This window comes from Sturnus vulgaris, chromosome 22, assembly GCF_052056855.1.
Source record: "Sturnus vulgaris isolate bStuVul1 chromosome 22, bStuVul1.hap1, whole genome shotgun sequence".
NCBI lineage: Eukaryota > Metazoa > Chordata > Aves > Passeriformes > Sturnidae > Sturnus > Sturnus vulgaris.
The window spans coordinates 2,206,274-2,276,323 of record NC_142264.1 but is presented as its reverse complement, the minus strand read 5'-3'; the positions used below and the strand labels follow the sequence as shown (position 1 = coordinate 2,276,323).

The window sequence follows — 70,050 nt, the reverse complement described above, 5'->3', positions numbered from 1 at the left end:
TAATTGCGTGGTGAAGGGGTGGTAGGGATGGGTTGGAGTGACAGGCACGTCCCTGGGGTGGTGGCAGCAGTGGCAGGGTGACAATTGTCAGGCAGGAAAGCTGCCACCAGCATGGGGGTAATGAGGGGTGCTCAGGTGAGCCAGGAAGTCGATTTTTGGCTGTCTGTGCTGGGGCTGGGGTGAGGCAGGGTTGGTGTTTTTGTACCCAAATCCCTCATGGGCAGGGTCCTGTGGGACCAAACCTCATCCCTCTGGGGCTGTGGGAGAGGAATTAGATCAGTCCAATTGGGTGACAGGACAAAAAGGGGAGGAAAAAAGGCAGAAATGCCAAGCCACAAACCAAGGCAGATAAATCCAGGAGGGCAATGTAATCTCACTCACCAGGCCTCACCAGAAGTTACAATACATAAATTATTGCACCTAAAAGCATCTCTAATTTCACTTGTGAGTGATTCACCAGGACACACCAGGCTGCCCTCTGCATCTCCCCATTTGATTAGACATTTGTACCAAGACAGAGCTCACGCTTAAAATAACATTACAGGAATGGAGATGGACAAGAGAATTCATTTGAATGGAAATCGATTTGATTAGAAAAGTAAATTACCCACAGTCTATGAGCAGCACATTGTGGCTCAGAATAGTAATAACAATAATAATAATAATAATAAATAAATATACAAAAATAAATCAGTGGCGGCAAAGGATCTTCAATGTTTTCACAGACCTGGCAGTGACTGAGCTGTGATCACCTCCCACATGGAAACAGGGCTGGGACACTGCCAGGCAGAGCTGTCCCATGTCCCCAGGGACCCCTGTGCCCCAAAGTGGCAGTGTGGGCATGGGGCTGCAGGAACTGGGCATGGCTGGGCACAGCCAAAGGGCTCTGAATGGGTTTGTGTGGCTGGAGGTGCCTTCAGGGGGGAGATTTAATTAACCCAGGGGTGATGCTGGCCTGGACAAACCCCTGGAACCAGTCTGGGTGTCACTGCTCCCATTTGGGTGACACTGGGATCCCAGTGGAGCACTGGCCTGGCTGGGGGAGGACAGCAGTGTCCCTCCCTTCGTGTCCACCCTCCACTGCCAAGTGTCACCACCGAGGTGACAAAGAGCCAGGGGGGCTGTGGGTGCCTGGCAGGACCCCTGGGTGCTCCCTCCAGGTCCCTCCCCTGTGCCAGCTGCAGTGCAAGGAGCTGCACACTTTGCTGAGCTGTGGTACCTTCTAAATAATCAATTGGTATTTAATTCCCATGTGATAACTGTCTTATTAAATCTAAATTTAATGTGTATTTGGGAAACCCTAATTTAAAGTGTTACTGCATGCACCATCTGGTGTGCTCTCTAAATACAAATGCAATAACATAATTCAGAATTACATCATAAAAGTAAGTTATAAGAGATTAAAATGCACAACTCTGTTCTTCAGTCAAGGCAGCTTTTATGCTTTTGCTCCTGACTTAGACACAAATCACAGCCAAAACATCCCTACCCTGATTAAGTGATTTTCTGCTGGGATTTTGGATTTAATGGGGAGCAGGAGTGCACAGGAAGGAGTTTGGGAGATCAGGAACACTGGAGATGTGGAAATGCTGCCCAGAGAAGCTGTGGCTGCCCCTGGAAATGTCCAAGGCCAGGCTGGACAGGGCTTGGAGCACCCTGGGACAGTGGGAGGTGTCCCTGCCATGGCAGGGGTGGCACTGGATGAGCTTTGAGGTCCCTTCCCACCCAAACCATTCTGGTTTCCATGAAATCCTCTGTTCCCTGATGCCAGGGAGGTTCAGGGCTGGGCACAGGGAGACTCAGCCATCCACTGAGCTGCCTTTTGTTGAAAAATCAGTCAAATATAGCCCAGAGTTGGGTGCATCAATGATCTTTTACAGTGGCAGTAAATCTAATATCTTTGCGAAACCCCCTATTTTCTCTCTACGTTGAATGAAACATGAGATCCCTTAATAGAGAGGGAAATTAAAATCTAGTTTTATTGCAGTTCCTGTAACTGGTATCTAAGCTATTAATAATCAATCCATTCTTGCTTAAAAGCCAACATTTATCACCCCAGCTGAGCTGACGGGCACTGGGGGGAAAGTACAATTGACTGCAATTACACTTTGAAAAATGTTATCTGTGCCACTGACCACTGGGGATAAATGATGAGATTCCAGTTGTTTCTTCCCTCTTCGGGTTCATTCCCCCAATTTTTATTATTGGGTGGGGTTTTTTGCTGCTCCTCGAGCCTCCAGGATGCCTTGAGGAAGGATCTGAGGGGAGGGATCTTTGCTGTCCCAAATTCAGGGGGATCCTCCTCACTGTGCCCCGAGTTCAGAGAGACCCCAAACCCTTCCAGATCCAGCAGTGGGTGCAAGAACGTCCCCAAATCTCTTTGAACAACCCCACACACACATCAAATTTTATTGGTTTTATTCCAATAAAGGGGGAGGAAGGGGCTGGTGCAGGAATTGATTTCCTGGAGTTCCTGGTATTAATGAAGCCGCTGACCACAGATCTCCCGCAGCAATCCCCACCCCGCCAGAATTCTCCAGACTCCAAACTTTCCAAATGAGTTTTCGCAATTTAAAATTAATAATTGTTCTGTCTAGAACAAGGATAATTAAATGCCTGTTCATCCTCATTATTGTCAGCCGTGTGATTTGTTGTTTTCTCCCTAATAAAATTAACCGGTTTAACTAATGGGTGCCAAAACTTGATAATTAAAGCTGAGCAAATAATTTGTAACAAATAATTTACCCAGTGGGTTTGGCAGGGTCCGTGGTGGGTCTGTGGCTGATGGTGAGGGGCTGGGAGCCACTGGTGATGCCCAAACCCACACAGGACACCCTGGGGAACCTCTTTTTTCTTAGAATGGTCATTTTTCAAATGAAAATTCTTTGGGCTTTTTAAATTTTTTCTAAGGAAAGAGGTTCCCTCCACGGGATTTTGCTCACACCTGAAGCACATCGCAGGTGGTTCACCAGTGCAGGCTCACCTGTGGATAAAATCCCAAAGGAAAGAGCAGCTGCTCTCAGGTAAATCCCAGTGAGGATGTGGAGGTGGCCAAAAAACGGCAATTCCTGGGGAGGAGAGGAATTAAAATAACGAGCCAACAAAAGGAGTTTGATCACACGCAATCTTCTAACAAGAATGGACTTTGAAATGACGGTTATTAGCCAGGTTTCATTCTGGCAGCACTTAAAGAATCTTTCGAAGGTATGGCAATTAATTTGTAAGTTTATATTACACATTATAACGCGAGGGGCCATTAGCGAGGCGGTGACATTAAATTTAATGGACTCGGTGAGTGGGACAGTTTGTCTCTCGCTCCTGGGCACATTCCCTGCGTGTTTGGGGTCTGGCACTGCCGTGGGAGCTGCTGGAGAGGTTGGGGAGGATGTGGCAGCACCAGGGATTGTCACCGTGGTGCCACACGGGGGACGCTGGGGACACAAAAGCTTTGCCCCCAGCCCCGCGGCACAGCCAGCAAGGCTGGGAGGAACACAAGGAGAATACGGAGTGTGTCATACCTATAACTTTAAATTAAAAAAGCAATGTGCTGTTTATTGGCACTGCCGAGTGTCTCCGGAGCGGGAGGCTCATAAAGATCATATTACAGTACAAGCCATTATGCAAAGAGTTTACTATATATACATTTCTAAATGCTTCAGCAAACAGCAGCCTCCTTATGAGCAGAGCAGGATAACTGGTTCGTTTGGGGTAACAAATGATCCTTGATTTGATTTTAAATGCAATGACAGCAAAATTTATTTCTTATTTAATCACTTGCCAGAGCTGTTGAGGACGGGATGGTATTAAACTGCACAATGCAGCATATGACTACTGAATCAGTTGAAATAGGCATAAGAATATATTATGTTTATAGGATAGAAGAAGATTGTACGGCAATGCATATAACTAGAATGGGTATTTTTGTCATTTATACAGTAGCTTATATCATTATTCCTTCTCGCTTCCAATTTTTCAGTAATAAAAATACAGGGGATGTGATTCTCTTTGCATAAACCAACTTGATTCTTTATTAAATATTTTTATTAATCTGAAGTACTACAAAGCATTTGAGCAGATAAATCAGGCTCCGAATAGTCATTTCCTCTCTGCTATGGCTCTATAAAGTGGATTCATTTATGAGCATGCACTACCCGAAAAGAAGGTTTCCATATTCATTAACGTGCTCCCTCATGGTTCTGGTTCTTTATCCCACTGGACCGTGCAGAAGGGTCTCCAAGAGAAGCAGGTTTTGGAAATTTCTCTGTGATCCCTGCCTGGTTCTGTGTCCAATTTAATGAGGAATCATCACTTGGGTATCTGAGGATGCTCAGGCTCTGTCTCTCCTCACAGTCTCCCCCAGTTTGGGGACAGCAGCACCTTTGGGGTGATTTGGGGATGGATCCAGCCCCAGAATTGTCCCATCCACAGGATGTGGGGATCCCGTTGTGCAGCAGAGGGGGATTTGTGAACCAGCCCCTCTTAGGAGGGCACCCACCACCATGGAACCCCACTGGAGGCTTTTTAACCCTTAAAGTGTCCCTGATCTCCTGCTGCCACTCCTCTGCCACCACCCCACATCCCTTCACCCCACAGAACGCAGCATTTTGGGTGCAGCACCTCCCTGGCCAGGCAGCTCCCGGTTTTCCCGGGGATACTCCAGGTTTTTCCCGGAGATGTTCCCGGTTTTTCCCGGAGATGTTCCCGGTTTTCCCGGAGATGCTCCCGGTGGGAGCGGCTGCGGGGGCAGCTCAGAGCCCGCACATTCAGCTCCAGCTGACGAGTCCTTGACTCACTGGGGGGAACTGCGGCGAGCCACAAAGGAATTAAAACCTATTTAAAACCCTGCCAGGTGTGCAAACAAGTTTATCCTCTGGTAGCAGCTCGCGGGGAATCGGGAGGGCTCCGTAAAGGTCGCGGCAGCCACGCGGGTGTTCGGGACTCCTTGGCAGAGGTGACATTTAATGCCTGCATTTGGGACCCCTGGAGCTGCTGCCTTCAGCCAGCCGAACCCAGGGCTGCAATTCCCTGCCCTGTGCTGGGATCAGCCTCATCCTGCCCTTCTCCCCTCCCTCCCGCTGCACCCCGGGGCTTTGGCTGCGATTTCGGATTTTCCTGCAGCAGCTGTCGAACATTTGGTTGCTGTTTGGGAACAGGAATGATGGCACTCCGCAAAAAGCAGGGACCCTCCGGAGATGCTGCTGGCACAGCCCCATAGCCTGGCATCCCAAAATATTCCTGCTGCTCCAGGTGCCGTCTTCAGAGGGATTTAGGCATCCATCTGCTACTTGTGCCTGCCCTGGAGCATTCCTGTATCCCACCAGGGCTGTGGATGCTGGACAGGTCCAGGAATGAGCCCAGCAGCACCACCAGGACATGGATTTGTCTTCCCTTCCTCCCATATCCCACTGACCACGCTGGAATAAGGTGAATAAAAGGATTTGTCCCCACAGGAAAGGCTGATTTCACGACTGGAGTCAATCCAGGGCTGTTTCACCTCTCCGTGAGCACCGAGGTCTTTTCCTTGCTGGGAGCTGCTGGGGCTGCCCATAAATCCGCCCTCAGCAGCAACTGTGTCACAGATGTCCCAGGACATGAATTTTTTCTCCGTTTTTAGTGCTGGTGTAAAGCTAAATTATGGTGGTTGTCAGCATTAGCAAAAACCAGCATCCCCATCCTGCCTGTAAAGCACAGCAGCGGGGCCTGGGGGCTGCCGGAGATGGAGGAGAGCTGGGGCAGCTCCTGTTTTCTGGGAATTACAGGTTTTTGGGGAGCTGGGACTGGCGCTGGTGATTTTGCAAGGCCACCAGCATGATGGCAGGAGTGGCACCTCGGCCACGGGAAACTCTTCCCCATCCCTCCAGCTCCCTGTGGAACGGGGGCTGCACACTCAGACCCCGCTCAGAGGGAAAGGCGAAGCTGTGCTTGAGCTCAATGCAACCCAAAAACCTCCTGGCACTGCCCAGGTTTGCCAAGAACACTTTGGGAAGCACCAGAATTTGGCACCTGAGTGGGCGCAGAGCTCCAGCCCCTCCCAGGACTTTCCCAGGAAAGTTTCACACCTTTTAAAACAGCGCTCAAGAAGGAAACGAGCAGGCAGCAGCTGTAATTGAGATGGATGAAAGGGCGGCTGCCTCCCCCAAAGCGTTCCAGGCACCACACTCGAGAGGAATATGAAGTGCTGCTGCTCTCCAAAGATCGCCACGCTGCCGCTGAATTATTAATGAGCAGGAATGATTTCATATTTAATCTAAAGACTATTAATTACACTGCAGAAGAGCAACACGCCATCCTGAGAGCCCCTCTCGCCAACTGAATAATTTAGTGGTGCCCCATATTTTACCTCAATGTCAGGGAGGGCGGGGAGACCCCTCCTGCCTGAGCAGGCAGTGGTGGCCCAAGGAGTGGTGTTGGGAGCCCACCCCAAACCTGTGAGCCCCCCAGCCCGGGCACAGAGGGATTATTTGGGGTCCCTCGGGGCTCTGCAGTTCCTCTGTCCCAGCCTCTCCCGGAGCCCCAGCTGTGGGAACACTGAAGACAGATGTTTATTTGTCCGGGATTATTTGCTGATCGCTGCTACAGTGATCCAAGATGATCATTAAAAAGTGAAATGGGCTGTTTAATAATGATGCTGGGAGCACGCAGTGTGCCTCGCATTACGAGGGTGTTTAAGCATGAGCCCAATTAAGTCCCTCACATCCCTACAGATTTACCCCAGTCGTGCAAACTATTAGACAAAACTCCAGGCTCCTCGTACTCACAGGCAATCCTGGAGCCTGGCACCCTGCTAGAGACCCATTTCTGTCCTGAAGCTAAATTAAAATCCTATTGTGCCAGCGCTGCTAATATTTCCTGCTCTTGTTTCCAACAATTAAATTGTGACATTCTGCCAAAACATACAAGGAAACGAGAAAATGCTCTTGATCAGCTGGAAAGAGAAGGAAATTCCTCCCAGCTGCCTCCTGCCACCCAGATGCCACGGTGACAGTGGCAGGTTAAGCAGCACCTGATGGATGAGGGAGTGGCTGGTGGAGGTGGGGATTCATCGTTCTCTGTGGGAATTGGGACTTTGGGATTTCAGATACGAAGTTGAAAGGTTTTTCTTCTCAGTTCAGGGGAGAAATTTGGGAACCGGATCCATGCAGTGCCAAAAAGGAGAACGCTGGGTTTGGTGTGGCAAGGGTTTGGGGGTGGAGGGTGACGGGGGTGGCAGTGATGGAGCAGCTTTGGTGGCACCTGAAGCCCAGCTGGGGTCACCCCAGCCCAGCTGCTGCTGAGGAAGGACTTGAGGGACAATTCCCAGCCCTGCTGTGTCCCCAGCACCCCCTGATCCTGCCGCCCTTCTCATACAGGCACCGCACATCCTTTTAAATACCCTCCTGGATTTTAATCCACTTTTCTCCCTTGATCTGCTCCCCCCAGCGCTCCTCGGGGAGGGCACAGTTGGTTCCCTGCCCCACAGCACCTGCAAACCCCCAAAGTGACCCCACGGTGCCCTCAGAGTGATGTCCCCCTGCTTGGGGTGGGCAGGAAAGAGCTGGTGGGGACCCCAGGGGTGGTGGGGACACTACAGTGGGACAAGGAGGGACTGGCATCTGCAGAGCTGTGGTGAGATCAACTTAACTGGTGGAGGAGAAAAAGGAGGGGAAAAAAAAAAAAGCTGTTTAAGAAAGAAATGACTGTTTGGTCATGGCTTACGAGTTGATACTTAGAAATTCCATGAATTTTAAAATAAAGACATCGTGAGATTTGAACTTTCTTTTGAATACTCACAAACTGCAGTGCCTAATGCCTTCCCTGGCCATTAAGGAGCTGTGCTGGGAAGCAGAGAGAGCTAAGTACTACACTGATAGAGCAGTTAAACACCGTAATGGAATTGTGTTTGGAGAGGCTGCAAAGCCAGGTAGAGAGCCCATACATAAACAAGGCCATTACCAGCCAGGGTAAGTGGTGATAGAATTTCATGAATATCCCCACAAAAAGCTTTGTATATTTATAACAACCTGCAGAGTCGTTTTGAACACAGTCAGGGGCCTTTCAGAGTGACTCTGGAGCTAAATTGTACAAATAGATCTGTGTCCCTGCGTGGGGGTAGCAGCTCCAGGCAAAGGGCAGAGGGATCCCTGACCCTGACTGGGCGCCCTCCTGGGTGCTGTGGGTCCTGAAGCAGCGCTGGCAATTTGGTGGTTACCGCCCACAAAATCCTCCAGTTTCCAGCTTTAAACACCCTTTTCAGAAAGGTTTTTAAGATGATTTTCTGTTTGCAGGGCAAGGGAAGCAGAAGGGCTCTGCTTCCCAGCCGGGATGGAACAGGGAGCAGGAGTGGCTGCTCCTCTGCTGGCCCCTGGAGAAGTCGCCAAAGGGCGAGAGACAGAAGTTTCCACGTCTCAGGAAAAGGAGAAATAAATCCGGGAGCCAAAAGATCGGGATGGGGCTGTGCAGGAGCTGCACAGAGAAGACTCAGAGCCCAGTGGGGAGCAGGGGCACAGCTGAGACCCCAAACTGGGGCTGTGGGGCACAGACTGGTCCTGCTGCTCCCCAGAGCTGCTTCGCTGATGATTCTACACCAAACCCACAGCATCCCTGGGACAGCCTGTCCAACACAAGGACAAGGGTGTGCTCCCAGAACCCCAAATGCTCTCCACAAGAAACCCACACTCTCCACCTCTGCAGCTGGAGAACAGCAAAGCAAACTCATGAGCGTACTTATCACTTTAATTTAAATAAATAGGTGCTTCAAACTCAGGAAAAACTTTGCTCTGCAACTCCTGCAAAACCTGAACCCGAGTGATAGGCACAGCTCGGGCACGAGCCGTAATAAAATGCTAATTGCAATTCATAAATTACTTGGGGATGCCGGGGAATGTTGAAGCTCCTGGATGAAGTGTAGCGTTCAATTTATCCTGTGCACGCTGCCGACAGTGCTGCCAGCCTCCTTCTTGTCCCCCTGTGTTGTTTTGTCATCTCTGGACTATCACCAATTCATCACAAAGGCAACTGAACTCGCCGATGTCCACCCACCGGGTGACTTTGTCTTCGCTACTCTATGACTTCTAAATTAAATTGTCAAAACACATTACTGAGAAAAATATCGTGAAGGGGAAGTTCTTCACCCTTTTCTCCCAGCTGAAGAGAGAATGGGTTTGATTTGGAGAAAACATGTCTGCTTCATTATCCCTCCTGTTATCATATTTCTTCCCTCGGCAGCAGCAGGAAAAGAGTCGATGCACAAGTCTTGGGTGACATGATGGAGCATCCCACAGGAGTTGTCTCCATAAATTCTGAGATTGCCCAGGAGAAGCTGGGGGGGGGTGGTGGCTTGTGTGTAATTTTCACTCTCTTTTATTCCTCCCACTCTCAGACAATTTAAAAGAGATTATGGGGTTTGCTGGTGTGGATTCCCCCGTGCTGGATGTTCCCACTCTGCCAGCACTGGTTGGTTTGGAATCAGCTCTTTGGAGTCTTTGCAAGAGAAGAAATGAGCCCAGGAACGGGGCTGGGGAGGGCACAGGGCTCCCACTCCTCTGCTCCTTGAATCCCAAAATGGGTTGGGTAGGGAAGGACCTTAAAACTCATCCCATCCCACCCCTGCCATGGGCAGGGACACCTCCCACTGCCCCAGGGAGCTCCAAACCCCATCCAACCCGGCCCTGGACACTTCCAGGGATTGGGCAACCTGTGCCAGAGGCCTCCCGACCCTCACAGAGGAGAATTCCTTTCTCAAATCCATCCAATCCTGCTCTCTGTCAGTCTGAAGCCATTCCCCCTTGTCCTGGCACTCCACCCCTGTGAAAAGTCTCTCCGTTTTCCTTGTCAGCTCCCTGGTATTTTGTTTCCTGCAGGAATCAACACTAATATTGAGCTGCTCCCACCCTGTTTCCCTGCACTGCAGGGGGTGTTTGAGTGTTGTGGGCTCTGTCCCCTCTCCCCTGGCTCTGCTGTCCCCCCAAAACTGGGGCAGGCCCCAGACCAAGGGAAAGATCCTGCTGCTGGATGCAACCACGGGAAATCATTGCCCAGGGGATGTGAAACAAGAGGAGCTTTTCCTTGAAAGGAAAGAGCTGCTGATTCCCTGCACTCATTCCCACGTTGGTCTCTGGGCATAATGGATCAGCCATAAAAATCAAGTAACACATTGTGCACTCATTCTTTGGGCTTTGGACAATATCAGCCTAATAGACACATATTGTTTATTTATTCTTCTGTAGAGCAAGGCAAGGAGGCAGTGCCCAATGTTTAGATGGGGTATTTTTAAATGCTCCCATTCCCTGGGCCCTTATGATGTATTAGCCATCAGTAGTCAAATTGCCTCGTATTTGCAATTTTATGGGTTCATTTTATCAAGCACACAGGAGCTGCATTCAAAGCACGGAAATAAAGTATTCCACTTTTGTTAGGCAAGCGCTGCTTCAATGCAAGAGATGGCCAGAAAGCAGAAATCTCTTTTTATTTCCCTGCCTCAGCTCCAGATTCATCTCCAGATATTGCCTCTCCTTTGCAGCAGCCACTGCTGAGAGCCCCTTTATGGCTGTGGGAGGTCCTGTGCACACACCACTGGATTTATCCTGCTGGGAGATCACTCCCTGCTCCTCGGCTGATTTCAAATAACTCCCAGCAAAGCTTTATCCTGGTTGTCTCCAGTGGCACCTTCCTGAGCCAGTCCCAGACTTCAGCTCCCTCCGTGGAGCAGGGAAAAGTTGCAGGGAGCAAAACCACGGGGGATCAGCAGGGAAGAGAAGATTTCAGAGTGGAGTTGGTGGCTGGGATTTGTCAGGCAGATTGTGCTCAGCCCATCACAAAGACTTGGGGTCACCCCACTGCCACCCTGGGGACCTTCACTGTCCCCTCCTGCCGGCCCAGGAGCTCCAGGGCTGCGTTTTTGGGAAGGAAATTCGCGTGGTTATTCCCAAGGGGAGCTGCTGCTGGAGGAGGAGAGTCTGCAGAGCAGGAATTTGCTCCCTCTCGTGGGCTCTGGGGCTGGAGGCTGAGCTCGGCACAGCAGAAAGGGATGGGATTGCTCGGCACGCTGGAAAATGGGATGGGAAATGTCCCGTTTGAGCCCTGGGAGCTCCTGGTCCAGCACAGCCCCGGCTTGGGGCTTCATGCCACAGCATTTGGCAGCCCCAAATTAACTCTGCTTTTTAATAGGGTCGAGTTTTGGCTCTCCAAAGCTCTCAGCTCCTCCTCACACAACACTTTATTGCCTTTATTGTCTCCGGGCCTGATTCCATCTGGATTTATTTCTGCTTCAGCTGCTGTTTAACCAACTCCACACCCCGTGTGCAGCATGGGCATGGCAGGGCTCGCTCTCAGGGATGAATATACCACAGATTGCTCTTATTTTCAGAACAAGAACAGCTCCATTTCACAAATCCATAAAACCTCAGCAGTTGCAGCGTCCTTTTTTCATTTCAAGGTGTATTTAACACTTAAAATAAACCCACAGCATGTCAGGCTGCAGGGAAAAGTGGGAAAACAAGTCAGAGCATGTGTGGTGTGCAGAGAGAGCAGGAAAAACTCTTTTCGGTGGGATCTGCTGGGATTTTTGTTGTTGTTGCTGGGCACAGACAGATCCTGGTGTTTCCTGTGGCTGCTTTGCAGAATTTCTTGTTCAGCACAGCTGGGACAGATGTGCTTTGGGGCTCTCGGAGTTCCGAGATGCCTCCACCAGAAACCCACACTCTCCACCTCTGCAGCTGGAAAGCAGGAGAGCCACTTCTGGAGCGAAATTATGATTTTAATTTAAATATATAGGTACTTTAAACTCGCGAAAACTTTGCTCTGCAACGCTTGCTAAACCCGAACCCAAGGGATCGGCGCAGCTCGGGCACGAGCCGTAGCAAATAACACGGTTTGAATAAGACAGCGAAAGTTTTAATAATAAAACACGAAAAGAAATCGCTCCCGCTGGCCGGGAATTGAACGGCACGGGGCAGGACGGGAGCGGGCCGGGAAGCGGCGGCCCGCGGGCCCCCTCTAACGGCCCGCAGGGGGAACTCCCGCTGGCCCCGGCCGCTCCATCCCGCCCCGCTCGGGACAGCAGCACCGCCACGGTGCCTCCCGGTGTCCCCGGAGTGTCCACGACCCCTTAGCCATGCCCGGGCCGCCACAGGGACCCCCCGAGCCCCGGGGGACGGAACTACAACTCCCGGCATGCACCGGGCGGCGCCGCACCGGGATGGGCCGAGTGACCGCGATCCCACAATGCATCGGGGCAACGCCTTGTTAACTGCGGCGCAGAGGAGCCGTTGATAAACGGTCTTAAACGTCATTAAACGTCATTAATCGTTTATTGAAGGTTTATTAAAGATTTATTAAAGATTAAGAACCTCAACTACCCGCCTAGGGGCGTGAAGGGGGGTGGGATTCTACGCCTTCACTTCCGGAGGAGCCCACAGCGGTAGAACTACATCTCCCACCATGCCTCGGCGGCGCCCAGCATTTCCGTTTCCGACCGCGGCGGGAGCGCCGCCGTGTCCCCGGAGGGACGGCGGGGCCCGGGTGGTGACACCGGCGGTGACACCGGGCAGGGCCGTGCCGGGTACAGCCAGCGCCGCGCTCCCCGCGCCGCCCGGGCCGGGCCGCCGCTCCCCCGGGCCGGGCGGGGTCACCTTCATGGGCGGGCGGGAGCGCGCGGCGCTGCCCGGGGCCTGCTGAGGCGGCGGAGGAGGCGGCGGAGGCGGAGCGGCGGGACCGGGACCGGGACCGGGGGCGATGTTCGTGCAGGAGGAGAAGATCTTTGCGGGGAAGGTGCTGAGGCTCCATGTGTGCACCATGGAGGGCGCCGAGTGGCTGGAGGAGGTGCCCGAGGACACCACGGTGGAGAAGCTCAAGGAGCGGTGCCTGAAGCACGTAAGGAGCGGGGAGCGGCGGGTCGGGACCGGGCTGAGCCACCGGCAGCGCCCGAAACTCTGCGGGGCTGGGGCTGGAAATCAGCAGGGACCGAGGGAACCACTGGAATTAACAGTCCAGGGGAAAGGAAAGCTGTCCCGTGAGGAAAACTGTTTTTTTCCAGCGCCTTGTAAATGGCTTTAAAAAGAAGGGGAAAAAAATCAGCTCAGGTAAACAGATGTGTCCTGGTTTGCTGTGTCTGCTTTCCCCCCTCCGAATGATGTGAAACTGTTCCATATGGAAATAAAACTCCCTTTTGGAGAGTTTTTTGTGTTGGCAAAGGAGGATTTGGGCAGAAATCAGTTGTTAATGTTTAGTTCCAGAGTTTGGCGTGTGTTTTGCAGCGGTGTCAGAGATCCCCGGCTCCTGCCCCTGCTGGGTGTGAGTTGGGTTCTGGCCTGGCTTGTTTCTGTGTCTGAGCAAAGAAGGAAGGTAGGAACTGAGGAGGAGAAATTAAAATGTCTTTTATTAAAATCTTAGTGCAGCCTCACCCTGCAAAAACAGCTGCGGTGTTTTTTTGGGGGGAGATCAAAGCTCTTCTAATGCTCTGCCTGTGCTTTAAACAATAAGATCGTGATGGAGGTGGCCAGAGGGTCACTCACTTGTCGCTGTGTGGAAGGACAAGGTGCCAGGCTGTGGGAGCAGAGGCAGAGCTGGTGTTTTCAGAGCCCCTGGGCTGAGTCTAGAAGCTCAGGCACAGCCAGGTTTTGCTGTCGTGATTGACAAGAGCAGCGTGTGACACGGTGACCCATGGCCAGGAGCCTGGGGCCAGCACAGCTGCACTCCTGACCTGCTGCATTTCTTCCTGAGGGACGTGGAACTCTGGAGCTGGGAAAAGCTGAAGCTTCAGCTGCTCCTTCTGGGAGCACAATTCACTAAATCACATTTAATAGTGTGGGGCTTTCCCTTTAAAGTCTTGCAAAGACTTTTTTTACATAAAACCTGTGCAACAGGAGAAGAACCCTGTAATTTTTAACCGCTTGACTCACGTTTGAAGGGTAAAAGTTTTATTTCCTGAGTGAAATAAAAGTGCCCAGGAACCCTTCCAGTACCTGAAGGGAGCTGACAGGAAACAGATAAAGAGAGATGGAGTTTTACAGGACAAGGAAGAATGGGTTCACACTGACAGAGAGCAGGTTTAGAGACAATTTGATAACTCAGGGTGATATTTGATTTCAATCTGTGCTGCTCTGTGCAAAAATCCTTCCTGGGATGGATTTCCATAACCATAATGGATAATAAATAGTTTTATGGAGGGGGAAAATAGACCTGGAAAAATCATGGCTCCTGCTTATGGACTCAAGCTTGATAACACCTTGAGATGATTTCTGCAGCCACCTCTTTCAAGAGACTGATGATTATGTTCTTGAATGTCTCTGAAATCATTCTTTCAGGAAGCAGAGGGAGATGTTTGTAACAGGTTGCAGCTGGGGAAGTGGCCACTTTTCCCTCCATAACCTTCAAATGCTTTATTTCCCCCAAATTTGATGTTTTGGGGTCTTTTGTTAGGCCAAGAAATAAACCTCTCCCACTGCTTTTTCCCCTTAGCTATAACATTTATTTAAACAGATGGTTTAAGCCACCCAAGTTTAATAGGAGGGAGTGTCAGGGTTATTTTCAAGTGTTTCTGTTATTAAAAGCAAACAAACAAACAAAAAAATAAGTTTTGTATTTTAAAACAAACAAAGCCTTGTGGTTGACCAGGATTCCAAGCTTTGCAAGAGGTGTTTGGAATCACCAGGGCTTAGGATTTCAGCAGTTGCTTGGGCACCTGTACAAATGTTTGTCCCCTGCCAGGCAGAGCAGCCTGCTGGGAATTCCAGAATTAAAAAGAAAAGGTGAGAACGAGTAAAGGCATTGCTGATCAGGTGTTTTTTTTCTATTTCCAGGGCATTTAAAATGTGAAGATAAGCCAAGTGTTTCACTCAGCACCTCTTTGGTGTCTGTAGTGCCCATATCTGCCCTATTATTCTCTGCAGTTGTTATTAAAGTGGTTGGAAGTACAGGAAATAAGAATTGGTGTCCACGGAACTTTAATTTTTTTGCTTAAACTTTCACCTGATTCGTTTCATGATTAATTACTGCCCACATCGATTATGTGATTGTCCCCACATACTCTGGGGGAAATGGAAATAAGTCTGTGTGCCCACCCCAAACCCTGCTCCCAGCTGCCCTTTTCCTTCTCTTGCCCTCAGGATGTGTAACAGGAATATTCTGAGCTTGTTTGCAGAGATGTTCCTCCGATGTACCCAGGCATTTTGGGCACCTTATCAGATCCATTACAGGAGGTGCTCCCAGCTCTTAATGTGTTCTCTGGCCTTGGCTCAGCACTTGAGGAGCTGCAGGGTCTCTGAGAAGCTCCTGGTAGACAAAGCAGAGCTCAGATATTCTCAGCTCAATCTCAGTGAGGCATCAGAACCAAGCCCAGATTCAGGTGAGGGACTGGAAGTGTTGGAAACAAAAGTGTTTTGTTTGGAGAAACAGGAGAGAGCTGAGCTTTCCATCAGCTGCAGGAAAGGTGATGATGGATTCCAAAGGCTCCTTTGCAGGAGGCTGGTGTTGAACAGCACTAAATGCTCCACCAAAATTAAAGGTTTCAGTGGGATTTATGGGAATGGCTCTGTTGCACAAAAAGGTGAACTCTATTCTGCAGACATGGTGGAAGTGGCTTGGTAGAAACATTTAGAAGTGTCATTAAAAGCTGTTTGCTGTGAGCAGGGCAGGCAAGGTCGGTATGAAGTGTCCTGTTTTGTGGTGAGAGCAGCAGCAGCAATTGCAGGTTGTTATTTCTAATTTTGCCTTTCTGGAATTGCAAGCTCTTTGCTTTCTTTTTTGCACTCAAACGAATTGGAAGCCTCTAGATGCACTGATGGAATAATCTCTCACTGTGCATCTGGAGCCACTCTGGTGTGAGGAGGAGGCTGCTCGAGCCTTGTGTGAGCACTTTTTTTAAGGATTTGAACTGATTTCCCAGTGAATTAATTGACATGCAATTTAGAATTGCAATAAGGGGATGAGCACAAAAAAAAATAATAATCCATTGTATTCTGATTATTTGTGGCTGGGAGGAAGAGCTGTGAAGGGAACTTTAGTTCAGCACTTTTAGCAGAGGAGCTCTAACCCAGGTTAGGGCTCCAGCAGCCAAATCTCGTGATTCCAGCTTGAAAAAAGGTGCAGAAACTGCCCAGTTTAAGGTCAGATAAACCAAAATCACTGCTGGCAGTGCCTTGTTTACTCTGAGAGTAAATTATAATTATGAGGTGAGGCAGGGAGTCTGTCCTGTTTGGACACTCCAAATGAGAACGTGCAGCATTCCAGCCTTCCCTCCTGTAAAACACTGCTGCTCTTGGTACATTTGCATTTTTACTTTGTGAAACAAATCTCTGAGGGACCTCAGTGATCAGAATTAACGTAGCAGTGGGTCCTGGAGCCTCCTTGCTTTGCTCCAAATCTCCAAAACTTCCAGAATTTAGTGTGAGAGAGATGTCCTGAGAAAGCACAAATGCACTCACACAGGCACAAATCAAACCTCATTTTCTTTAATAAAATATTTTATGTGCACTGACCTCTGGCTTAAGCTCTTGAGAAGCCAGGAAATGATGCACAGTTTGTGTGTGGAGAACCCTGAGTGCCAAGTGGTTCACAAGGAGCCTCATTTGTGTTTTCTGATCAGTATTTCTTGTCTCCTGCAGTGTGTTCCTGGGAGCTTGGAGGATCCCAAAACTGTGACACATCATAAGCTGATCCATGCTACTTCTGAGAAGGTGCTGACAGACACAAAAACAGTGTTGGAGGAGAACATTCAGGACAGAGGTGAGATTGTCTGGCTTTGAATCCTGTCAGTCTGCAAGGAGGAGCTGGGCTTTATCTGGCAAATTCCAAACGTTTTTAAGATTTTCTCTCTGCTTTGACATAGGAAGCTAAATAAATGGAACTAATACAAAATTAACCCCCAGGAGTAGTTGAATTTGAGGGGTATCTTGCAGGAGCTGTTCTCCCAGACTCTCTAACCTGTGGCAGTGTCCTTCTCTCCCAGATGTGTTGCTGCTGGTCAAGAAGAGAGCACCAGCTCTGCTCCCCAAAATGGCAGATGTGGTTGCAGAGGAGAAGGTGAGTCTGAAACCCTTTGGATTAATTGCTTTATTGATGACTTGTGGAATGGTGATGTGCTCTCCTTGGAGAGGTAGATGCTGCCAGTTAAATTCTACAGGAATTGCTTCCTATTTCTTCCAAACTTAGAGGAAGCTGATTTTACATTTTTAACTTTCATTCTGAGAACATTTTGCCTTAAAATAAAACACACAGATACACTCTGTGGAAATTTTCTAGATTTGATCTTTAAACAAATGTCTAATAACTAAAATACAGTTCAGCAAGTGCTTTAGTTTGTTTGAAAACCCAAGGAAACATGTTGGCTTGCTGTCAGGTTGTCTTCTGCCTTTGTGGCTTGTCACCCTCTAACCAGCCTCTGGTGCTGGAATGTTGCCCCTCGCTGTTTTATTTTGTTTTATTGGAGTTGTTCCCGAGGGTCAGGATGGTGTTTATGATGGAACATAAACTCAGAGGCCTCCAAGTTCTCTGGGATACATTTATGCTGGAATTTCCCTGCATGTTTAGGTGTAAGGACTGAAAGTGGGGCAGCCCAACAGGCCCAGCTGAGCTCTGTAACTGCAGGGTGACACTGGAGCTGTTAATCCATGGCAGTGACAGAGCCCTGCTTGGTGTCTTGGGGAGGAATATGAAACTCTGTGCTGTGTTCTGTGCCTGATGGGTTATGAAAGCTTCTCCTGTTGCCTTCCCTGCAGAGGAAGCAGGAGCAGAAAGCTCCTGACAAGGATGCCATCCTCAAAGCCACTGCCAACCTGCCTGCCCGCAGCGTGGACCGCAGCGTCACCCACCACAACATGAGGGATGTAAGTGCTGCCTCTGTTTCTGCTCACACAGTTATATAGCCAAACGGCCCGGTTTATATTGATTTATTCGTTGGTTTTTATGCACTTCTCTTTGCTCTGTAAGAGAAATTCAGATGTTTGTAATGTGTATTAAATAGGTTAAGGTTTAGACACGTGGTATTTAGTGATAATAAAATACCGTCCTAAACTATGATTTAAAATGTTTTGTTTGTGCTTGGAAAAAGCCTCAGAGCATATTCAAGATGAGGCAAATATGAAGTTATGGGGTTTTATTTCTTCAGTCTTAAATAATTCAGGGGTTTCCTGTGGTTTATTTCCTTTCCTTGACCACTACCCGTGGGGTGTGGTAGAAATAAAAGGACCTTTCTGCCCAGGAACTTTTGCTTCCATGTAACACTTCACAGGAAGGTCCCAGACCTCCTGAGAGACTAAACAATGAAAATAAAGCCCTAATAAAGCAACTTTGTTGAACAGAGGGCCAGGCTGCTGCTATGTTACTAACAATAGATACATTAAGATTCACTGATGGCTGGTAACTTCCTGTCTAAATGCTTTGACAGTTTCCTTTCTTGCAGTTCCAGACAGAGCTCCGGAAGATTTTAGTGTCTCTCATAGAAGTTGCACAGAAATTGCTAGCACTGAACCCCGATGCAGTTGAACTATTTAAGAAGGCAAATGGTAAGAACTTATCTTTAGAGTTGCCAGTTCAATCCTGGGAATTTGTTTTTGGAGCATGGATAAAAGTCATGGATATAGAAGGCCCCTTTGGGATGGGTGAGAAGTTCCATTTAGAAATTATTAGTAGGGATGGTAAGGAATAATTGAAAATTCACAAGAATGTAGTAAAATGAGGAGAAATTGGGTTGGTGGGAAATGCTCATCCTTGAGATCTGCTATAGCCAGATCCTACTTAATTTCTAGAGAAATGATAAATAGATCCTCAGTGAATCTCTTACATTTAACTGTGTGGAAATCCTGTGGTCATGTGAGTGTTAGTGGCCTTTTGTTTGGGATCTTGACCACATCTGGACAAAGTCTTTGTCCTGGAAGAATCAATCTGAGCCAGAGCGAGCTGAGTGCAGCAAATTACATGATGAGGTGGCAAACTGGGGGCAGAAACAAAAGAAGGGATGGGAGAGAGAATGGGGCTTGAATTTAACACATGCCATTCCATTGACACGGGGGGTTATGTGAGCCTGGGGTGGATGTGAGCTCAGTTTTGTTTGTGTGTGTGCAGCCATGCTGGATGAGGATGAGGAGGACAGGGTGGACGAGATCGCGCTGCGCCAGCTCACCGAGATGGGTTTCCCAGAGAGCAGAGCTATCAAAGCCCTCAGGCTGAACCAGTGAGTGTTCCAGCACCTGCCTGCCACTAATGCTTGTGATTTAACACACATTTGCATCTTTTTTGTCTCCTTATATGGGTCACCTCAGTGGAGGTTGGAGAAAGCATTAACTGCAAGAAGTGCTGCCTCAGGCACAGTGCAGGTGGCACAGGGCTCTGCAAGGTCTGTGGGTCACTGGGCTGCCAGGCTGGCACTGTTTCCAAGCATCAAGATCATGTTTTCTTCAGCTTTCAAAGTCAGATTTTACAGAAGAAAAAGCAAATTTAGCTCATCCACACTGGCCTTTCAACTGTAGAAATATACTTTGTGCTGATCTTTAAAAATTTCAAGAATATTGTGAAGTCCAGAGAGCAGCTGCAGTAAAATAGGAGGTTATGTAGAAAAGCCAGCTGTACTAGCTCACTCCTTAGAGGGCTTTGCTAGGCCATTCTTGAAAAAATTTGGTGATAAGAGTCCACAACATATTCCAGTCACACTTTTCCAGTGCCTCAGGAAGACTTTCTCCCCTGCTGTCCTGCAGCTTTCATGTTGTATCAGAAAAGCCAAACAGGCAAAGGCTTTCCCTTCCATGAATGTGCAATAATTCCTGTGTGTCAAACGGAATTACACATTCCTTGCACTATTGTTACCTTTGCTTTTTGCTTTCTACCTGTTGGGAAGAGGTGTTTGGGAGCTCTGAGGATCCTTTAGCTGGAGCAGTTACACTGCCCAGCAAGTGATGGTGTCACACCATGGTGTCCTGCTCCCTGTCCCTGAGAAGCAGAGCTGTTGGCACCTGAGATGTGGCTCCAATGCAAATTTAGAACGTGCTTTGTTGGCAGGTCTGTCCCCAGTTGCAAACAGGCACAAAGCAGATGCTGCAGAGGGTGAGGTGCCTCCCTCAGAAATGCCTTTCAAAATCTGGGTTACAGATCCAAGCTAGACTTGGAGCCTCTCTTTTCCCAGATTCAGAGACGATTGTGGTTGCCCAGAGAACTGAGATTTGCTCCAAAACTTTACTGATGTGTTTTCAGGCCCTGTTAAGCTGCAGGTGCATCCAGCATGGGGACAGGTGAGTGCACAGGGAGTTGTGCTCTCCCCTCTCACTGCTCTGTTCCCGTGTCTGTCCCAGCATGTCGGTGACCCAGGCCATGGAGTGGTTGATAGAACACGCTGATGACCCTGCTGTGGATGCTCCTCTGCCAGGTCAGGCTCCTGCAGAAGCCCCAGCTGAAGGTGCTGCCTCCTCTGCTGAGGCAGCTGCAGGTCCCAGCTCGGAGGAGGGCGGGGAAGAGGCCAAGGATGAGCTGACGGAAATCTTCAAGAAGATCCGGAGGAAAAGAGAATTTCGTCCAGACCCACGGGTGGGTGGAACTTGAGGGATTGGATAAAACAAATAAATGTTTTAATTAATAAATGAAAGGGGACCTCTGGTTAGTTGGGTATTGTGCTGGCTTGGCAGTATTTCATTGAAGGTGTTTAGGGAGTGTTTAAATTCAGGGATTTTACCTCTCAAACCCCACTCTCTGGGACAGCAGGATCTACATGGAAGGCATTGTTACCTCTGCACCTGGAAACTCTCTGAGAGGACTGAAGGGAGCTCCAGAGCCCTGGCATTGCTGTTTTCACTGCAGCCTGGGAGGGAAGGGTGGCAGGACAGGAGTAGATCCTTTGGCTGTAGAAAAGGCTGGATGGGGCTCAGAAAAGCCTGGACTAGAGCAAAGTGTCCCTGCTCCTGGCAGGGAGTTGGAACTGGATGATTCTAAGATCCCTTCCAACCCAAACCATTCCATGATTCTATGGAAAGGACAGAAGAACATTGTTTTAGGGGGCAAGGAAAAGTACCACCAGCAGATTGAAGTCTTGCAGCAAGGACTTGCTGCCCTTTTTTTCAGAACACAGCATTACCTGCAGTGGGAATGTGGTGTTCTCCCAATGGGGACACACCTGGAAGGGCTCTGTGACATGTGGCACCTTGGGTTTACAGCTGGCTGGTCTGAGATTTGGGTTAAGAGCTGCAAATGCTTTTGGTGCAATTTCTAACCAGTGAAACATTCTCCTACCATTATCTGGGTGTGTTTGTGTGAGTACATCACACTCACCAGCAGTGTAATAAATCTGGGAAGTGAAATGAGATGGGGTGAATAGAACCACAAATGCACATCAAGGCTGATCTGTCAGTGAAATGTGAACAAGAGCTCTGTGACAGGAGAGGAGTTCCAAAATGAGGGGGTTTTTTTCCTCATTTTTCTTCTCTTTTCTACCCCAGCTACACTTGCTCTTTGCCTTGCATTCAGCTTCCAGTGTTGAGAGTAGGAGCTACCTCCTAATATTATTTTTTTCTTCTATAAAAAAGACACTTTTGATATAGAATATTTGAAAACTTTGCTAATAAAATTACTGAGCGCTCTGCATATGGAAATTATGGGGGAGTTTTACCTCCCATAAAGCTGCACACAGAAGGTGAAGGGATATGATTGCTCTCATTTCTGTTCTAAATGTAACATTAATGAAGCTGTGGGGTTCTGCTCTAGGCTGTCATTGCCCTGATGGAGATGGGATTTGATGAAAAGGAGGTGGTGGATGCACTCAGAGTGAACAACAACCAGCAAAATGCAGCTGTGAGTACAAAGTCCTTGCAGCTCCAAGGGTCTGTCCCACTGATGCTTCTCATCCTTGAGCTGGGTCATGATTTGGTCTGTCATAAAGTTAACTCCTGCTGAAGATTGAGGAGCAAAAATTCTGTGCCTCTTTGAAATTGGATACACAGCTGGAATGACTGCAAAGGGCTGGGACTCCTCAGAGGAGCTCGGGCTCTGTGAGGCTGAGGCTGGGTTTTCAAAAAGCTTTTGAGAAACTCCCTCACTGCAGTCAGCAAAAGAGATTGTGCCGTCATGAGAAAGGAGAAAATATTCCCCAGAATAATTGGTTTAGGACAGGAATAAATGATCGAGGTTAGATTCAAGCCATGCAGGGTGTAAATTATCACTTGGCAGCAATGCTTCCACAGTTTCTGGAATCAGAAAACAAAATTTTTCCCAGATTGATTAGTTCCCTATTACATATTAAGGAAAATTTTGTGGACACAGCTGACAGCCAGGGAATCCTCTCCTCAGTATCCAGTGCTGGCTACTGTTGGAGAGAGGATATTGGGTTGGATGGTACAAATGAATGTGTGAAAAGAAATGTACAGCTCAGGCTTTAACTGGGAGAGGGGGAAGTATTTTTAAAATGCCACATTAGCAAAACTTTTGAGTAGAGAGACACTTTGGTTCTGATGAAATCTGATGTGCCTGCTGATTTCTTTCAGTGTGAGTGGCTGCTGGGGGACAGAAAACCTTCTCCAGAGGACTTAGACAAGGGCATTGACACCAACAGCCCTCTCTTCCAAGCCATCTTAGAAAACCCAGTGGTACAATTAGGGCTCACCAACCCTAAAACTCTACTAGGTAAGTCCTGTGTGGGTTCCTGCTGGATTTGCCAGGAAATCAAAGCAGAGATGATGATGCTGACAGCCCCCTCTGGGGGATAGGGGCAGCTCTGGAGCCTTTTCCTGCTGTTTGTTTGCTTCATCCTGCAGCTCAGCTGAGCCCAGGGCAGGCCTTGGGGCTGTCCCAGAAATGATTCTAATTCCCCAGGATTACACTTGGTGAACTCAGAACTTGAACAGCTGCTGGCTGCAATGCTTTTGTGGATTTAGGAGACTTTTTGTGTGTTCCCTTTGGCCACGAGGAGAAAAATCAGGAATGTCTGTCTAGAACTCTGATTATTTCACAGAAAAAACAAGGCTGTGTCCTGCTGTGCAGCTCCCTGTGTGTGAGGCCTGATCACTGAGACTGAAGGGAACTTGTGGAAAAGTATCCAAACAAGAAGGCTGAGCTAAGTTGGCTTTGCCTATCAAAATGGAGATAAAATGGCAAAACACCCTTCCCCTTACTTGGGTTTGAGCTCTGTGGTAAAGTCTGTGTGCTCAGGGTCAGAAAAGCTGTGGGCACAGTGTGTGCCCAGCTGAGGAGCCTGACAGAGCCCCAAATCCCTGAGGAATTGCTCTTTGTGACAGCACAGAACAATGGCTGGCTCTGTCATGTAGATATAAAAAGTTTTGCATTTAATCTTTGGCTTCAAAACTTATTTGAAGCAATGCTTTTAAATAAAGGCTGTGTGCACAGCTCATTCAAGAGAGCCTTTAAAAATACTACTTTAAATGTAATTAGGAGAGTTTGCAAGCCTTTAAATAATTCAAGAGCAGAACCTTCCCACTCTTGATTTCTGAACAAATGGTCTCTTCATTTCCAACAGGGGTTCCACACTGCAGCTCAGAATATAAATAGAAAATGAAATGCCATTATAGGAGCTTGTGAAGCTTGGATGAACATCAGAGAATATATTCCTAATGATACATCTGCAAATTGCTTATGTCACAGGTTTTAATAATGAGGGTTTGCATTTAATGAGTTCCTTACAGAATATCGATAAATCTTTAGTTTTGAGCTTGTGACTCTGTGTAAAAGAAAATAGTTCAAGTGCTGAAAGGGGAGATCTGGATTTTATTTTTGGGCTTTCCTGGAGGCAAGTTGCATGACCTTGAGCAAGGTATTAATGAGGAGCCTTTCAGAGGTGCTGGGCACTTCCAGCTCCCACTAATGGCACTTGAGCTTTGTGCACTGACACTCCTGGGAAAATGAACCCTGACCTTGGGCCAGGCTGGTACAACACTGACATTTTGGTGACTGTGCAGCTGCTTTTTTTGTCCCATTCTGTGATGACTGGCTCCAAATGTCCAGGAGCTCAGCTCAGTGCCTGTCAAAGGGCTTAAATCAGTGCCTGGCCCAGATTTGCAGCTCAGCTCTTGCAGTGGCTGTCTGGTTCCTTCAGCATGAGCAGAAGAGTCAAAACTAGAAGCAGTAAAAGAAAAGAACAAAAAGGCAAACAAACAGCAAAGCTTAATGTAAAGACAGAATATTAATTAAATATTTGCACCACTTTGCCTGTTCAGAAATTGAGGTAATTTTTCTGCACACTCAATCTTTCCCCTTCTGACATCCCTGACTCTCCAGACATCAGGAAGGAGGAACAAGATGCTGCTTCCCTGGTGGCTTCAGGAGCTTCTATTAAAATTCAAAGTGCTGAGATTTGGAGGCTTAAGAGGCTACACTTGTGCTGGCTCTGTGCAGCCTTTGGCACATCTGCTGCTGCTTCTGCTGGCTTGATTTCCTCTGCAGAGGATCCAAGGGACAGCACAGGGAGCAGGCAAGGGGTGACTGTTCTTTCCATGAACTGTACCAGGGAGGAAAAGGATATTGGTGCAAGAAATCCAGTCTAGGATGGGGAAAAAGCTTTGATCAGAGGAGTGGAGCTGCAGGAGAGTGCTCAGGAATGGATAAATTTCATGGCATCATCCTGGAGACTGAGACCTGGAAACATTTGTTAAGGCTTTACCTTTTCAACCTCCAATGTCATTGAGGTTTTGTGGGCTGGCCTGTAATCCAGGCTGAGTATTTAATCACTGTCTGCAGTGAATTTAGTGCTGAGAAAGGAGGGAAGCACAAAGCCTGTGGCAACATGCAGGGCTGTGGACCCTTGGGAATGCACAGTGTGTATCCCCAGCATTTCTGGGCACTGCCTTTGAGCTGTAGCTATTTCTCACTGTCCTGCTGTTGAAACCTCCCAAACATTGAAGGACTAACTGTTACAATCCCTATTTCTTGGCAGCCTTCGAGGATATGCTTGAAAACCCCTTGAACAGCACTCAGTGGATGAACGATCCCGAAACGGGGCCGGTGATGTTACAGATCTCCCGAATCTTCCAGACACTGAATCGCACGTAGAGGGAGCTGCCAGTGCACTGTGCCACTTCCCCCTGGCCCTCACTGTCCCTCCACCACCACAGGAGGGTGCCTGGATGGTTGGGAAGGGCTGGAAGGAAGGGAGGGAGGGAGGGAGGGAAGAGGGGGAGATCCTGGCTGGAGGGGGTCTCTCACACGAGAGTTTTCGTAGTTAAGGCCAACAGGAGTGAGTTGCCTTGTGGATTTAGTGTTAGTGGAAGAGGTTTGAGGATTTGTTTATGTTTTCAGGTATTAGGTTTAAAATAAAGTATATATATTAAAAAAAAAAAAAATAGGAAAAAGGTTTTGTGAAAACACTTCAGAATCTGATTGTTGGAAAGAAATACTGCTCGTTCAAAAGGCCTGTGACAGTTTTCTGGCCAGTTTTGTTAGGATCTGGCTGGTGTTTACAAAAGGTCACTGACCACTAGCATAGGATATTAATCATCTCCATACAGTATTAATTTATGGCTCTTATCAAATTGCAAAACTGCTTTTTAAAAAAAAAAATAATAAAAATTGATTCTTAAGAAACGTTTTTTAAAAGCCCAAATCTTGGGAGAGCAAGCACATTTCTATCCGAGCTTGTTTATCTGGCATTCTAATTTAAGCAGAATCATTCAGAGATGAATTCTAATAAATAGCATTACTTTTTCCTATTTATTTGCTGCATTAGTGTTGTTACAGTCCCACTGGAGTTGTACTTGCAGGAAATTTTCTGTCAGGTACCATAAAGGTGCAGGATCTCTTTCACCACAGAATTCACCACATCAAGACTTGGATTCCCAAGTGGCTGCAATTCCTAAGCTCACACTCTGCCATATCCCATTGCAAGGAAGGATATGTTCACATAGGTTTGGTTTTTTTTTTTTTTTTTTTCCATTTTTATGTGCACAGTTTTGGCAAGGGGCTTGTGGGGGTTTTATTCTGTTTACAAAAAAAAAAGCAGCTGAATTGCATGGGGAGGGGGTTGCTGGTGTTCTGTAAAGAATCACAGGTTTTTATCTTGTTTAAGGTATTTAAAGCACGCTTGCAATTGCTATCTTTGAGTTAGAAGTGGGTTTTCTTTATAATTATTTTTACCATGGTCATACTAAGAATGTCAGACTGAATCTTTCCTATTTTGCCAGAAGACTGACTTGAGGTTTCAGAGAGGAATTCTGAGCTATTAAGAACAGAACTCACTGTGAATATCCAGCTGGTGTTTATGCCTGGGCTCTGCAGGTGTTACTTTTTTAGCAGTCTGCTAAAAAAAGGAGTTTATTTTCAATTTAATGAAACATGATTGACATCTATCATCATCCCTGCCATGCCTTGTGTTTCACAGCCCTGCAGGAAAAGCAGAAGAGGCAAATCTTGCAGAGAAACCAGGTGGGAACCCTGTCCTTAAAGAGCACAAAGGTGTCCTGTCCAACAGGGAGCTCCTGAGCAGCTCTGCCATCTCCTCTGAGGTGTGGGAGGGATTTCTGTGCAGTTAGAGATTTTTTTAAACAAAAATGCAGCAAGATGCAACCCGAAACCCTACAACAAGTTTTGGCCTGAACTTGGCATCTGCTCTGTGCTGTTATGCAGCTGAGGCACTGAAGTTGCCAATTTCTCATAATTAATATGAAGGGTGGAGAAATCAAAACAGCCTGAGATTTTATCTTGTCTTACTATCCCAGGATCCTTTTATTTTTTATTTTGTAATTTCGTATTAAGGTTTACAGTTGATGACTGCTGAAATATTCACTTTTACATTTAAAAATTCCAAGCTTTATAGAGATGCTTCTTCTGTCCAAATTGGACAGTAAAACCATTTTTGTGGGCTCTTGCTAAGAATAGACTGACAGCATGACATGAAATTATAACCTTGTCCTGTAACTGAAGCCAGGAGCCTGATCCTGCACCCCAGTGAGCTACTCATGAGTAGCTGTGACTGAATATTGTGGTCTTATGAAAGGTTTTGATTATTTAATCCTTTTTTTTTTTTTTTTTTTTTGCTTACACCTGAAGCTTTTTGCCTGTAATAATACCAGAAGACTCTTTCACTTGAAGCTCTTAATGTTAGAGAGAAATGTCCTTCTCTACAGTCAGGATTCTGGTTAATATTCTTTTTAATGAGTGTTTTTAGAGAACAAAGTTGGGGAAAAAACCACCCTGTAGTTTGGTGGGAGGTTTTTTGGCTTCTGACTGGATAAGGAGAGGTTCAGACTTAGCAAACAGATCCTTTGGTGCAGTTGTGGCCCCTGAGGAATGTAAAGGCTTGGGAAATGCTGGGTTTGATTTCAGGAGTCCACGGTTGGACTGTGGAGCTCAGAGGGATCAAAGTGCTCAGAGCTGCCTCACTTGGAACACCAGCACCCCTCAGAGCCACTGAACTGGTTATAAAGTGTGGGGAAAAGCATCAGTAAAACAAATTATCCTTATGTGAGAGAAGGTGAGAGTGCCCAGGGTCAGCAGCAGCAGTTGGGGGACTGTAGGGATAAAGGAATTCTGCATTTTAGGATGCTGGGAGGCTTGAGAAGATGTGGTTATTTCTGGATTTTGTTATTCCAGAGCTCAGCACTTCCACAGCTGAGGTGTTGTTTGGGATGGCTTTAACAGAGCCCTGCTGGGCTTGTGAGAACTGAAGTTTGCAGTGGCCAAAAGCTGAAGGAGACCAGAATTGAGGAGGTGTGGTGTTTGCAGCAAGGCACTGGAGTTGATTTAAACCCACCAAAAACTCCCCTGAGGCTGAAGGAATTGATTAAGACATCAGTGGAGCTGGGCTGTGAATTACACCAGGGGCTGTCCCATCACCCCAGAGCTGGGATTGCTGCTTCATCCCAGAAAATGCAGAGGGGAGTTGAGTCCAGTGTGCTTGATAAGGCACAGATTGGCCCAGTTTTTATAAAATCTGCAAAAACAGAGATGTCACCATTCTGTTGCCAGATCATGCAGCCATGGGGCACAAGGAATGTGTGTGGCTTTGCTTGGGGAGGAACTGTCCTGTCCCTGGCTGCAGCACTGGGGGATCTCTGAGACATCCCTGAAAGGTAGAATTTTTGTTAAATAAAACCAGCAGATTTTGTGAGGAAGAACTGCTCCCAGCAGTGAGGATTTACAGGCTCAGGTCCTGTGCTTGCACCTTGTGTTCAAGTTCAAACTAGCACAGACATGTCAGAGTTAATTTTCTCTTAATGTGGTCAATATTTGGAAGCCTGTGAGTTGGAGCAGGAAAGGGATGGGGTGGTAGGTGACTAACAGTGTAATTTTTACAGTTCCTCCTCTTCACCCCATTGGTAGCCAGACAATCTTGTACCTTTTGATGTTGCAGGCCTCTTACAAATAGCCAGCTATTTATTTAAATATATCTAACTTAAAATTGTGTCATCAAAACACTGATATTTTTCATGGCAATGTCCTATATGGAAGTTTGTTCTCAGGGCAGTATTTATACTCTGTTTTTAGGGGGATGCATTTAAAGGGGTGTATTTGGAAAAAAAAGGCCAGTGGTTATTGTACAGCTTGGACTTTGATTGTCCTGACCTGTGAGCCTGGGCTAGTGTAACTCTCCTGCTGAGCCTCTCTTCCTGGTCCAGCCCAAAGATTCTGCCATCCCTCCTCTCCTGGTGAGCAGGGCCATGAGTCTTCCTTTGGGATTGCTGCATCCCTCCCTGGGAATGGTCACACAGGATCACCCTGCTGGGCTTTGCACCATTTCAAGGACATTTTTGTTCTCCATGCAGCTGGAAAATTGAGCTGCACAGTTCCCAAAGCAGCCATCAGGACATTCCTCCTCTGGGAAGGTGTGAGGTTCTCTCCTGCACGAATTCCAACACCTCCAGCTCGTGGCTGCTTCTTGGCAGCCCCTGTCATAGACCTGACCCAAACTTTGACCCTCCCCCTTTTCTTCCTCCTCTCCTGGAACCAAACTCGCATTTCAGAGATTGATTTTCATATCCAAGCAATTCTTTAGTGGTTATTGAAATCCTTTTTAGTTAGGACTGTTACATTTTATAGGTGTTCACACCAAAATAAGCATTGCACCAAACGAATGTATAACAGTGACACTGTCAGCAAACATTGCCTGTGGGAGAGGCACAGCTTACTGTGATCTCTGCTCCAGTCTGGGCAAATTTTCCCAAAGGCACAGGACAGCCAGTGTTTCATCCAAAGTAACCACCCTGATTTTCTACTTTTAATAATAAATACCATTTTTATTAAAGAACAGAACAGCGGCGCTTCCAGCTGGTGTTTCCATCCCACTGGGAATCCTGGAGCTTTGGGGTTGGAGATCCTGCCTGGATCCCCCTCTCTGGGACAGCTCCTGTTCAGGAGGATTTTGTGCTGGCTGTGGCAGGGCAGTGGGGGACAAGCCCCAGCTCCCTGCACGGGGTGTCACATCCATGTGAATGTTCTCATGGTGGTTCTCACCTCCATCCCCACATCCAGGTGTAGCAAAAGGGTTTTTTTTAAGGACTTCTTGCCCTAGATTTGAAGATCTTCAATGCAGATCCTGTTTGCAGCATGTGAACTTCAGTAAATGTAAATGCATTAAATTCTTACTGAATTTGGGTATAGTTTTATATCGTGCTCTGGGGAGAGGGAGGAAATTGGATCACGTTTTAAACGAAGCCCCACAAACCCAAGTGTCTCTGTTGCAGCAGGTAACAGAGGCCTGTAGAGATTTTTAATTTGCATATTTTTATCATGGCTTAATGAACTGTACACGAATGTGATTTGCTACCCAGCACTTCCCACGAGGCAGCACCAGTCAAATTACATTGCAAGGTACTGACTTCACATTTTTTCATTTCACCTGTGTATACAACAATTAGGTACAGCATAGATAACTTTGATCTGGCTCTGATACCGGTGTGTGGCATGCACAGCTCTTCCTAAGGTGTAACATTACTTTTCTGAAGCTTAAATTAGGGCAGACATCCCTGAGCCTGTGGAATTCAGGATTCATTCTGGCCACGCTCGTGTGGGTCACTGACCTCTCCCTGAGCAGGAAAACCAGCAGGATTTGCTCCCTGCAGAAATCCTCCAGGCCAAAAGCAAGGAATGCTGCTAATTTGTGATCATTTTAAGCAGTTGCTGTTGTGTTCTGAAATATATTCCTGGAAGTCAGGGAGGTGTTGGCAAAGCCAGACCTGTTCAGGCTGGAATTGTTTTGTGTGGAGATGTGGAACCCACGGCCAGGGCTGGAATGAATCCTGAGGCTTGAAACCTGCTCACACATAACCCCAGACACTGATGTTGTGTGTGCTGTACATTTATAATATATCTTCAAAATAAAGTTTTTTGATTTATTACAAGGTGTTTGGAACCATCATTTGCAGGAGCAGCAAAGGTTTGTGGATCCACGTTGTTCAGTGTTCCTTGTACCTGCAGGTTGCTGAAATGATTTCTCAGAAGTGAGGTGTGAGAGCTGGTCATACAGAGTTTGTGCAGGAAATCCTGCTTCAGCAGCTGGATTTGCACCTGGAAGTTATTTCTTTATTTTTCAGGAAAAGTTGCATTTGGGGAGATTCATTGCAAAGGCTTTGTGAAACACGATCTGGTGATCCCCTGGGATGTTGTGATGCCATTGAAGATGGATTTATCTTGACAGTTGTTGACTGACAAATTGAAATCTTTTCTTTCCCAACAAGAGAACCCTCATTAAGGAAAACAGCTCCAGCAAGCAGCAGCTGGTGGGATGCAGCAACTTGCACGTGATGTAACCAAAATTCCCATCTGGCTGTCATGGTGCCAGCACTGCCGTGGGAGATCTGGGAAGCACTTCCAAGCCTTGGCCCCCTCTCTGGGTGCCTTGGAGGTGTAAATGTGGTATCTTGATGGTGTAAATGAGTGAGGTTATTTTTGTAAAGGAGAGAGAATCTGTAGAGTTCATTTGGGGTATTTTGGTGGTTGGATTTTTAAATTAATTAGCATTTTCTTCCATGTTCAGGGCAAGGAACGTGCCAGCAGCGTGTTTATTTGGCAGTTAGAGCAACTGCTGAGGAGTTGAGAGTGATTTTCATTGTGTCCCATGAGAGATGGAGGATTAGAGTGTGAGACATCAAAGTGCTGCTTGCCCAGATCACGTTGCTAAATGTGGTGGTGTTAAATGCAGGTGGTTTTGGTGTCAGGCCCCGATTCAGATTTGCTGTAATGCACAGCTCAGCAGCAGGACAATTCAAAGGTCCAGCTCTCCACTAATTTAAAATTAAAACAAAAAAAAAATTACCTTAAAGCAGCTTGGGATCTATCATTAGATAATGACACTTGTGAACCTAGACTGGTACAGCAGGTCTGGGCAGAGATCCACACCTTAAAAATGAAGAAGTGTTGCTGTGTGAGTGACAGGAGGAGGGGCAGTAATTGGTGTGTGTTTGGCAGCTCCTGCTGCACCCTCGGCACAGGGACGTGTCCTGGGATGCTCCAGCAGGGATGAGCAGCAGCTCCAGCCCAGGAGCCGCCTCCAGCAGAGCCCAAATCCATCAGAGAGGGCGGGCAAGGGAAGCACAGGTTGCACTTGGCTGTGGAAAAGCAGCTTGGTGTTGGCAAGGCTGGCACTGCTGACAGCACAGTGGTGTGGCAGGAGGTGTTCCCAGCCCTCTGTGGGTGCCATCCCAGTGGTTGGGTTGGGTTTTCTCCTTCCCTGTGTTTGCCCTTTCCCATGAATTGGTGGTCATGGTCACATTGCCCCTTAAAAAGGAGCAGGATCTTGTACAATCCCTCATGGAGAGGGTTCCAGAGAAGCTGTGGCTGCCCTGTCCCTGGAAGTGTTCAAGGCCAGGTTGGACAGGGCTTGGAGCACTCTGCTCTGGTGGCAGGGAGTGGAACAAGGTGGTCTGTAAGGTGCCTTCCAATCCAAAGCATTCTGTGATTCTGTGGAACAGATGGAAGCAGCAGATGCTTCCCCTGGGAGCTCCTGTGCCCTGACAGCCCAGTGAGCTCAGGCCAGGCTGCTGTCCCCTTGGTGACAATCCTGTCATGTGCCCTCTGCTTGATCATGCCTTTTTTTTAAATTGATTTTATTAGAAGAGGAACTGGCCAAAGGAAGCAGCAGCTCTGGAAGCTGCTGGGGATGGTTTGATAGAAGGAAATTTGGTTTGGAGTAGAATTAAGGCAGAAATTACTTTATCTTGTAATTCAAGAGCTTTCACTTCAACTGCAGGACTTGTGAGCTGGATGTTGGTCCTGGAAAGAGGGCAGGGCTGCAGTGTACGTGTGTGAACTCGGTCTGAGTGCCAGGGAGTGTGACCTGAGCTGGGACACAGGCTGAGCCCTGCAGATCCAGTGTCACCAGGAATGCAGGCACTGCTGGAGCTGGGGGAGGGACTCCAGTAACTCGAGATGTGCTGGACCAGAGCACGCTGGACTGAAATAAACCTGGAGAGGTGACCAGCTCTGTGAGCCAGGGCTGTGATTCAGATGCCTGGCAGAGGAGCTGCCGCTCAAACAAAAGGCCTGAGCTCAGAGCTGTGATGCCAGAGGGTCGCTGGTGGCTCTGGGTGCTGGGCTCCAGCAGCACATCCAGCTGGGGGATGCAAACCCCACGTTTTGGGGTCCTGCACTGATGCTGCACCCCGGGATGCAGCAGTGCAGCTCCCCCGGTGTCACAGGGAGAGTCCCAGCTCTCCAACAGGTTTTGTTACCCATCCATCAGCAGTTGCATAACGAGCTCTCCCACTCTGGGAAGCAGCAGGTGGAGCAGGAGCTGGTTCCAGGCAGGGCTCTGGGTGCAGGATGTGAGCAGTGGCTCCAGAGGCCTCACTCCAAATCCCTGCTGAGGGCTGCCAGAGCCTCTTGGGGCTGTGCAGGTGTGTGGCTGCTGCTGCACCCCAAGACTGAATTATTCATGGTAGACTTGCTGTGCTTATGCATGATGTGGTTTCTTGGTTTTTATGAGCTGCAGCTCTGGCATAAACCACATTTATGTAGCTGTGAACCTCTATTTGTCCTCTGAGGAAGGGCTGCTCCCCAGGGAATCTGTGCCTGGCAGTCCTGTACCCACAGCAGCTCCCACCCACCCCAAGTTTGGTTGGATTTTTTATTTAGCTCCTCCTTAATGTGGCTGTGCAGGACAATCCCAGGGCTCTGCTGACCCTGCTGCTTCAGCCATGCACAACCTCAGCCCCTTCCCTGTGCAAGGGCAGGAGAGGAGTTTTGAACAGCTCTCTGGATTTCTTGGCACATGAGATTAGATTTTTCCCTCTGTCCCCATGGCCTCAGTTGGGGTGAGGTGCTGTGAGCTGCTGGACCCCCAGAAGTCCCACACAGCTCCTCCATGAAGTGTGCAAGAGAAGGGAATAGTTCAGATCTCCAAAATCAGAGGACACCAGCTGGCTGTTCCCATGCTTTTGGATGGGTGTTGCAGCATCCCTGTTCCATCTGTGTTTCCCCTACACGGGAGCTGGTTGCCAGGCTGCCTGGGATGAATCACGGGGTGCTCTCTGCCTGTACCCCCCTACTCCTGATTTCCTCACAGACAGGCACTTTCCTCCCCTGCTCCCACACAGGAACATTCACCAAAAAAAGAAAAAATGCACAATCCCCCCTGCAATCTGTGCTTTAGCCTGCAGTGAACCTTCCCTATCCCTCCTCTCCTCTTTCCTGTCAGTGATGAGCAGCAGCTCACTCCTCCTGCCAGCCCCTTCTCCCCACTGCAGCAGCCCCATGGCTGGTGCAGCCCAATCCATGAGTGGTTTGAAGTTTTTCCACCCATCCCAGGTGTCTGGAAGTTGGACAGAGCCTTTCCCCTTGGAGCCCTGGTGGTGCAGCTCTGGCAGCCACGGGTTTCCCCGGTGCTGTCACTTCCCGGGCTGTGCAGTCACTCAGATTCCCATGGGGTACCATGGGCTGTATTTTTAGTTTGCTGGGCTAAAAATAAAAGCTCCAAGTGTTGGGTTCCCTGATCCCAGCCTCATGGAAGGAGGGATGCCCAGGAGCCCCTGGGAGTGGTCTGGTGGGGGGGTGTTGCCTGGGGCTGTGATGCCTTGGGGGTTGATCCTGTGGAGAGTTGAGAAAAGTTTTTTTGGAGATGGTGTAGCTGCTGCATCACTGGCTGCTCTTGCCCAGCACAGAGCCTCGTGCAGGACTCTCATCCCACTAAAAATACTTCCTGTGTCTCATCAGGCTGTGAGTGGAGGGGATGGAGCCATCAGTGCTCCTGGCTGTGGCTACCAGATGGCACATGAGGAAGCCCCACATGGCCCAGCTCTGAGAAAACGTGCTGCCAAATCCTTCTGAAAAATGTCTGTATGTGGAGCATTCGTTTGTGCTGGTCCTGAACCCCCTGTGTGTGTGCCCAGCAAACATTCCTGCCTGCTCCTGACTGGTTTCCAAGCAAGGTCCATTTTCAGCTCCCACACAAGCGCTGGGCACCCAGGGCAGTGTTCCAGAGGGAGGATGTGCAGGAGAAATGTGCCTGAACACCAGGGGCCCAGTGCATTCCCCCCAAGGAGACCTTCACCCATTCCTGGTACCAAAGGAAGCCAAAGTAAGTAATTTCTCAACTGATTTCCTTAATCTGGGGTTTTTTGAACAGAACTGAAATCCAAGGGCAATATGGGGAAGGGGGATCTCATCTGTCCCTCTGGCTCTGTCCCAGTCCCTCCATGCCACCAGCACTGGGTAGCTTTCAGAGCCGATGGCCTCCAGCATCTTTCCCCCTCCTCACTCCGAGGTTCTCCTGCAAAAACAAAACAAACCAAACAAAAAAAAACCAAACAAAAAAACCCCAAGATCCCGGCTTGGCACTGCCTTGCGGGGCTGCATCTGAAAGCTTTTCCTGCACAAAACCTTCCAGCTTTACCCAAACCCAAAGCCGGAATATGGGAATATCTGCTCCCGGCATCGCCCCGCAGCCCCCAGCCCCCTCCTCCGCGCGTCTGATGTCAGTCGGGAGGAGCCCGAGTGATTCAGCCTGCAGTTGCCGTGGTGATGGCAGCGATGCCGGGGAGCGCAGCGCTGCCCCGCTGCCCCCAGCCCTTCCCGGGGAGCGCAGGGCACCGAGCCCCCCGGAGCTGAGCCCCGGGACGTGCCATGGGCACCCATGCCTCGGGGAGCTGCCCAGAGCCCCCGGAGACCCCCGAGGCTGCGAGGATGTCGAGGGCGGCCAGCGGTGAGTCGGTGCTGTCGGGGTTTCACGCGGTCAGGGGCTGTTCTTTGAGGGGTTGGGGGGCTCAGAACAGGACAGGCAGCTCCAGTGCCCCAGCCCCACGGATATGGGCGTCCTTTACAGCATCCCCCTCTCCACATGCTCCTGGCTGCCCTGGGGGTCTCATCACCCCCGTTCCCAGGGCCAGAGGAGGGGTACGGGCTGCTCTGAGCCAGTTCTGAACGTGGCAGGATGGTGCTGGGCAGGCACGCCTGGGGAGCAGGCTGGGAGGGCACGGCACGGGGGGACCAGGGAAACACAGCCCCACACCCCATGGCCCAAGTGAGCAGCACCGTGAATGGGGACAGAGCGGTCACCCCTGTCACAGCAGGGTGGGACCATCACGAGTTTAATCCCCGGGTGTCGTGGTCACTCTCCTCTCTCAGATCCGTCCTGCTGTGGGGCTGTGCCCTGCCCACATCTCTGCCAAGCTGGGCAGGTGCCAGTCCATTGGAAGGGATTCTGGGGGGTACCTGGTGATGGGCACCGTGTGCCCCTGGGCTTTGGCATCCCTGCCAGCAGTGTGGGGACCAGGCTGACCCCTGCCCACCCCTCGTCCTGGGATTCTGCTCTGAGCTCCATCAGCCAGAGCTGGCTGCCAGTGGATCAGAGGCTCTGGCATGGTTTGGTTTCCTGCTCAGTGTCTCAATTTTACAGTCGACAAGTTCTTGCTGTAAATAAAACCCGGACGAGCAGGATGGAGATGTTTCAATTCCTCTGACTAATTTGTACGTTCCCATATTTCTCTGGCTGCAGATTTAAGAGTGTTGGAGCATGTGCAAGCTGGCTGGGGCCCAAGCGGGTGAGGAGGGCAGTGCTTGCTTTGGCACCTCTCTGCAGGCAGGGCAGGAGGGGACAGGGCTGCCAGGTCAAGGCTTTGCCTGTGGCACAGAGCTGGCAGCAAGGGGAACTGGGAGCTGCATCCCACCAGAAGAGCAGGAGCTAAAAATACTGAATGGGAATGTGGCAAAATGCAGCGGGAAGCCACTGCCCACCCCCGCCAGACCCTGCTGTGGGGGAGTTAGAGAAGCTTTAATTTGCTTTTGAGGCAGTTTTTAATGGACTGAGCACATCAAAATCACCCAGAGCGAGTTTCTGTGCTGGCCCCTCAGCCCAGGGCTGAAGGTTAATGTTTGTGGAGGAAGAAGCCTTAAAATCCAGCAATGGCTGTCCTCAAAATATCCTCTGTATTGCAAGCCCATAGCTCAAATCTGCCACAAGGAATGGGAAAGGCTGGGTCAGGTACATCCCTCCTGTGGCTGGGATGGATTTTCCAGGGTCTGGCAGACAGGGTTTGTCTTTGTGCATCCCCTGGGGGACCTGGAACAAGGCGGCCCCGGATTTGTTCCTTCTGTACAATGGATGTCGAACATTTTGGTGAAATCACCGTGTTGTAACAGCTTTTTGGAAAGGGTTGGCTGAGTTGGCTGTGAATTTCCAAAGGTTAGCAGGGGATCAGGATGTTGTTTTTGAGGATAACCACGTGCCAGCTCATGGCAAGAGGAGGGCTCTGTGCCATGCTGATGGATGCCAGGCAATTCCTGTGCCAGGGGTTTGTACTGCTCCACAATCCCAACAGCATTTATTGGGATGACGATGCTCAGTGTGTTCCATCTTGCTCTGGGTTCCTGCACCTTGCACAGCCAGGAGCTGTTGCATTTTGGAATCCAATTAGATATTTTTTCTTGTTAGTTTCTCCTGCCTTTCACTTATTCATTGATTTCCTGTAATGTTTAAATGGTGAAAAAGTTGGGGGTAAGTCGTTCTATCTTTGCATAGTTGTACAGTTGTGGTAAATGTAGTTTTACTCAGTGTGTCCTTAGGAAGAAATCATTTGGGAAAAGAAAATCAACAATCCCCATTGAAACTGATTTGTTTGAGCACTACCCAATTGTGGTTGCTAAAAATAGTTTAATGAATATAAAGATATAAGTAAATATAGAAACATCTCATTTGCTCATTAATTAGATCATGACAACACTCAAAACCCTTTCAGTGCTCACCCAGCTCGTCCCTGGGGTCTCTCTGCTTGGGGTTGCCTGAGGAATGACAAGGCATGGTGGGATGAGACTCCTGGGAAAACCTGCTGGGCTGTAAATGCTATTGACCTGTTATCCTCCTAAACATAGTCCAGGGACTTTAAAAATAAATAATCTTGTGGATAAAAATATCTTGCAGGCCAAAGCCCCTCCTATTATTGATGCAGGCACTTAGAGCCCACCAGCAGCACTTCCAGAGCTGTAATTGCTGGAGATAACCAGAGCCTGGGGATGGAGCATCCTGCTCCTCACAGTGGGGAAGGAAGCTCTGGCTCCCAGCAAGGAAGGCAGGCAGGGTGAGCTGTCCCCCCTCCCTCTGCCAGCTCTTCCCCCTGGCAGTAACAGAGTCATTAATTAATGTTTGCACAGCACTTTGAAGATAAATGCTGAACACAAGTATTCTTTTAAATGTGATGGGGCTTGTCCCTGGCTGGGGGGAAGCCCCTCTCTGTGAGAGGCAGAGCTGCCAGTCCCATTTCTTGGGTTTGATACACATCAAACACTCCAAGAAATGGAAAAAGAAATAAATCTGAATAACCTGTTGTGCTCATCAGCATAACAGCTGAGCTGCTTATACATTACCTTTGAAATAACACAAAAGCATGAATGAAATAGAGTCCTACTGCCTGCGCTTCATTTGTTTTCTTTATTTACATGAAAAATGTTGCTCGTTGCCTGTGGTTCACTGATGCACAAGGCCTTGCCACTGCATATTCCTGCCGAGCCACAGAACTGGAGATAAGGAATTGCTGACAGCGGTGCTGTGCCTCAGAAACTGTTTGTGTGCTGTTGGGAACGGCACCGAAGTGACTGTTCCATTACCAAGAATTATATCCTGCTCTCTCCTCCTTGAGGCTGGCTCCCTGATGGACTGTCACAGGAAACTATTTTGTACAAGCAAGGAGAAGACATTTGGAGCTGTCAGAGCAGCAAGAGCATGAGGAGGCTGCCAGCTCCCCCATCCCCCTCGTGTGATGGGACCCAGGCTCCAGTCAGCCAGGAGATTTTTTAAGTGTCTTCTTCACCACATCTCCTTTTCCTTATGGAATTTCTAGTAAGATGCAACTTTTATTTTGATCTCCGTAGTATGTGCATATATTTAGGATACCCAATCCGATGGGCACAGAGGGGACAGACCCCTCTGTCCCCCGGGCAGTGCCAGCACTGGCCCCACGCTGTGACCTCGGGCTGTGCCCAGGCTCTAAGTCAATCCTGGCTGGGGATATTAAGTGCTCAGCACCAGGGCAAACGAGGCCCTGTAGAACTAAGCACAGGGAAGCAGCTACAGCAGGGTTCAAAATGAGTCCAGGGCTGAAAATAGAGCCCTAAGGATGGAGCTGCAAGCAGCCAGGGCTCTGAGTGTGCATGAGCTGCTCACTGCTCTGCTGGGGCTCTCTCCAGCACTCATGGCTGTCTTGGAAATTTTGCAAGGATAAGAGATAGAAATGTTCATTCATTTGAGTGTTTTCTCTCACTGCTCTACAGAGCACAGGCAGAAGCTGTTGGGCAAGACTGAGGGCAAAAAATCTCTTTCCAGAGAGAGCCACCTGCCTTTATTTATTGGCTGCTGAGGACAAGCTGTGGCTGCCCATCCTTGGAAATGTTCCAGGCCAGGTTGGATGGGGCGTGGAGAAACCTGGGATAGTGGAAGGTGTCCCTGCCTTCCAGGGGGTTGGAACAAAATGATCTTTAAAGTCCTTCCCAACCCAAACCATTCTGGGAATGGAAGCTCTTCCTCTACACAACCAGGATCTATTTTCACCCTGTAAGTCCCAGGCCACAGCACGTTTATATTTTTACAGAAGATACATTTTTTTCCATCATTAATTTAGATCTGCTGTCCTTGAGGACTTCAGATATTCTGGGAACTGATACTCTTATTCTACTCATAGTCTCCCAATACTGATAATTGAAACACAGTGGAAGAAATCAAGATCCAAGGCTTTTATCCAGTGTGGCAGAAAACAAGCACAAGGGTCCAGCTTTGCTACCTGCAATGGGTGTGAATATGGTGATTTCTCAAAGGAATTGCCTGCTAGTAATTAACCTCAGAGCTCTGCTGGAAGACAAGTTGTGTCAGCTCACGTGTACACCCACTCTCAGTGCGTGAGGAATCCAGGAGACTAATAGGAAAATTATTTCATGTAGAAAAGCAATGTATTATCATTTTCCAAAAGAAAAGCCTTGGAGCAGGTTTAGAAGTGGAGCACAGAAAGAAACAAGCAGCACACGCAAATTACAGATGAATTTGTTGCTGCTGAACACGGGAGAGTCATTTATTTTCTCACAGAAAAAGCAAACACACTTAGCAATCCACTGGTGACCCTCCCACTTTAAATGCAGGCCTTTTATCTCCAGGACAAGTTTGAGGACGCTGCTGTGGGATGATGCCGAGTTCTTGACAAACCACTTCATCATCACCTACAAAGTTTCCCAAAACATCAATTTCAGCTTCCACTTAAGGACATGCAAATGCCCTCAATAGCAGAGTTTCAGGGAATTACCACAGAGGAAGAAGTGGTAGCACATTCCACACCATGCTGGAAGGGGTGCAGAAAGGAGAAAAAGGGGCAGAGCAAGAGGTAATTCCAAGGATCCTACGAGCAGCAGAGGCCTGGGAAAGGACAGCACTCCCCTTTATGCTTTTTCTGTTTTTTTTATTCCAGGAGTTTCAGGAGTCAGAGGTGATACTGGCTTGGTTTTGTGGGGGTTGTCTGCCACCTTCTTAGAGCATATTTTTGTTCCTGATGAGTTTAACAACTGGATCCATTCCTTACCTGAAGGAAAAATATGTCAGAGGAAGAAGTAGGTCAGTTTTCTCCTGGTTACACCTTCACTCTCAACACAGGCCACCTGCTCCAGGAGTCCAGGGGCTGCTCTGTTCCTGCCGTGGGTCTAATGCCCAATCCACCATGAAAATGGAAACATTCTTCTCAAATATGAAGGGATTTGGATTGGGCCTTAATGCTTAATCTAAAAACAAGAGCAGCTTGTTCTGGTGATAACACCACAAATCGACAGCCTGTAACCACTGTGTTGAAAACCAAACCCTTCGAACAGAGATTATAAAACAACCAGCAAGTTGTTTGCAAAGACACTTTAATTGCACACAGTCCTGCAATATGGAAGAGTGATAGAGGCTGGAATAACCTTTGGACACTAGGTCGTATTTCCTGGTGACACAAACAAAGAATGCCCTCCCCTTGCACTTTGAGAAGACACAGCGAAATGAATGTTGAATCTTAAGACAGACCCAAATGAATCTTTAATGATTCTGAAATATTCATATAATCTACCAGTTACATGCAGCAGGAAAAGAATTCATGGGAATCATAACAAAGTTAGGTAGAGTAAGTTCAGTCTGCTATTGCTGTTGTGCAGCAGTGAATCATGGTTTCAGGAGATGGATATGAAGATAATTCATCTGGCCAGCACAGACATTAGAGGCTTGAAGCTCAATCATGCAGCTTCACTTTTCAGACGAGCCCTAAAACTCACTTGTCAAGTGAGCAAATCTGCAGGGTCCGGTTTTGATCACAAGCCTGGTACAGGGTGGTGGCCAAAACTGCAAAGAGTTTTGGATGCCACAAGATAAGCAAGATCTAAAAGTGTTAGAAAGCATCCAAAGGAGGCCATGAAGATGGCTGGGGGGAGACATGAGTTGGATTTAGTGATCCCTGTGGGTTCCTTCCAGCTCAGGATATTCCATGATTCCATTCTAAGACTCTGTGACCCCTGCTTGCCATGCAGACTAGCAGGACAGAGGCCTCTGTGCAGGGCTGGGAGACAAGAGCGTGTCTAACAGCAAAAAAATCTCACATCTTGAACCTGTCACACAATTCTTGCTGTTGTTTCAGATCATGACATAAGGCAGGGAAAGAATTCATCTTTCTTAAAACATAAGATGTGCGAGGCTTTGGCCTGAAAACTGTTCTTTGATGGTGAGCAGGGAGTAACTCAGCAAATCTTAAAGGATATTATTTGTAATACCATGAAGAAAAGTATTGCTGATACTTTTTGATACAAACCCAGCATTTCATTGAGCTCTGCTGACAGCAGAGAGAAATTTCAATCCTTCCCGCACTTTAGAAAACGACTGCTTTGGTACAGAGGAATCTATCGTGCACCTAAAGGTTTCCACAGCTGGTGATTTTTGTGGATAGACAGTTTCTTTGGCATTTCTGTGCTTCCCTGCATCCAAAGGGAAGGCTGGGTGAAAATGCCAAGGGGTGAGGATGGGGTCGGGATGGGGTGAGGGCTCAGCAGCCCCAATTCCACCTCCTGCCCGGGAGCAGATCCCCAAACCCCTGCAGACCCCACACTTGCCCCGGGCTATGGGTTAGGAGGGCCAGGACCTTCCTGACAGGTCACCGGAGTGAGAAACAGCTCCAGTCGTTCTCGTTCACCCCACTTTTAACCAAAGAGGCTCTTTCTCCATCATGACTCCCACAGGCTGGACCCCGGTGCTCCCCCAGTCATCACCTGCCCCTCAAGATGGGGTAGGAGATGTGGGTGGCAGGGCTGTGAGGGCGGGAGGACCGTGATGGCTGTGGGTCCGTGATGGTAGTGGGTCTGTGAGGGGCTGTGAGTCCATGAGGGGCCGTGCTGTGTGTGTGTCACAGCCGTGTGTCCATGAGGGGCCGTGCTGTGTGTCACAGCCGTGTGTCCGTGAGGGGCCGTGCTGTGTGTCACAGCCGTGTGTCCGTGAGGGGCCGTGCTGTGTGTGTGTCACAGCCGTGTGTCCATGAGGGGCCGTGCTGTGTGTGTGTCACAGCCGTGTGTCCGTGAGGGGCCGTGCTGTGTGTGTGTCACAGCCGTGTGTCCATGAGGGGCCGTGCTGTGTGTGTGTCACAGCCGTGTGTCCATGAGGGGCCGTGCGGGCGGCGGGGCCCTGAGGGGCGGGGTCCGCTCTCCCCGCGCGCGCGGTCGCCTTGGCAACGGTTGCCCGGCGCGCGCGGGAGGCGGGAGGCCGCGCAGCCCTCGCGCGGGCGCGCGCGCGCACGAGCAGGCGCTCCCGCCTCCCCCTTCCCCGCTCCCTCCCGCCTCTCCCTTTTCCTGCCGAGCGCGCGCGCGCGCGCCCCCGAGGCCGGGCGAGGCGGGAGCGGCGGGAGGGGGGGGTGCTGGAGAGAGGGCGCGGGCGCGCGCGCCGCGCGGGGCGGGAGGCGGGCGCATGCGCGCGCGCGCGCGCGGCCCCGAGCGCTGTGGCAGCCGCGGCCCCTCGGCGGCGGCGGCGGCGGCTCCGTCCGTGCCTCCCGCACCGGCACCGGCGCCGGGCCCGCCGAGCCTCCCCATCCCCGCCCCGCCGGGGCTCCGGGCACCGCCGTGCCCCTTTCCCGAGCCGGGGATGAGGCAGCGGTAGCGCGGCAAGGTGAGGCGGCGGGGCCTGCAGGCCGCGGCGGGCGGGGGGGAGCGGCGGCGGCGGCGGCGGGGGCTCGGCGGGGGCCTGCGCGGAGCTGGCGCCGGGTGGGCTGCGCCCCCCGCCTCCCCCGCCCTCACACCGCCGCTTCCTCCTCCTCCTCCTCCTCCTTCTCCTCCTCTCCGCCCGGGTGGGGCGGGGATGCGGGGAGGGGGCGCCGCCGGCCCCCGGCGCTGCTCGGGCCGGCCATGGGCGTGCGGGCGCGGAGCCTCTGCTGCTTCTCGGGGGCGAGGCGGGGCAAGGAGCCGCAGGTGCTGCCCTGGCTCTGCCCCTGCCCCGGCGCGGCCCCGCGGGCGGCGAGGGGGCGGCGGTACCTGCCCGCATTGTTCGGGAGAGCCCCATCCTTCCTTTATCCCATCGGCAGGTGACGGGGCTGCGCCTTTCTCCGCTGCCTCGGCCGGGCCCTGCCCTTGACAAAAAGGGATGCTCGCCCCGGGCTCCGATGCCTTTTGATTTCCGAGTGGGTTTGGAATCGCTACATCAGCCCTCCCGATGGAAATCCCGAAGGATGTCGGGCCTGTTGTGTGCAGCCTGGCCAGCCCCTCTCCCGTGTGCCTTTAGAATCGTCGGCTCGTGTAAAAGTCTCTGCCTTTTGTTTTTGTTTTAGATGGTGGATGTTGATGTTTGTGCGGGTGGAGATAGTGCCAGAAGAAAAATGGATGCTCTGACAGATAGTGCAGTTGAGATTGTCCCTTTGGAGCTCTATGATTCAGCCAGAGCAAAAATAGCTGCTAATCTACAATGGATCTGTGCTAAAGCCTACGGAATAGGTAAGACCACCTCCATCAAGAAGTCATTCTTGGTTTTGTTCTTGCTTTTTCTTGTCTCCCCTGCTGTTTCAGGAGTAATTAAATTTGGCTTTGTTTTAAATATCAATAATATGGCAGCCTGTTCTCTTTTAACACTGTATCTTTGCTGGTACCTTAAACAGGAATAACGGGACTGTATGAGATGCCCTGAATCAGCAAACCTAATGGTGAATGCTCCCAGATGGTGCTTGGCAAGAATTGCCTGCCTCAAAATGTTTAAATCCTTGCTTTAGCTAAGCAGACTTTGTTCCACAGAGCTTTATGTCACATCTTGCAGGCCCCAAGTCCCTCCAGGCTTTAGGTTCTTCCTTGTCCAACAGATGCTGGCACCTTGACACCCTTTGTGTGCTCAGTTTGAGCTTCTTTTTTCTGTCACAGTGTGGTTTTGCATTCAAAATGTTCTACAACATAATCCATTTATGTTCAGCAACATTTTTCTTTTATGGAGAGAAATGTTGAATGAACAGATGTGGTTTGGGTGCTGTGACATTAAAGAGCAGGTCATAGGGGATAGAGGAGTTCTTCCTTCCCTCACATTGTCATAAACTTTTGCTGTCAAACGTGGCAAAATAAATATTCTTGGAGTATATTTGTACAGTGTTTTCCTGGCAGCTGTTGAAATATGTTTTTTTTGTTTTGAACTAGATCTGTCTCGATGTACAAGATCCATCTCGAGTTTAAGTAGCTTCATTATGAAGAAATAGGATGCAATACCAGTGGGTCTGTTTTATCCAGAACAAAAGATATAATAAAAACATGTATAGAGTCTTGTTTTGGAAAATGAGGTGGCCCTGTTAATCTAAGTCTAATTCTCCAAACTCATAATATGCTTAATGGATTAGCACTGGCTTACTTGGTGACAAGGCTGAAGAAAAGTGGTCCATTCCTGCCATTAAATATTAATCCTTGCTGGAATATTTTTTATAAATTATTTTTCTTCTTAAACATTTCCAACCTTGTCAGTGTCCCCCTCATCTTGGTGACCAAAAAAAGAAAAAAAATCATGGGTTTTACAGTGTTTAATGTATTTTGTTACAAGGAACAAGAGACAAAAAAAACCCCATGCATCAGATGACGTCTGAAAATGTGGGAATTTGGGGAGGGTGTCAGTGGAACACTGATAACTTAAAAGAACAGAACAGGCACTTCCTGAGGTAAATATTTCTCAGTTACTGGAATTGTTTTGTAACATTTCCTGAAACTTTTTAACAATCCACGATAAAACAGCAATTGGAGACCTGGGGATGCACTATTTATGTTGTGACTCGGTTTGGAAGGAAAGCTGATCCTAAATGGGAAGGGACTGGCACGGGTCCTACGCTGCAGAGAGAGCTCGGTGGCCTCGTGCTGCTGGGTGGTGTCTGCTCCAGCACTCAGGGTTGTGTCTGAACCTCTTGGACCAGTTAATTACTTAATGGCGAGTCTGTTTATGCTCCTGACAACACAAGTTGTAAAAGTATTTGGCTTTCCTGTGTCTAAAAGCTAAAAAGAAACAGCTTTTCCCATGGCAGAACTGGGATCTCTGGCTGCAGCAATCTCTGCCAGTTATTCTCCTTGCATTTAGGCTTGTTCAGATTATAAATAACAACATTTAAATGACACAAACAATAGGAAAAGGTAATTTTTTTCCCCAGTGAGTGAGAATTGGCGTGTCTTTGTGGCCTGTGGAAATGTAGTTTGATTTTTGAAATGGCTCCTGCAAGTCGCTGTCACATGTTAGCCATTACTGCTGGAATAGCATTGCACAATCCCTAGAAATTTATAAACCTCTTTAATTCATAGAGAGATGGGTTTAAGAAGGTTTTCCTGTGTGATTATAATTTTGAATAATACTTGAATTTAACACATTACTTGTCATCCCTCAGGGTTGTGTTTTAGTTTTAAGATACTGGATGTTGTTCAGTGAGTCTTGGGCAACTACAAACAATTGTGATTTTATTATTTAAAATCTCACTATGGAGATGAAAGGGTTTGAGGACTTCTTATTATTTTAGACTTATTTCTGGTTAATTTGATAAAAAAAAAGCTTATCTGTTTGTAACATTAAAACACTTCTGTTCTGAAGTAAATCTTACCAGGTTTCCATAACTGCCTTCAAGTGAATGAATATTTTTCTGAAATGTTAGATTTGGATTTGATTTATGAATTGACATAATTTTGTGCCTTAATCCTTCAAATTCTGATGCATTTCATTTTCATCTGGGTAAGGCTGAGCTCGTGGTGAAGAGTGGAAAGGGTCAAGAGCAGGAATTTGATGCTGGTGTAGACTGTTACTGAAAGTCATTCATCACTGCAGGTTCTACCTGCAACTGTATTTTCTCTTTGCTGGTAAAGGATATTTGAATTCTCATCTTCTAAGCTGACATTTAAATAGGAAAACTCTTCATCCTTTGTTTTTTTTTTTCCTCAAGGACAAATCACTGGGAGCATGCATGATAAATAATTTTGAACTCCTAGTTTGGGCTTTGTTTTATTTGATGATGCAAGATGATGCAGTCCTCCTTTTTTTTTCTTTTTTTCACCTTCTGGCTATGAAAAGAGAATTTTGGTAGCCAAACAACTGAGCAGCTACACAAACTGCAAGACAGCTCCTCTTCTTGCAGAGGAATTGGGCTGGATGGTTTGTTCCTGGAAACCTGCAGCTCCTGGCTGGCACAGATGGGCTCCAGAGGGAGGTCCCACAACTGCTTGTCTGAATTCCAGAAAGCAGAGGGGAAGGATGGCATGAAGGAAAATGTCATCCATCTCCCCAAATAAATCTGGGAGTAGTGACACGGATCACTCTCACTCTGAGCACATCTGGAAACCTCCTGTACCCTGGAAAGATTCTAAAGTCCCTTTAGCTGAGACAGTGGTTGGAGAAAATGGAGTTTAATTAGACCAGAATTAGTTTTTTTCTGTCCACAAACTTTGATGAGAACCAAAGGACCACTTCAGGGAATTCTAATTCCTAATGTTTAAAGGATTGACCTGGCCCTTCAGCTCCTCAGGCTCTGAGCAGCAGCAGTTGGAAAGAACAGACTCAGGATGGTTTTATTTGGTACCACTTGGGAAAATAGACAATGACAAGGAAAATCCTGATTTCTCAGCAGATTTAATGTGGCACTTTATGTTTTATCATTTCCATCATCATGGCTATAATATTAACATTTAAGTATTGAAGGATATGATATTAAAACTTAGATATTGAAGGATATGGAAGTGTCTCAGTGTTGCAGCTTGCTGTGAGCTGTGGGTTCTTTCCAACCCTTTCCATAGCAAATATTGTAGGTTCTGTAAAACAGTTTGCAAAATTTGGATTTTTCAAAAGAGACCTGATGGGTTTTACTTATTTATCAGGGCTGGGAGCTTTACATAGTTTCCAGACTTAATGCTGAAACCTTTGGCAAGATGCAGGCAGGAAAGCCAAGGACTAATGGAATGCATTGGAGGGAAAATGCAAGTTTGGCTATTTTTTGTCTTTGAATACTTTGAACTTACTTGCTAAATAAGGTTTTACAGTGCTCCCCACAGTTACCAGTTGGTAGAGGCAGTGTGAGGATGTTTCCTGAGCTAAATTCCCCTAAATCCCTGGATTCCTTGCTTGTCTTTGTCAGCTTTCTTCTCAGGTTGGTGGTAAAAATCCTTTTAAGAAAGCTGTTGTGTTTAGCAAATATTAACAGTTAGACATTTGTTTCTTTAATAGCACCTGTTTCATAAACAGAGTATTATTGTGTGAAGTTTACAGTGGTGAAGGATTCCATAATTATTATTTTGTCTCTTCTGCTTTATCCAGGATTGTGGCTTTATCCTTGATCAAAAGATATGGTAATAAGTGCAGTCACTCTCCCAGCAGTTTGCAAAGCTTTTAGCTTGGGGTTTTCCTGCCTGTTGTATGTAAATTTTTATGTGACCTATTACAGATCACTTACAGGCTTTAGAATTCAGAGCTGTAATGAGAACCAACACAAAATGTTTATATTCTGATGATCTTAGTGCTGAGAAAGTGGAGTTTGTGCTCAACTTGGGGGACATTCACCCAGTGCTGAATAATTCTATGAACAGATACTGATATTAACAAAATCCTACTCAGAATAAGCTTGGTGCTGTTTACCAGGACAGCTTGGCTCCCTTTCCATGTGAAACCAGTTCTTCGTGCTTCTGGAGATAAAATAACATCTGGGGTGGATCCACCCCAGCACTTCAAGGGATAAGTCAAATTTGTTCAGATTGCTGTATTTTTCTTTATCAAGTCATAATCAGCTGGTTGTCTTTGAATAGGTTTTTGTGAGTGAGGTGATAAAGAAATGCTCCCTCCCCTGAAGCAAGGAGAGTCTGGCAAGAATTGTCTCTCTGACAGTTGTTGCAAGTTAAGTTATTTTTATAATCCTGTCAAGGATTTGGTACTTGGTGATTTATACTCAGAAGTGACAGTTTTTGAGTTATTAAAACTCATTGATACCATGGAACAGACCAAAAGAATGGCTGAATGAAAAAATTGAATTGGAGGCTTCTTTGTAAGCAAAAAATAAGGACATGAATTAATTTGGTTTCCTTTAGTATGATTTGTTAAAACTGCTGCAGCAGAAATTTTTGTAGCTACAGCTTAGGTGTTAATTTCTCAGAAGTTAATTTTTCACGTTGATTTTTTTTTCCAAAATCCGAGGCATAAATGTATAAAAACTCAAGTTTTAATGAACAGAACTTTTCTAACCTCCAAGTTCAGTTATAGGTCATGGAAAGAAAGTGTTGGAAAAGAGTCTGATAGAAACTGGGCCTTGGAAATCCTGGGACATTTTCTTCAAAAAATGTTTCTTCAAAACATTCAGTTGTAAGGCAAGCACAAAGCCTGTGACACCTTTGGTTTTTTCTGATCCATAAAAACTGGGGAGAAAAGGTGTCCATGGTGTGTGATTGAAATGAGCTTTGGGTTAATTGTGATGGGTGTAATTGTTCTAAAAGGTGACAAGGTATTCCTGAGATTTCTGGCCAAGTGGGAATTTTGTCATTTTTAAGGGGTTGGAGAATGAGCAGCCCTGGGTGCTCCAGGTAAGGATAATTAACAGGTGTGAAAGGTAAGATCACTGTCTTCAGTTGCACTTTCAGATGCAGATTTCAAATATTGAAGACACCTCTCAATTAAAGCATTTTTTAATCTGTGTTACCCCATGTGAGACAACTGCATTGCATCAATTTTATTTGGAATTTTCCCAACTCAGAATTATACACTTATTTAGCATCCTGTTTGCATTGCAACTTTTCTTGCCATTTATTTCTCTTTTTTTTTTTTGTGCCTGCCATTATGTCCAGAATGAAATAGTAAAGTTAGTATTGTCACTCTTGAGCTTTGATGTGGTTTTTATATCTCAATTTTTTTGTGGATCTTTAGTCAGGACATAAATCAGCTACAGGACTGTTCCTATGTGTGACAGACAGACAGAAATGTTCTATGTACTAATGTAAAAAATAAACCTGGGAAAGAGTTTCCAGTGAAATAAGTTGCAATTATGGAGGATTAATGTTGATTAGTAACTTCCTATGATAGTAGGAAGTCACATTATTAATCCTGGTACTGAAAGTGATTCCCACCCAGCCCTACCCTTAATCCTGATCAATCCAAATCCATTCAGTCCTTAAGCAGTTATATGGAGATCAGAATCATGAAATTAGAGGATTTTTCAGTATAAAAGAAAAAGATTTCAGATTTCTTGACTTCCAGATTGAATGACACGATACAAGCCAGGGGATTTTTTTCTTGGTTTTTTTTGGTGTGTTTTGGGTTGTTTGTTTGGAGTGGGTTTTTTTTAACATATTGATTTCTGTGACATGGAATCTCTTCACTAAGAACTAGATCCATTTAGAGCTAGAAAAGGCTTTTAAAAATCATTGGGATGGAGCTGGTTTAATCAGAAATTGATGTGGGAAGTGTGCCTGCCCCTGTCACCACACTCTGCTGTGTTAATAATGTGTGTAAAGACCCCAGTCCCATAGATTGGCTCCATCCTGGGCATGTTAGCATTGCACAGAAACCTTTTCCCTTGCTGTGGTTACAGTCTATAAAATAATCACAGTTTCTCTACCTTGTGGAGAAGGGAAAATCCCGAGGAAAATCTGGACTGTGGGGTGGGAGGTTTCCTGGAGGGATTTCAGGGCTCTTTGTTCACCATTCCAGCCCAATTCCAGGCACTCACCTCAGTTCACCACAGGGCCTGGGAGCTGGGGGAGAGCAATGTTGGAATTAAACCCCTCATCCAAGTGCTTCAGGTTTCAGACTTTTGGAATTTGTTTATTTTTTTGGTGCTGTTTTTAAAAAAAAACCTTTAAAATTTGGAGTGGTGCTAATGCTCTGCCAGAGATGTACAACTTCATGGATATTTTATGAGCTTGTATTATTTCCTTTCACAAATAATTCTAGTACAAAGCAACATGTCTGGTTATTAAAGGTGTAGCTGCTTGTAATGAACCAAAATGTTGAATTGTACATGCTGCTTTGCATTTGGATTTTTGGATCTTTCCTCAGTCTTTAGAAATGGAAACTCAAGTTCTCCATCTGGAAATGGGAATGGCCATTAACTGGAATGAGCTTTCAACAGCCTTTGATTTTAGTTCAGGTTGACTAATGTTAAGAAGATTAAAAATATCTGAATTTATTCTGTGTTTCACTAAAAATGGACAGCCATGTTAACAAATGCTACTTAGGTACCAGTGGCTTTTATTGTGTCTCTTCAGTAGAAAGTTACATTCGGTGTCACAGAAAGGAAAAATAATTATCTTCATTTTAAAAAACTTCAGAAAGCTTTTTAAACTTTCTTCCCATTTTGAAAAAGAGGGCCAGCACTGTCTGACTAACAGGAGCTGTTAGACAGCACTGGTTTGCTGAATAATTTATCTAAGTGAGATGTTCTTGTGGCTCATGCAGTAACTCTCCATTCCTCATCTTTATGAGCATCAAGTGCTCTGCACTATACAAATACTGTGTGGCTTATTTTGCAGCTCAAAGATGTGGGTAAGAGTTTCTTGGAATGGGAAAATTTAATTATTCTGGAAATGAGCTGCATGAAAAGTAAATATGCTGCCAAATTAATAATTCTTTAAGTGTAGATGTATCTATTTAAAATTAACTGTTTAAGTGACTTTGGGGAAAGATAGTCAGAGTGACTGGATAGCATTAGATAGAATTTCATGTTTGAAATTTAGGAAATGTCAGACTTCTATTAAGACAATACACTTGAGGCTAGAAAATATTTTTCTTGGAATTGCAGACTCTCCTTATTCCTGCTCAGTTGTTATAAAGATCAATAGCTTCCAGACTGATTACCCAATATAAGGAGAAGGATTTATTTTGGGACATAGAGCAAGAGATGGATTTGAGATGTCTTGGACATATTTAGAGTGATTGGAATATTCGTTGTTGTTAGTGCCTTTCTCTCCTGCCAGCTCTGAGCTGTGCTGGGGAATAGTAAAAATGTGTTTATGCCTGGTGGTGTGCAAGGGTGAGGCTTCTGTGTTGTTAATTTTAACTTCTTCTAAATTACTACACTCAGGGTCTAGACTAAGTTTGATAAAATCCTAACACGACTTGTTGAAATTGGGCCAAGGCAGAAGTTGTTCAGTTTTAGACTGGGTTTAAAGTTCCTGCTTAATCCAAATGGAGTGGTTTTGCTTCCTAGGTTTGAATTATTTAAAGGCTGAAAGCTGCAGTGGTTTGATTTAATACTCTTGACAAAAAGAAATAGATAATCAGCCACTGGTTGGTTTGTAAAATATTCAAGATTTTAGTCAGATATTTTGATCTTTTCGTTCTGAGTTGCCAAAATTCATCAAAAAATGTGTGGTGATAGATCCTTGCAGTTGTGGAGTTGCTGTGCATGATGCTTTGGGATCAAAGTGCCACCCCCCAATAAAACACGAGCACCACTAACACCCACCCATCACTTCTGGATGTGCCTGCTCTCTGTGCTTTTGCAGACAACGTCCCCGAGGAGCTGAAGGACCCGTTCTACATCGATCAGTACGAGCAGGAGCACATCAAACCCCCCGTGATCAAACTGCTGCTCTCCAGCGAGCTCTACTGCCGCGTGTGCAGCCTCATCCTCAAGGGGGATCAGGTGGCAGCTCTGCAGGGACACCAGTCCGTGATCCAGGCGCTGGCTCGGAAGGGGATTTACGTCATGGAGAGCGATGACACACCTGTGTCTGACTCTGATCTGGGCTCTGCACCAATCAAAATGGTTCGTTTAATTAAATTCACCTCATCGTCCCCCTTTTTATTGAAAGTAGGAAATGGAGTGAAGAGCTCTTCATTTTTCTAGGTCGTTAACCTTAGGAATGTTTTGGTTTAAATACAGGTAGAACATGGTGATGCCTAGAGGGGTTGGAACAGAGGGTACACAGAGTTAAGAGGAATAAAATATTATTTAAACACTGGCAGTACCAGTGTCACAGTCGTGGCCCTGCCCTGATGGTTCCAAGATGGAAACAAAAGAGAGCTTGGTCACAAGATCTCATATTTTTATAGGTTTTAGTCCATTTGCATGTAGGAGTCAATTCTCACAAATCGTGAAATTTCACCCTTCTTGCTTGCCTGCTTGCCCACCTGTTGCAGTGTGTTTCTTGTTTATGGTATGTTTTATTATTGCCCCAGCTGATGGTTTAGTCCAAAATTACACCCTCCCACCCACCTTGTCCATCTGTCCTAAACTACCTGTCAGTCCTGCTTTGTGCCAGCCCCCTGCTTGGAATTCCTCTTTGGAAATCCCCTAAAACTGGAGGTTTCATTAGTCCTTGTGACCCAGTTTTGCCCCTTACTTCTTTCATTGGACAATGCCTTTGTAAACCCTACCCTTTATCCCTGCTCAGAATTTCTCCCAATTTGCTAAGAATTTGAACCTCCTCCATATTTAAGTTGTTGCACCTTCACCATTTTTGTCTTTTGCCCCACGGATTCCCCAGAGCAATAAATCCTTTTTATCCTGTGCAAAAGAGCTTCCCCTCCTCCTTACCTCCTTCAAACACCCAAAAGGCCACGGAGCCATAGCTCTAGCCACATCTAAGGCCCCCTGTTCCCAGAGTGTGACCCACTCTGCCACAGCACCAGAGTGACAAAGTGAGTGCAGCTCAGGCCAAAGCATCACCCACCCTCCTCTTTTCATATTTATGCTCAGGGCCCTGAAGTTTGAAGAAATTGTCCTTGAGTCCTCAGCTGGACTAGGACTGTTTTGTCTTCACCACCCAAGCACAACAGAAAAGCACACCCAAACAGAACAGAAAAACTTAAAGCATCAATAGGATTTTGTAAAAGGGATTTTATTTTCCAATCCTCTCTGTTTTCTTCTTTCAGAGTTCTCACATGGCAATGATTGATGCTCTTATGATGGCCTACACTGTAGAAATGATCAGCATTGAGAAGGTGGTTGCCAGTGTCAAACGTTTCTCTACATTCAGTGCCTCAAAAGAACTGCCCTATGATTTGGAGGATGCCATGGTTTTCTGGATTAACAAGGTAAAAATGGACTTTGATAAAAGCCTGCCTTTGTTTCCTGGTCACTTTTCAGATTTTTAAAACAGATTCTGATGCGTGTCTTCCTTTCTTACTTGTTTATCTCTGTCATCTTTCTACTTTTGCAACTTGTTTTTCTGAGGGAAGAATAAAGCTGGTAAACTTGAAAATAAAGAAGATAATCAGGAACTGACTTAGAAAAACTGTAAAAATTGGATTCTTTATTTTCAAACTGGATGCTATGAGGTGTTTTTTTGGTTAGTGGGGTTTTTTTAGGTGAAGCACTGTTTCATGCTAAATCAGAGGATGGACTTAACTTTGACTAGATGGAACATTGAACAGAAATGCTGAAATTTTTCCAAGGGCAGCAATTAAGTTGCTCAGATTCTTTGAGTGACAAGAGTCACATTTCAAAGAGAATGTGTCCTTGCAAACCCAGGATTGTGATTTCAGCTACTGCCAATAGAGACTTGGTCTAGAAAACTGCTGTACCATGTTTTTCTATGAACTTTTTATGTTTCTAGCATGAATTGACCACTGAATAACAGAAGTAAGAAGGACATTTGTGGAAACATATCCAGGTGTATTTTAATTCATTTTCCATGTTGTGTCCTTTTAGGTGAACCTTAAAATGAGAGAGATAACAGAGAAAGAGATTAAATTAAAACAACAACTAATGGAAAGTCCAGGGCATCAAAAGGTAAAACAAATTTATCTTCAGCTGTGATATTGTGTGGTGATGATAAATGAATTTAAATAGCAGTATTTTCTTTGTCACAGAAGTGTGAGGGCTCCAATCCTCAAAAGTGAGATTTTCTGCATGCAATTTGTTTTGTCTCTGTCATCAGTGCCCTCCCTTGCCTTTCTGGTATCTTCTGACTTTTCTCTAAGTTTCTGTAGGATAGAAACATCTTGTTTCAACTAAAATAACCTGTATCAACTATATGTGGGTAAATATGACTCAGCTTTCACAGCACAAAAATATATGTTATATATTTTGAAAGCTCTTGGGGCATATTCTTTTTGCATGGGTTGTTTGTCTAATGTGTATTTAGGGACTTTTTCAGGTTCTGTCCAGGAAGGATACTCTTGGCATTCAGGTGTTATATGTGTGTGTGTGTTTGTACTTTTTTCCACCTTTTTCCCTTGAAATTATATCACAATGCACTAATATTGCAAAATATAGCACACTTTCATTTCTGGAGAATGTCAAATAGGTCTTTCTCCAACATAGCATCTATCTGATCTCCCAATTTCATAATTGATTTCATAAAACCTTAAGATAAATTATAAATAACATATTCTTTCCTCAAATTGGCATTGCTGGGCAAAGGGCTCAAAGTGGAACCTATGAACAAGGCACAGTTGTTTAATTTTCATGTTAATGGCAAAGGTTTTTTATGTGCCTTTTATGGAAAATAAAAAAAAAGAGCTGCTTAATTTACAAGTTGATTTGTGGTCTAAAGGATCTCTTGAATTATTTGACCCTATTGGCTTTTGGGTCTCATTTTAGTATCTTTAAATCTAAATTTCTGGGCTACAAGCCCTCTGAAATATGAAAGTGTTTCTTGCTGAAGTGCATTTAAATATTACTGCTTTTAACTTGCATTGCTGATGTTCCTTTCCTGTTCCTACCTTCCTTTCCTTGCTTCCTGAGCAGTCTCCTTCCAAATGGTATTGGAAATTAGTACCTGTAAGTGAATTCCTTTTACACCAGTTGTCATCCACAAAACCATGGCTTTTGAAACTTCCTCAGAGTGTTTGCTTCCATTCCAATGCTTCTCAGCTGCTCTTTGAAAAATACCTGTGTGAGCTTTTGGGTCATCAGGCTTTGTTTTCATGATGTGCTTTTTGCATACTGTACAGCACACAGCATACTCACTTTGCAGCATCTCCAAATTGCTTCCACACTGCAGGAGTGAGGGAGGTGGAGTAACAATAAAAAAAAAAAAAAAAACTAGAAAATTACCAGTTGAAATGGTTGCATTTGCTGGGTTTGGTTGTAAGCAGGAACTGATGGCAGCACTGAGGTGAGAGAAAAGCTGGGCAGCTTAAATGGCTGCCTAATCTTGGAATCCATAGTTAAGAGACTCAGATGTTTGTGCTTAAATAATGCTCTTACACTGCTCCTGCACCTGCTGTGGTGCAGATTTGTGAATCTGACAGAGCCACAGCCCTGCTGTTCCCTGAGGTGGGACAGGAGATTGGCCACACCAGTTTGGTGGGACAGTTGCTGGAGCTGGCACAGTGGGAGGGAAGTTTGCACATTGCAACAAAATACTGATTTTTCTTTGTGCTGAAGTGTGAAATTGGAATATCAATTCCACTATATATATATTAAAAAAAACCAAAACAAAATTGTGCTTCTAGAAATCCTGCTTTCTTTTGTCAGAGTTTTCTGGGTTCATTTCAACTTGCAGAGATTTTCCTTTGTTCCTTTGCTTTCCTTAGCTTTGATGCCCTTTCTCCTGCCCTTGCAGGAGCTGCTGTTACATATTTTCTCTCTGGGAAGATGAGCTGTTGTCTCAGTTGTTAATTCCAAAGGGCAGAGCACTTGGACAAGGCAGGTGTGATCAGGCAGCCTCCCCATGATCTCTCTGCCTTCCCACAGGGAGCTCAGTCCCACTGCAGCCTCCTAATCCTTTGTTTGTTTGAACCAAATCTGTGGGCTGGAGTAAAAACTTTAAATACCCGAAATTAAAGGAAAGAGTAAACAAAGGTTGTCTCACTTCTAGTGCACTTCGATTTTAATGGTTTACTGGCAGGTTTTGCAGTCTCTCAAAGTTGTTGTCTGTCAATTCTGTGCTTTTTTATTTTGTGAGTTTTGTTTGGTTGGGGTTTTTACATACAGAATTATCTCTATTTCAGTGGCACCATTTCTGCAATTATTGCATACAAATGTCATTCATTGTGTGCATGGGCAGGAGGGTTAAAAAATCACAACACTCTGCTTAGGAAATAAGGAAGAATTCAGAATTTTCAGTATAAAAGACTGTAGGCTTAAGAGCATAACAGCTGAGCAAAAAATAAGGAATTACATTAAATCCATAAAACCCGTTTGATATATTAGTGGAGTTTTTCACCAAAGCCAAAAGAAACAAGGAATCTTTGCAGATTTTAGTTCTTGGTGTTGACTGTTGTTGATTTAAATTCCATTTAAGCCTATTGGGAAAGAAATATTTGTATCTACTTTAACTACAAGAAGAATTAAAGTTGAGAAAGAATTTCTGAAGGTTTATTTTTAATATGCTTACTTTAAGTGGATAAATGCTGACCCTTTCAAGCTAACCAGTTTACTTTGGTGTGCACACTTATCCTACCAGACTTAACAACCACATTTTTAGTGCATAATGGATGTTGCTGATGCCTTTGCTTTGTTTCTTGTTTGAATAATCACCATCCTATATCTCACTGTTTCTCTCTGTGTAAGCCTGATCTGATGCATGCCCTATTGCACTGCATGCTGGAACCAGTGGAATATGCTCGTGTGGTACAGTATGATTCCCATTCCATTACATCTTTATGGAGTGCTCCAGGCTGGGGAAAAACCCAATTTGTACCTGGGAAAAGAACAGGAAAAATAGCATTAGCATGTAGAGATAGCTTTGAGTTGCTTGGGAAACTTAGCATAGCATTTGCAAAATAAAGAGAAGAAACTGGTTCTCATTGCTCCAAGTGATCTTCATTGCTCTGAACAGATTTTTTCACAGCCTGTGCCATCCTAAATTGACACCTAGGAGTGTGTGTGTGTGTGTGTGGAGCTTTCCCAGGCTGGCTTGGGAAGTGTAGGATGCCTTTGGTAAAACCCAGCTTTCCTCTGATGATTCAATGTGTGATTGGTGTGTCTGAACAGCAGACAAGAGATCCTGTTCAATCCCAGTGCCCTGAAGTGTCCAAGGGATGTTTTCCCAGCACTGCCAGGTGTTTCTGCCAGGCCCTGCAGTGCATTTCTGCTTTTGCTTTCCCACCTGCTTTGCTGCTCAGTTTAGACACAGCCTCCCATAGTGTGTGGATGCTCAGCAAACAGCAACCCTGGAACTTGCAACACTTGCAAGAAGCAATGCCAAGATTTGTTCTTCAGCTGACTGCCTTTGGCAGCTCCAAATTCCCTGAGGGCTGCGGGCTGGTTTGCACCAGAGCTTGATTTTGATCTGTAGTAAATCAAGGAGAGTTTTGCTGGGGATGTCAAGGCCTCCTTCTCTCTGACTTTGGGAAAAGGCTGTGGTTTTTATTTTTGCACCAGACAGATGTGCCATGTTCTGGTTCTCTCTGAGAGAACTTTGCTGTCTGTGGGCATGACAGCAAATCCGTGGATGTGGGTAAGGTATGAGAGATCACCAGCCCATCAGAATTATTTTTTTGCTGTGTTTCATTTTTCCCAAGCTTTAAGTGTTTTCATGTAGTTCCCCACGTCTCTTTCTTTGGATCTGCTGCATTCATGCATTTGTTTGGAAGGATTTTGAGTTAAATTGATGACAAGAAGTTAAAATGTGTGAATGAAGCAGCACAGATTGCTCCTGGGCATGAAGAGACTGAATGGCAGATGAGCAACCTGCCCTGGTGGAGGGTTCCCTGAGGGTTGGGTTAGATGATCTTTAAGGTCCCTTCCAACCCAAACCATTCCAGGATTAAAAGGGGAAAAAACATTTCCTTCAGAATTGGCTTCCATGGGGAGAACAGCACAGCTTTGTCAGCTGGGTTTGACTTGGGGCAGAATGGCAGAAAGGATCCAGCGAAACGAGTTTTCAATGCTTAACACACATTCCTTTTTCTCTGCTTTTTTGGGGATTTTATGTCTTTTTTGCCTCTTCAGCATGATGTGAACCCTTGTTTTGTGTCTGTAGGTACGTTACAGAAGGGATCACCTCTCCAGCAGGCAGTTACCCTATTTCCCTGTGCTGGAAGATCTGATGAAGGATGGTAGTGATGGTGCTGCTCTTCTAGCTGTCATTCACTATTATTGTCCAGAGCAAATGAAACTGGATGGTATGTAATAAAGGTTTTGAGGGGAATAATAAAAAAAAAAAAAAAAAGAATAAAAAGCTTTCAGGCTTTGAAAGCTGAACTAGAAATACACAAAGAATTCAAACTACAGCACATTCAATAGGCAGTGGACTCTGGCAGGTTGGAGGCAGGTCACTACATGGAATCTGATTCTGAAAAATAATCTCTTGGATCTTGTTTGTTTTTACTTACTGTATTTAGAAGACTATACTCTGTATATTTTGAGCTACAAAAGAATCCTTTCTTTTCCAGTTTTAGGTGATGTGGCTTTCTTTGCTCAAATAACTGAGCTTGGTTTCAATGCCAGAAAAATGGAGTTCATGTCCAACAGTGTTAGCTGATGATTCTCATGTGTTTTTGGCATAGCTTGGCATTTTACAATCTAGATTTTGAAATGGTTTCTCTCAATCTGCAGAAATTGTCACTCTTGAGCATTGCAAAACCTGAGTTCTCTTCCCCAGAAAATGTTTTTCTTAATAAATCAATGTCCTTGTTGCATTAACTTCTGCAAATCAACATTTTGTATCGATTTTTAAATTCTCAGATATGTTGTACCTTGCAGAGCTCCTGAATGTTTTCAGAAGGAACCAGCACTCTGAATCCTAGGAGTAACCCTTTATTATATGCAGATCAAGATGTCTGGTTTTAATTGCTTTTGTATTTTGTCATTCTGTGTGTTCTCTGTAGCCTGTTTACCTTTTCTGTGGCTGTGATAGACAGAATCCCCTGTGGATTCAAAAATGAATGCAGAACTGACACTGTTCTCTGTGGTTTTCTCCCTCCTTTTCCTGTCCCTCTGGTACTGAGCAGGTAGAGAAATGTCACTGGTAGCCAGTAAATATCCAGTGCTGGTGTAGAGTCTGTGCAGTTCCTGTATTTGGTGTTTCTGTGAGGTGGGGGTGGAGGGTGATCCTTTGGGACGCTGCCAGAACTCACTCAGCCCTCTCCCCTTCCCAGATATCTGTTTGAAGGAAGTGACATCAATTGCAGACAGCCTCTATAACATTCAGCTTTTGAGAGAATTCTCAAATGAGTACCTAAACAAATGCTTTTACCTCACCTTGGAGGACATGTTGTATGCTCCTTTGGTCTTAAAGGTAAGAAACATAAACACAGTCTGTATTTTTCAATAAAATGTGGGTGAATCATGAGTGTTTTGTTAATGTGAGGTGTCATTTTCCTTTTTTTCTTTTTCAGCCTAATGTCATGGTGTTCATTGCAGAACTCTTCTGGTGGTTTGAGAATGTCAAACCTGACTTTGTACAACCAAGAGATATCCAGGAGATAAAAGATGGTAAGTTTGTAACCACAGATAACTGATAGCATGTTATTTAGAAAACACTTCCATTGCTGTGAAACTGTTGCCTAGGGGTGTTTCCTTGGAAGCTTTATTTCTACCCAAGATTTAATCTTGCTGGGGATCTTTGAAAAGCAGTAAAGTAGAAGGAAAATTAACCCTAGATCCACTTGCATGGATAATTTTTTTTTTAACAGGTAATTCCCCGCCCTACACCCACTAATTAATTATTAATTTGTAATTTTCATTGAGCTCACCAGAAGACAGATATTTTAAATAAAGACCAATAGTTCAGGTTACACTGTGCACAAAGTTTCCATCCTACCCTCTTCAATCTGAGAGCTTCCTGTGCTGTTCTGCTCCTCCCCTGGCCAATGTGAATTGTGCTGATGCTGTCCCTTTGTGCCCAGTCAAGGCAGTGATGCAGCAGAAGAGCAGCCGGCCCCCTGTCCCCATTTCCAACGCCACCAAGCGCAGTTTCCTGGCCACTCCTGCCAGCCCCAGCCCAGCAGAGCTGCAGCCCCCAGCCCAGGCAGCCCCTGAGGCCTGCAGCAGGTACTACTTGCACCCTGAGGAGCCTGACTACCTGTGAGTCTGCCTTCATGTTGTTGCACCTTCAGTTGATGCCTTTTTTTTTTTGGATAACCCGGGGGTTTGTGCTGCTGACTGTTGTCATTTTGCCACAAACTGAGTGACTTCAGAGTGCCTAAAGAGAGCTGGGCAGGACTTGCTTGGAGCAAGCTGCTCTTGTGGGAGGTGTCCATGTCCATGGCAGGGCCTGGAACTGGATGGTCTTAAAGATCCCTCCCAGCCCAAACCATTCTGGGCCTCTGTGAAAACAAACTTTACCACGATCTGATGTGCAGGAAGGTTAATGAAAAAGGTTTTCAGCTGACATAAATTTCATGGTGACCTCTAAGTTATTTCAGCCTTTATTTTGTCTTGAATTTATTATTTACATCTTAAATCTACTATGTTTAGAAACTTTGTTTAATTTCAGGTAATTGGTTTACCTTTGTGTCATTACATGTGAAAAACTCTTCAAGGAGCTTCTCAAAAATTAATGATACTATGTTTTAAAGAGGGTAACCAGTGTAGCTTCACAATTGGATATTTTTTCTGATTATAGAAAATAAAAATTCTTTGTAGTAATGAATTTTTTGCTTCTCTGAATTAGTGGCAAAGGAGGAAGCCCTGCCTTCAGCCCTTCCCATCCACTGCTGCCTTTGAGGCAAAAGCAACAAAAATCTTTACAGGGAGAAGACAGCCCTGGTAAGTCTGCCTTGAATTTGCCTTTCAACAGGCAATGACTGTCAATGTCAATAAAATAATTAATTTAAATATAAGTTAATTTCTAGAAATTATTTACAATTGAATTAATCTGCAGTAGCACAAGTGGGTGAGCATGTTGAGTCTGAGTAAATCTCAAAGATCTTTTAAGAAACTTAGTGGATTTTAATTTTTTCAGGCTTTGACTGTGTCTGTCTGCTGGCAGCTGAAGAAATCTGTTTTCTGCTGCCATCTGTTGGGGAAGGAGTTGATTCTGTTTCTATATTTGTTATTCAATGAGGTAAAAGTGCTGGTTTGGAGACCATTTCTAAATTTTTCTCAATTACAAACCGTTCCAGGCCATCGGCACCGCTCGAATTCTCTGACCCGCGTTGATGGGCAGCCACGAGGGGCTGTGCTGGCATGGCCAGAGAGGAAACCCAGGTAAGGGAGGCATTTCTTTATTCCACCATTGCTTGAGGAAATGATGCTGTGACAATTTGATTGTGGTAATGTGGTATCACCGCCCTAGAACTGCACTGACAGTCACTTAATTTTGTTTTCTCCTAATGTGCACTTTCAGAGCTGACTGATTTCAGATTTGCTATTGAAAATATGTCAGACGTGATTTTCAGGAAGTGCTGTTGGAAATGGAAGTGTCTGAAGTTGCTGCTTGGTCTTGCTGGTCACTTGTGGTACAGGATGCATTTTTAAAATAAAACAACAATTTTAGCTATCTGTATCATGGTCTTTATTTCAACAAATTGTACCTTGTTGTGCTTGAGTGTCAGTAGATTCTTCTTATCTTTTCTAGACCTCTGTCTCAGCCAACACCATTTGCCCTTCATCATTCTGCCAGTACTGATGTGGACCCTGGCTCTGGTGACAGCATTAGCCTGGCCAGATCCATCAGCAAGGACAGTCTTGCTTCCAACATTGTCAATGTGACCCCCAAAAATCAGCCCCACCCTCCATCCGTGAAAGCTAACGGGAAGAGCTTGCTGAACAACGTGGAAATGGAGGATGAAGATGAAGAGCTCATTGCAATCATCAGATCTGAAGAAAGGCCAAACCGTGGTGACCCTGAGGTGCAGAATGCAGCAGCCAGGGTGCCCAGCATAGTGGCCACAGCTTGGTCCCCAAAAATAAACAGTGACCCTTCGGACAGCAAAGCCGAGAGTTTCTACCTGGAGCCTTTAATGCCTGCGGTGCTGAAACCAGCCAAGGAAAAACAGGTCATCAATAAAGAGGATGAGTGTGGGGAGGGGAAGCAGAGGAGTTTTGTGACAAAGAGGTCAAGTGAAGGACACTTGTCTTTGCTCCGCAAGAAAGCGACGAGCAGCCATGGTGAGCATGACCTCAATAGGACTTTTACTCCAATTTCTAGCTCTGATTTCACTCCAGTTGCAGACCCCAGTTCTGCAGATGCAGTGGCCCTGGGGGAAGCAGGTGTAGAAGCTTCCAGACCTTTGGCTAGTAGCAGTTTAGATCCTTCCTCTCAGGAGCTGTCCACTGGAGGATTCTTTCTTCATGCTGCTAAACCTGACGATGAGGTAACGAGTAAAGGCAACGTGAGTTATGGGAAAGGTCTCAACTTACACATTCAGGACACAACCTGGACTATGGTGAGACAGGACTCAGAGCCCGATCTCTTGGACATGGAAGATGCTGACCAGGATTTGGTGGTCATAGACAACCATCCTATAGTCACTAAGTACATCGGGGAGGAGGAATCTGCCAAGCTGCAGGAGGACATGAAGGTGAAAGAACACGAGGACAAGGACGATGCCAGCGGCCGCTCCAGCCCCTGCCTGAGCACCATCTCCCAGGTGAGCAGCGTGTCCATGGCCAGCGGCAGCGTGCGCATGACCAGCTTTGCAGAGAGGAAACTGCAGAGGCTCAACAGCTACGAGACCAAGTCCAGCACGAGTAGTTCCCAAAAAACCACCCCAGATGGGTCAGAAAGCTGCCCAGCACCACTGACCACGTGGAAACAAAAGAGAGAGCAGAGCCCCAACAGGCAGAACAAAGACAATGTTAATCTTTTAGCTTCGGAGCTGGTGCAGCTCCACATGCAGCTGGAAGAGAAGCGCAGGGCCATAGAGGCTCAGAAGAAGAAGATGGAAGCCTTATCAGCAAGGCAGAGACTAAAATTGGGCAAGGCAGCTTTCCTGCATGTTGTTAAGAAAGGGAAATCTCCTGATGGTCCACAACCTCTTAAACCAGAACATTTTGCGAAGGAATATTCTCGGCACAACGGGGAAGATTTAGATGAAGTTTCTTTGGGTTCCAAATCTGAGGAGTTTCTTGTGAAAGAGGAGGAGAGAGAAGAAATGCTCAACGATTCTCAAGAAGTAGCAAAAGTAAAAATGCAGGAAAGCCTGGCCTTTGTTGAGCAACACAAACCAAAAGACCCTGCTGCTATACACGATTTGGAAAAAAGTAAAATTATTTCTGTTGCCCTCCTAGAAGACAACGTGACTGAAGCAGATATCAATGAATGTGATCTTTCTATCGAGAAGCTGAATGAAACAATCAGCACCCTGCAGCAGGCCATCCTAAAGATTTCCCAGCAGCAGGAGCTGCTCATGAAATCTCCAACTGTGCCATCCCCAGGAAGCAGAAGTAACTCTCAGGACCAAAAGGTGAAACCTTCCATTCATTTTGTTGAGCCCCTGTCTCCAACTGGAATGAACAGCCTTCGGAAACCACCACGGCTCGGCCAAGGCAGGACTCCCCGGCCAGGGAGGCCTTCAGAGCTCAAAGTCCCTAAGGACAGGCAGCAGAATTCAGCACGTGTTAAAACCCCAACACCCAGCCTAGAAAACCTTCCACATCTGAGACCTTTCCCACCCAATAGCTTGGCAAAGACACCCACGGAAGTGGGGTTGGAAAGCAGTCCTGATCATGGGAGTGGTTCCCAAGAGAAGTGTTTCTTTGATACCTATAGACTTCATGATGAGAGCAATCAAAGGGCACTTGTTCTCTCCACCTCCAAAGATGCAAATATCCTGTCTGAAATGAGCAAAGAGGTGAATAACAGCTTCAAGGAAACAGGGTTGAATTCTTCTGATGGCTCAGGAAAAGAAAATGTCCCAGTGGATGAGCCCCTGAGAAGCAAGGCTAATCTCATTGAAGTAGATTTGTCTGATTTAAAAGCTCCAGATGAAGGAGAACTTGACAACCAGGACAGCTCCACGGATATGATTAGTGAAGGTGATCAGAAGTCTGGTGTGGGTTTTTTCTTCAAGGTAAATGTGTTACCTTTCTCTCTTTGGTTCCTGTTAGAACTGGTGTTTCCCAGCCTCCTGATGGAGCACAGCCCTCATTGGTTGCAATATTTGGATGTAAAAAAGCTGCACTGGAAAACAATTCCTTTTGGAAAAAGAGAGAGATCTGCTCTCAAAACCTTCACTGTCTTAAACTTTGCTTAGCAGTGATTATTGTCAATACCACAAACATGTTGACATGGTGATACTTTCTCATTTAATTTCTCTTTCAAGAAAGTCAAACTAGTCTCAATCTCAGGGAATTTAACTTCTGGGGTCTTTGCACTGTGGTTAATCTTCACTGATTGTCATTGCACTGGGATTATTTGTGGTGCCCTTCCTGGCCCACATCATAGTTACATTGTACTTTGCAGGTCTAGAAGGTTTTGTGATGATGAAAGATATTTAAAAGCAAGTCAGAGTAAGATAAGCCCCTTTTCTTCTCCTCACAGACTTAAGGGAGCACTAAAACTTAATCTTGATTTTTTCTTGAGCAATAAGGTTTTGATTTACACTCAATCAATTCTAAAAACATAACGATTTCCAAAAATAATAGTTTTTCTTCAAATTCTCCTGGAATCATCAGCAATCTTGTGATGTCCAGCTTAATATATCATTCACTATTATTTAAAATTCCCATCCCTTTGGATTTTTCAGGATGAACAGAAAGCAGAGGATGAGCTGGCCAAGAAACGTGCGGCCTTCCTTCTGAAACAGCAGCGCAAGGCCGAGGAGGCTCGGCTGAGGAAGCAGCAGCTGGAGGCTGAGGTGGAACAAAAAAGGGATGAAGCTCGGTAATGATGCCCAGAAAAGAATTTCTCTTGGTTTGGAGGTGAGGAAGTTGTTCCATGCTGAATTCACTGTCCTTGTGTTCCCTTGGCAGCCGCAAAGCTGAGGAGGATCGGATACGGAAGGAGGAGGAGAAGGCTCGGAGAGAACTCATCAAGCAGGAATATCTGAGGAAAAAACAGCAGCAAATTTTGGAGGAGCAAGGGCTTGGAAAGCCCAAATCCAAGCCTAAAAAACCCAGGCCAAAGTCGGTCCATCGTGAGGAATCTTACAGTGATTCAGGCACCAAGTGTTCTTCCACACGTAAGGATCTGCATTTGTTTGCTCTCCCCGAGTTTCCAATCTGCTGTAACCAAACGTGTCTGACATTTGCTCTCCTGTTTTGTAGCTGATAATTTGAGCAGTGCTCAGTCTGGTTCCAGTCTGTCTTTGGCCTCAGCAGCAACAACTGAGCCTGAAAGTGTTCACTCTGGTGGCACTCCCTCACAGAGGTACAGCCAGCTTCTCTTGGGTTTCTCTGGTCCTGGGGCACAGAACAGTTTTGGGCTTCAGTGCTGTTTGCTTCCCCTCACTGGCAGAGGAGCACAATCAGCATTGCTGAATCCATCTGCTTCATGTGCCTGCCAACTGCAGTGTTCTGTACAAACTTGCAATTTTGTTTTATTTTCGCCCAGAGGAGTCAGAGTATTGCTTTGATTTCTAGCAAGAAGAATCTGACTGTTCTGGGGAGGATAATGGAGAATAATCTGTTCCATTCAGGGACAGAAACATTTATCTGAGATTTTTTATTTATTTCCCTCCCAGAGTTGAATCAATGGAGTCCTTACCCATTCTGAGCAGAAATCCCAGCAGAAACACAGAGAGAGACTGGGAGAATGCTTCCACAGCATCTTCTATTGCTTCAGTGGCAGAATACACAGGTGCCTGCTTTGTTTTAGCTTCCTTTGCTTTTGTTTAGTTTGTTTCATTCATTTATTATGAATATCAGGTCAGGAAAAAACCTGTGATGTGTTTCATGTTATTTTTTGAGAAGTTGTCAGGTGTATTTTGTTCTGTTTAATATCTCTACAAGTAAGTCATCCTAGAAAAATAATCACTTTTTTCTTTTTTTCACTTTGAATGAAAGTCTTAGTGCTTAGTGAAGCAGATAACTTTTACTTATTTCTCTTCCTTAGGTCCAAAATTATTTAAGGAACCCAGCAGCAAATCCAACAAACCTATTATTCACAATGCTATATCTCACTGCTGTCTTGCTGGAAAAGTGAATGAACCACATAAGAACTCAATATTAGAGGTAAACATTAAAATTATTAATGCACTTTCAATCAAGTGTGTGTGTGATGCTGATTTCATAGTGTCACTGATGATTGTGTGTGCTGGCAGAGCATTTCTTGCTTTCCACGTTGAAAACACGATCCTGTATTTAGAGTTCTGCTTTTAGCTTTATAAACCTGGAAAATTACATTAAGAGGAGCAACAATTCAGCTGAAATCTTAGCATGATTGTCCCTGTGAACAACCTGATTGTTTTTGCTGCAGGAATTGGAGAAATGTGATGCCAACCACTACATCATCCTGTTCCGTGACGCCGGCTGCCAGTTCCGAGCACTTTACTGCTACTACCCTGACACCGAGGAGATCTACAAGCTCACTGGGACAGGGCCAAAGAGCATCACCAAGAAAATGATTGATAAACTCTATAAGTACAGCTCAGACAGAAAACAGTTTAACGTGATCCCAGCCAAAACCATGTCTGTGAGCGTGGATGCTCTCACCATCCACAACCACTTGTGGCAAGCCAAGCGACCCGCGGTGCCAAAGAAGAGCCAGACTCGGAAATGACACCCCCAGCTCCTGGGGAACAAGGTTGGCTCACTGGGATTGCATTGAGACAAGACATGTTTGCCATTTTCCTCCAGTTTGGTATGAAATGTGCAGAACCATTGACATTTTTTAAGAAGCTTCGGGACAGAGAACCGTGGATGCAAGTTCTTGAGGATGAAGGAACGTTGCCAGTGTTTTTTTTTTATGAATGATCAATCTGCTGTTACACCCAATGCTAACTACTGTGGCTTTCAGCTGATGAGGGACTGTGCATGTAGCAAGATCTTGAACAAGTGGATTTCCTTTTACTTGAAGCTTTTCATCGGTACAAATTGGGAATAATTTAATTCTCTTTCCTCTCCACCTCATTCCCTCTGTTTTTCCTGGCATTCTTAAAAGTTGGCAAGCTCTGAACTTGGGTAGAAGGATTGAACAGATCTTGGGTGAAGTGCTTTGGGTTTGGTTTGGTTTTTTTAAACAGTCTTTAGGGAAATCTTCCTTTCAGACCTTTTTGAGGAACTGTTGAATACATCCAGTTGTTGTACTGTACCTACTGCCAACATAAGTCCAGCTCTCAGATTTCTAAAAAAAAAAAGCCCCAACTTGTGCTGCTCAGAACAGAGTTTACTTGCAGGATCTGTGTAGGATAAGCATTGCAAAAGCCAGTCTTTTTCTAAAAAAAAAAAAAATAGAAAAAATTGCTCACAGATGTAAAGATCTCTGGAATACAATCATGAAGAAGCATAACAGGTGCTACTAGCTGGAATGTGCCTGACTGAAACTTAAGGCAAGCTGAATGGAGCCCAGTGATTACTGATTTCAGTTTCAGGTAGTGTCCTAAAGATTTGTTTGCTTTAATAAAGGTGGATGCTGGTAGGTATAGAACATTTCCACTCTGAGCACGCTACTCCTGTACGATGGTGCACTTAATGATCACAGATTTTAATGTTTTTATTACATCATGAAATGTAATTCTACTTTCTTGGTCCTGTCTTTATTCTGAATGAGCAGCATGCTCTACAATGAAGAGTGTGTTATGTTTTTTATTTTGGGTGATATATTAATATATATTGATTTGTTTTTTCTCATTTGAAAGCAATTTTTAAACAGAGACATTTGCATTTGTTTCAAAAAGCCCAAATAAGTCGAATGGCTTGGATTTCTTTTCATGTTGAAATATTAAATCTTGAGTTATGACCTTAAAAGTCTTTGTGTTTTGGCAGATTAAATTTTTGTCTGTGGTATATTTGCAGTTCCTTTTTTTTTTTTTTTTTTTTTTTTTTTAATTTTTATTTTTAACCACTCCCATGTCTCATTCATGGCCCCAACTAGCCCCCAAGTAGGTTTCTGTAGCTATTCCCTAATTAATTTAATCTGCTAACGAGCTGCTGCTCCGTGGGTTTGACACTTATTACCTGCAGCTCCTGTAGGTTCTGACTTGGGTTTGCACACGTTTACTTTTCTTTTGAAGTGTTACTTGAATTTGTGTTCTCTCGAGTGCAGAAGGTCCTGGCCCATCCTCGAGAGGAGCTGAGCTCTGAATCCAGTGTAATTCCTGACCTTGGAGATGATGGAAGGTGCAGAGTTTTTGTACATAGGGGGAATTAGGGCATGGGATGAAGTGCTGGGTAGGTAGAGCAAAGTGAAGGTCTTCCAGTGCAGTCTCTCCGTGGTTTTTTTCCCCTTCCAGGACTCCCTGACTAGGCTGCTGCAACTTTGTAAATTATGTTAGATAGTTTGCTGCTTGTAAATAATTAAAGGCTTTATGGTTTCTAAAGTGCTAAGTATTAAACACCGTCATGAGTGTAACTTTTGTTACCATGCTTTTCATGCTTGTGCTTTATTTCTCACTGTTTGATATTATAAACCATATTTATTTTATGAAACACTGAAATTTAATAAAAATCATTAACTGATTTCCTTTTTATTTCATGTGTACTTTTGTTGGTGTGACACTTCATCCCCTCCAAGAACTAATACACTTTAAAGATGTGCTGTTCTGTTTGCTAAAGCTTCACCTGCAAGGAGCTGCAATAATTTTGTGACAAGAGCTTCTTTCTCCTGACTGCAGTCAAGGGCAAAAATGACACCAAAAATCTCTCAGAAAATTGGGAAATAGTTTAAGAATTTATTTCATCAGCCTCTTGAATCTGCTGGGGCTCCTGAGATCTGTGCAGTCACTCAGTGACAGAATTTTGGGAGTTTTCTAGTCAGTGTTGAGGTTTGGGTTAAATTTGTGGCATTCTGAATACAGAGGAATTTCTGACTCTGGTTTTAGTGACCTCATGTTTAACCCTTCCCTCCCAAGGACACAAAATCCTGACATTTAGCACTAATAAATTGATCTGGACCCTGATAACTGTGCTGGTGTCACTTCTAAAAATCCCTGCTTAGAAAATGGAATTTTGTCCTTCCAGAGCACAGTGGGAATACCTGAAATCAGGGAAATGTTTGGGAATCTCCTGTTCCCTCAGCCCCAGGGGCTGTGATCCCTGCAGATAAATGGAATTAATTCAACAACCTGCAGCTTAAGCTGCTTGTTTGGGTTGGTTTTCCCCAGGATTATTGGAGCCAGGGTTGTTCCCTCTTAGCTCTGCCCAAACAAGAACTGGATAAAAACTCTTCAGAGAGTCTGGGAGGAGGAGGAGGAAGAGGAGAAATTGGGAGCTCTGTGTGTGACCTCTCTCTGTTTCTTACTGACAAATCCAAGAATGTACATCTTTAAAGTGCTTCCAAGTGCAATTTCTTTCTCCCCAGCTCTGTCCATCAGTCTCTGTGTTCCATGTGCTCTTTGCATCTGTACTTGGTGTGGTTTTGTCCCATTTTCATCCTGCTCTCAGGTGGGGGGAAAAAATTCAAGGCAAAATAATCGGAATTGGGAAAATATTAACTTCCTTTGGAAGCCTTCACCTACACTGGAAGGGCTGAGTGTGCCAAGAAAATAAAGCTGATTTTTGTCCCCACTGCACTGGGGAGTTGAGTGTAGAAATCTCTGGCTTTTCTCTTCCTACAAACCAAGGTTTTGGGGCCGTAGTTTGAAGTAAAAATGACAGGGATGAGTTCTCAGGACTTGAATTTTCCATTCCTTTTGCTTTTCCCCCCCACAAATCCCCAGAACTGGTGACTAGAGCAGTGTCAGACCAGCCCCAACCCCCTCACTTTCTATTTTATTTAATTTATTGTTTAAATAAAACAAGGCATGAGATGTCTCCTGTTCACTCTGAGCTGACTTTCCTGGGAATTTTGTCACTGCTGGTTCCACCCCTGGAATGGAGGAGTCCTTGTGGATGTGGACTAAGCTGTTATCTGTGCTGTGCTTATCCAATTAAGTGGCTTGCAGTTAATTAGGGGGTTAAATGTAATTAATTTTCAGCAGTTGAAGGAGAGGCAGGTGCCTGAGGTGGGGGGTGGGATGAAGATTCTCCAAGGACATCACTCCAAAAAGAAGATTTTGGAGAAATTTTGGTACCATTTTACTGCTGTTCATATGCAGAACTGAAGAACTCTCAGGACTATTTTTGGGTTGGTGTTGTGTGCTTCAGATAAATGAAACTTTATATAATAAAGTTCTTCAAAATTGGAATATTAATATTAATTCTATTTTCCACATTGCATGGAAAAATTTACAATTAATTCCAGGTTACCACTCAGACACTGGACCTCTCTTACCATGTAGTAAGTAAAAAAAGAATAGTTTTTTTATTATTATTTTTTTTTAATTCTAAAAAGAAAATATTTCCCTGAGCTTTCTGTTGCAGGTTTGTTAAGGTTTGGTTTGGTTTGGTTTTA

The 70,050-nt window shown here is 46.0% G+C and overlaps 2 protein-coding genes across 4 annotated transcripts; both read left to right on the top strand.

The window, feature by feature from the left end:
* Positions 1–12,639: 12,639 nt before the first annotated feature.
* Positions 12,640–25,266, top strand: UBAC1 (UBA domain containing 1). 2 transcript variants are annotated; one of them, XM_088177361.1, is made up of 10 exons: positions 12,640–12,849; positions 16,581–16,701; positions 16,925–16,998; positions 17,694–17,801; positions 18,362–18,479; positions 19,039–19,147; positions 20,259–20,490; positions 21,661–21,747; positions 22,437–22,575; positions 24,839–25,266. In XM_088177361.1, the coding sequence occupies exons 1-10, from the start codon at positions 12,712–12,714 to the stop codon at positions 24,952–24,954; spliced, it is 1,242 nt and encodes a 413-aa protein (XP_088033487.1). In that variant the 5' UTR covers positions 12,640–12,711; the 3' UTR covers positions 24,955–25,266. The 2 variants fall into 2 exon arrangements, with proteins under 2 accessions (XP_088033487.1, XP_014735584.1); XM_014880098.2 differs by having other exon boundaries at positions 12,644–12,849; positions 18,377–18,479.
* A 9,560-nt stretch (positions 25,267–34,826) lies between these two features.
* Positions 34,827–69,827, top strand: CAMSAP1 (calmodulin regulated spectrin associated protein 1). Of its 2 annotated transcripts, none has more exons than XM_088177544.1 (19): positions 34,827–35,032; positions 43,131–43,293; positions 51,280–51,542; positions 52,652–52,813; positions 53,430–53,510; positions 54,471–54,503; positions 57,655–57,796; positions 58,772–58,911; positions 59,012–59,108; positions 59,522–59,699; positions 60,289–60,383; positions 60,740–60,824; positions 61,195–63,631; positions 64,307–64,443; positions 64,533–64,741; positions 64,827–64,929; positions 65,243–65,358; positions 65,614–65,732; positions 65,977–69,827. In XM_088177544.1, exons 1-19 carry the CDS (start codon positions 34,964–34,966, stop codon positions 66,277–66,279), a joined length of 4,932 nt encoding a protein of 1,643 aa, XP_088033670.1. In that variant the 5' UTR covers positions 34,827–34,963; the 3' UTR covers positions 66,280–69,827. The 2 variants fall into 2 exon arrangements, with proteins under 2 accessions (XP_088033670.1, XP_088033671.1); XM_088177545.1 differs by lacking the exon at positions 34,827–35,032 and adding an exon at positions 42,411–42,475.
* Positions 69,828–70,050: the final 223 nt, after the last annotated feature.

Bases quoted from the DNA above. Each gene is read 5' to 3' on its own strand.
- UBAC1 (XM_088177361.1), top strand. From the start codon at position 12,712: ATGTTCGTGCAGGAGGAGAAGATCTTTGCGGGGAAGGTGCTGAGGCTC. The intron at 16,999-17,693 runs GTGAGTCTGAAA...CCTTCCCTGCAG, and splicing joins ATGTGGTTGCAGAGGAGAAG to AGGAAGCAGGAGCAGAAAGC. The intron at 20,491-21,660 runs GTGGGTGGAACT...GTTCTGCTCTAG, and splicing joins AATTTCGTCCAGACCCACGG to GCTGTCATTGCCCTGATGGA.
- CAMSAP1 (XM_088177544.1), top strand. From the start codon at position 34,964: ATGCCTCGGGGAGCTGCCCAGAGCCCCCGGAGACCCCCGAGGCTGCGA. The intron at 54,504-57,654 runs GTAAGTGAATTC...TTGTGTCTGTAG, and splicing joins GGTATTGGAAATTAGTACCT to GTACGTTACAGAAGGGATCA. The intron at 60,825-61,194 runs GTAAGGGAGGCA...TATCTTTTCTAG, and splicing joins TGGCCAGAGAGGAAACCCAG to ACCTCTGTCTCAGCCAACAC.